At 39.6% G+C, this 72,089-nt stretch overlaps 1 protein-coding gene across 1 annotated transcript; it reads left to right on the top strand.

Moving 5' to 3' along the window:
- Positions 1–43,506: 43,506 nt before the first annotated feature.
- On the top strand, positions 43,507–64,652 carry LOC308697468 (vitelline membrane outer layer protein 1-like). Its single transcript, XM_081376734.1, has 9 exons — positions 43,507–43,645; positions 56,110–56,211; positions 62,126–62,173; positions 62,428–62,558; positions 62,966–63,090; positions 63,225–63,338; positions 63,545–63,726; positions 63,794–63,829; positions 63,998–64,652. Exons 1-7 carry the CDS (start codon positions 43,570–43,572, stop codon positions 63,723–63,725), a joined length of 777 nt encoding a protein of 258 aa, XP_081232860.1. The 5' UTR covers positions 43,507–43,569; the 3' UTR covers position 63,726; positions 63,794–63,829; positions 63,998–64,652.
- The last annotated feature ends 7,437 nt before the right edge of the window (positions 64,653–72,089 follow it).

Genomic DNA, 72,089 nt, shown 5'->3' with positions numbered 1-72,089 from the left:
TTACAAAGTACAATTGATATGGATTGCAAGAGTAGATTGACTTTGTGAATTGAGTTTACTGAGTGTGATGAGTTTAAGAGTTTTTCAAATAAATATTTCTCTAAATATTACTGTTTCTCTACATTCACGTTAATTCATTGTCATTTCCACCACCACCCTGTCATTTCCATCACCACACACATTTTTTAAAAACATTTAAAAAGTTCTCATCACACATTAAAAATGTATCCACAATTTAAGAGATCATGCTCTACTTAATATAAAAATTCAAGTTATTTATTTTCTAATAAGCTCTTGCCCAAACCAATATTAAATTAAAGTGTGACAGGTGTACAGTTCACCATTTGGTCCTTAGGGCAGTTAATTTATCTCATTGACAAATGTAAAATTATTGTACATTGTGGGAAAACTGATAAAACTAGTTACAAAAATGATCTTAGACAATTCTTGAGTGACATAAGTTATTCTGTTTTTAAATAACAGCTGTATATAGAGATGTGGTGGAAATGACATTTGTTCATTGCCGGTCGGAAAAAATGTAAAATATTAACAATTTCTCTTGTAATCTAAGTTTGTCCTCTTACAGACCTTAAAACTAGACAAATTATTTAAACTTATGAGACTGTGTTACGTGACTTTTGAACAAGTTTTTTTTATTCAACTTCACAAGCCTAAAAGTGCCCCTAGTTGAAGAAACGCCCTTACATGACATCCTAACATTTGTCAGAAGTAGGGATGTCAACGATTAATCGACGATCGATTAATTGTCGATAATACATTTAATCGATACAACTTTTCAATCATCGATTAAGCAGGTCTTCATGCGTGTGTGCGCCAAGCGTGCCGCACAAGCCCTGAAAAGTGAAGCCAAAACGTCTCGATCGCCCCCCAGTGGCTGGTCCTAGTATAGGTTATAAGCCCCGCCTCCCCCTGTTATTCAACGGGACGCGAGACCAACTAAACAATTAAATTACACTTCAAATATCTTTTTCCAAAGGTGGTTTCTTTCATTTGCTGTCGTTTTTATCACGCTGATGTAAGTTCAAGTGACTGTTTCAAAAATAAGTTGTTTTTTAGTTAGTTACGTGATGCGGTGGTGTAACGTCATGATGGACAGCTGTGATTGACAGATTCTCCGAGCGAAGTAGTCACTGAAGCACCAACGGACATTTTTTTCGGGATCTTCAGAGGACTGAGGAGATTGTATTTACTTTATTTTAATAAGCCTCTTGTCGTACTGCAATCAATTTTTAAAAAAGTGTGCAGAATGCACTTTCCCTGCGAGAGTGAGGGCGGAGCCTTGATTTCGCGGCTTTACTTCCTGCTCACGACTGCGCAGGTCTGGTCCCGAGATCGCTACTGCGCAGACTCAAGTTCCAATATGTCAGCGCCATATCGGGACACTGGCGGCTTCAGTTCTCATCAATGGAAGAGAGCGAAGGGGCGTCGTCCATCTTTTTTTACAGTCTATGGTGTGCGCTGCTCAACCGCGAAACATGTATAGCGAGCGTGCCGGAGTTATGTTTGGGACCATTTTACACCTTCATCATGACTATAAGTTTGCGTGTGCATTCGCAGCCTTTTGTTTTTGTGCAAATGTAAGTTGTAATACTGTTTATTTTGTGTAGGCCTATCTATATCTGATTTATCTCATATTGGATGCATTTGGTTAAGAATTAACGCTGCAGTAAAGCGTCAGCTTCAGCGCGCGCAGCTCAAACGGCAGTGCACGACTAATAATGACTATTGGGACTGTAATATTACATAACATTATAAAGAGAACAATATTGTAATAAAATATTGTGAATTATTTGGGTTTAGTTGCCATGTCGCGTTGCTCCAGGAAGAGCGCGTCCACAACATGAGTCATTCTGAATGAATGGCACGTAACTTAGTTCAAGTTCAAGTTGTGCATGAATTTGCGTCATTTTGTGCAGATATAATTTGTAATATTATGTTTATTTTGAATATATCTGATTAATCTCATATAGGATGCGTTTATTTTAGATAAACATGCTAGCAAAGTGCTCCAGTTTAACGGTAGCAGATTCATTCAGCGCGTGCAGTTGTTCCAGGAAGAGCGCGTCCACAACAGTCACACATTCTAAGCGCATATGAGGCGGCGTTGGTGACACATTGTATTAGTAGTTATATCTGATTATTAAATAATTAATTTAATTATCAATCACATCGAAACATTTTACAATCCTACTAGCCCTTTATTTATATTTAAAACCATTCTCATTGATTTGGTGAGGAACATAGCGTTTTGAGCAGCATTTGCAGACCCTGTGCTGTTGGCCATAGCCACTGCACTGCAGTAGACGCATATCGCAGTATTAAGGCTAACGATTAATCGATTAATTGATCGTTAATTTAAATGACGATCAATCATGGGAATTTGTGAAAATTGACATCCCTAGTCAGAAGTCAACATGACAACATGGCAAAATTTTCTCCACCCGAAAGTTTTGACTTCAGTCACCCAGGGGCGTGTCTAGAGGGGGGGGGGCACGGGGTGGCACCGGCCCCCCCTGGAATATGATTGCCCCCCCCGGTGCCCCCCCAACATCATTGGGCTAGATTTACTGTCAACATGACAATGCCCAACGCCATTGGATCAGAGCGCTGTCAATCACTGCTTGATTTGCGATTCGCAAAGCAGAATCTCTGGTCCGCGTTTTTCAAACAGGAGTCAGGAGAGAGACAACTCGACATGTCACTGTTTATGGTATACACACTCAATTACAGTATATTATATTGTTAATTTCGTTGACGGAAAATGTTCGCCATTATTTTCGTCAACGACATTTTTTCACAGACAAACACGAGACGATAACTATATCAAAAACAGTTTTAAATTACGACAACTATGACGAAAATGTATTGACATTTTCGTCAACGAATAAAAATTAGACGAAAATGTTAGGGAGGGACGATTGGGGAAGAGATCCAGTCAGAACTGATTTGCGTTTGTGGTAGATGCGCACATTTGAATTGTAACGTGCTGCTCTACCCAGCGGCACACGAGTTGGAATGCGCTTGATGCTGCATGTCTCACAAATCGTTCAAAAATGTAAACGTCTGGGAGAAAGAGAAGGGCAGACATATGGACAGATTTGAATAAGAGTGACGACGCGAAAGAGAGCTTTATTCGGTATGTTTTTCTGTGCGAACACACGTGACCCGAAGAGTGCAGCCCTGCACATAGACAGCTAAGCGCGCTGCGCGCAAAGGACTGAATTGAGCTCTCTTTCGCGTCTGAATGGACAAATCCACACAACATGTCCGTTTTTGAGAGTATTCACGTAAACACAGTCGGTTATGTCTTTACAGAACGTACAGTTGTGAGAATATCGGATGTGCATTAGCAGTGTAAAGACTGCATAATCATTAATTGAAAAAAAAAAGACTGTTCTACTTTAGGAGAAGTTTTTCCAGTTGAATTTTCTGATTATCAGGTCAGAGGCCTCACTAGGCCTTCCTGAGTATGAGCTACCATATACAGTGGTTATCGGGTTAGAGGCCTCACCAGGCCTTCATGATTATGAGCTCCCACATACTGTGGTTATCAGGTCATAGGCCTCAATAGGCCTTCCTGAATATGAGCTCCCACATACAGTGGTGGAATATGAGCTCCCACATACTGTGGTTATCAGGTCATAGGCCTCACTAGGCCTTCCTGAGTATGAGCTCCCACATACGGTGGTTGAGTATGAGCTCCCACATACTGTGGTCGCCAGGTTATAGGTCTCACCAGGCCTTCCTGGTTATGAGCCTCCACATGTCAGGTTACAGGCCTCACCGGCCTTCCTGATTGTGAGCTCCCACATACTTTGGTCATCAGGTTACAGGCCTCATCCGGCCTTCCTGGTTATGAGCTCCCACATACTGTGGTCGCCAGGTTATAGGCCCCATCCGGCCTTCCTGGTTATGAGCTTCCACATACTGGAGTATCAGGTTACAGGCCTTACTAGGCCTTCCTGAATATGAGCTCCCACACACGGTGGTCGCCAGGTTACAGGCCTCGCCAGGCCTTCCTGGTTATGAGCTCCCACATACTATGGTCGCCAGGTTACAGGCCTCACCAGGCCTTCCTGAATGTGAGCTCCCACATACTGTGGCCACCAGGTTACAGGCCTCACCCGGCCTTCCTGAGTATGAGCTCCCACACACCGTGGTCGCAGGTCTTCCTAGTTATGAGCTTCCTCATGTCAGGTTACAGGCCTCATCCGGCCTTCCTGAATGTGAGTTCCAACATACTGTGGTCACCAGGTTTCAGGCCTCATAGGCCTTCCTGAGTATGAGCTCCCACATACTGTGGTCACCAGGTTTCAGGCCTCATAGGCCTCCCTGAGTATGAGCTCCCACATGCTGTGGTCGCCAGGTTTTAGGCCTCTCCGCCTTCCTGAGTGTTAAGCTCCCACATTCAGTGGTCACCAGGTTTTAGGTTTCAGGCCTCCTAGGCCTTCCTGGTTATGAGTGTTCACATGCCAGGTTACAGGCCTCACCAGGCCTTCCTGAATGTGAACTCCCACTCACTGTGGTCGCTAGGGTATAGGCCTCACTGGTTGTGAGCTTCCACATGTCAGGATGCAGGTCTCATCAGGCCTTCCTGAATGTGAGCTCCCACGCATTGTGACTATCAGGTTACAGGCCTCGTCTGGCCTTCCTGATCATGGGTTCCCACATGCTGTGGTTGCCAGGTTACAGGCCTCACCGGCCTTCCTGGATACGAGCTCCCACATTCTGTGGTCGTCAGGTCACAGGCCTCAGCGGCCTTCCTGGGGATGAGCTCCCACTTACTGTGGTCGTCAGGTTATAGGCCTCACTAGGCCTTCCTGAATATAGAGTGATGAAGTACATGCACCTTTACTTCATCTATTTTTCTTTTTGGTACGTACGCACCGTACCTTCTTAAACCCATACTTATGGTAAGTCACACGACTGAACGTCTTGTGTACTTTCTCAATTCATATTTTATGATAAGGGTCATGCGCTGTACGCTTCGGTCCCTTCCTATGTGGCTCAGACCCCGGTCTTTCACCTCGGGTCCCACTTTAGATGCGTCCTGTCGTCGAAGTATGCTACGACAGATGCCTTTCTCTAGCTAACTTCCACATTCTGATGAGTTCCCACACACTGTGGTCACCGGGATACAGGCCTCACCGGCCTTCCTGAGTATGAGCTCCCACATGCTGTGGTCGCCAGGTTAGAGGCCTCACCAGGCCTTCCTGGATTCGGAATGGCTAAGTACACACACCTTTGTTTCGTGCACTTTCTAAAATCCATATTTATGGTAAGGGTTATGCGCTGTATGCTTCGTTCCCTTTTTTATGTGGTTCAGACTCCGGTTCTTCACCTTGGGTCCCACTCTAGATGCGTCTTGCTGTCGCAATGTATTACGACAGGCGCCTCCCTTTTAAGCTATCTCCCACATTCTGTGGTTACAGGCCTCGTTAGGCCTTTCTGAAGGTAGCCCCACACTGTGTGGCTGTCAGGTTACAGGCCTCTCTGGCCTTCCTGAATACGAGCTCCCACTTACTGTGGTTGCCAGGTTTCAGGCCTCACAGGCCTTCCTGAGTATGAAATCCCACATACTGTGGTCGCCAGGTTACAGGCCTCACCGGCCTTCCTGATATGAGCTCCCACCTATTGTGGTCGCCAGGTTAGAGGCCTCACCAGGCCTTCCTGGATTTGGACTGGCTAAGTACACGCACTTTCATTTCGTGTACCTTCAAAAATCCATATTTATGGTAAGGGTTATGTGCTGTCCGCTTCATTCCATTTTTTACGTGGCTCAGACTCCGGTTCTTCACCTTGGGTCCCACTCTAGATGCGTCTTCTGTCGCAATGTTTTACGACAGGCGCTTCCCTTTCAAGCTATCTCCCACATTCTGTGGTTACAGGCCTCATTAGGCCTTTCTGAAGGTAGCCCCACATTGTGTGGCTGTCAGGTTACAGGCCTCTCCGGCCTTCCTGAATACGAGCTCCCACTTACTGTGGTCGCCAGGTCTCAGGCCTCACAGGCCTTCCTGAGTATGAGCTCCCACATACTGTGGTCGCCAGGTTACAGGCCTCACCGACCTTCCTGATATGAGCCCTCATGTACTGGAGCTCCCCACATGAGGGGGTCATCAGGTCTTAGGTCTCAGTAGACCTTCCTGGTTTTGAACCCTCTCTTACTTCCCCAGTGTTCGGATCGAGCACTGGGTAGACCGGTGGATTGAGTGGACGACTTCCGTCGTTTCTTGAGGTTAAGTCACACTCTCCGGGAGATCCCATCTCTGTGATCCGGAACTGAATGGTTTCTGCCAGCTTCGCAGGCCTTCGGTTTCTGGATGCCTTATCCAAGGCAACTTCCAGAGGCTCTGTCTCGGACAGACAGGCAATGGCCAGACTGTGTGTCTTAGTATAGATCACCAGGCCAGCCTGGTGGTATTTCAGGAGGTATGCTCCCCTGAATAGTGACTGGCTGGGGGTCTCTCGGGTTCCCTAGCCACATTTCCTAGAAGGGACCCCTTCTATTGGAAGTTGTGGTCCTAAGCCTTTGAGCTGGCCCAGATATACCCCCTATTAACTATGTTCTGGCGGTTTCTTGGTTCATTAGCTTGGGCTATGACCGGTAGGGAGTGCTGTCACTGACAGCCCGATGTGACCTAAGGGTGAGTGGTTTCAGTGTTTTCTGAATTACTGGTTCTGACAGTTGCCACTGCCTTTGGGCATGCACTCCCCTCAGCATGGCGGAGTGGGTATTTCGTTCCCCAAAGCGTCAATGACGTAGTGTCGAGTTCCCTTCGAAAGGGACCGTCTCAGGTTACGACTGTAACCTATGTTCCCTGAGAACAGGGAATGAGAAACTACGAAAAGGATGTTGTCACGGTTTCAAGGCGCCCTTTTTATACATCCAGGTCGCGCGCTCATCATTCAAGCTGATGATTCACGGGCTGTCGCCGGTCACCGGAGTTGATATTTGATTTCAGACACCTGTCACGCTTGAGGCGTTCCCCAAAGCGTCAATGACGTAGTGTCGAGTTCCCTTCGAAAGGGAACTACAATTAGACTTTTTACCATTCTTATTTATTTTTCTTTATTATCTTGAATCCCTTTTAATCCTTTAATTATTCAAATCAATGCACACTTCGCTCTTCTAGCTAATTAGGTGCCAAGATCTATAGTCAAAAAGTCAGGTCAGTATAGTCAAGCTGCACTCTAAAAATTGTTATTAAGTTAAAGCAGGAGATAAAAACTAATACAAACGTCTAAATATTAGTTGCTAGATGTGTTCTTCAGAGTCATTACTTCATTATTTCCTGTCTGTATAAATATGAATGACATTTTATGTGACTTCCTTATTCTGAACAAACTCGAGCAGCACTGAAGTCTCAGCGGACACGTCTTCTGTCAGGCTCATGAAATGGATTCAGTCTATCAAAATTCTGATTTCAAACTTTCTTCAGATGAAAAACGCTCTCAATACAAAGGTAAGACTGGGAATATCATCAGTATTCATTAGAATTTCTATTTCTAAGATTTAGCACTGCAGTTACTGTGTAAGGTTTTTTTTTTATGTTCATTCAACAGTTACACATTTTTCAGATGTTTTTGTCCAAAGTGGCTTACATTACATTCAAGGTATACATTGTATCCATTAATGTGTTCCCTGGGAATCAAAAGCTGTCAACTCTGTCATTTAGCCCTCATATTGTGTGTGGAGTCAATATGATCTCGATCGACTATTCCTTAATTAAAATAACATGGTTCCCTTCATCTCAGTGGCATAAGATTTTGTGACTTTTTCTACATTATCTATCTATACAAACACACAAAAAACAGCTTGATTAGGTTGTTCTGAAGGTATGTAAAAAAATAAAAAAATAAATAAAAAATCACACTCTTGGTGTCTGGGGTCAAAATGACCCCACATTGAAAAAGAATGGGAAAAGTAAAAGAAAAAAAAGTAAAAAAAAAAAAAAAAAAGTAAAATGCAGCATAAATCTGATTTTTTTACACAGAAATGAAGGCCTGGTACTAGCAATGTAGAACAGACATGCTCACTCACACACACACATGCAGAACACAGATGAAGGGGTGAGATAATGCATGCACACAGACACACACACACACACACATACACACATACACAGGTGTGACTGCTACAGAGAACTTTTAGCAAATTTAGCAAATGAAATCATCCACAAATGCAGGACATATGTGATGAGGTTCCGTGTTTTGAAGGGAGAAGACAGGGTCGGCGTGACTGGGACTCGTACGTTTTATTGTGAAAACTCAAAACAATAAACAACAAAAGGCATTCACCACAGCAACAGCACAAAACAATCTAACTTTAAGATGTGTCTCCATCAAGCTGAACATTCAAAAGAAATTAATACTGTACATTGAGATCAGTCTGAGGTTTTTGTAACTTCCTGCATATTTCTTTGTGTGTTTAGTTCCTATCACACACTGCTTTCTCATTCTCAGTATAAAGCAACTATATGTTTTTTTTTTTTTTTTTTTTTTTTTTTTTTTTTGCATATATTTGTTTTACTATAGATATATGTATGCTCTATTGGTATAATGTATACATCTTTTTAATTACTTCAACAATTTGGACGGATGGAGCCCATCAAATGACAAGTAATAATAATAATAATAAAATAAAAATTATATATATATATATATATATATATATATATATATATATATATATATATATATATATATATATATATATATATTGTGGCCACAATTATAATAATTTGTTTTAGGTGCCCCCCAGGCCTAATAAAGATTGCTTATTCAGCCTTTTTTAAATACAGAAAAATAACAATGTTTGTTTTAATGTTAAAAGGATCTGTGACTGTTTTCAAGCCAAACTATTCTGCCAATTAAATATTTAATAAAATAATCACCGTTGTACTATTGAATCACGCTGGAATTCAGTCATCACATTTGATTTCTAATCACAGGGAATCAAGTTACTTCCTCAAAGCGGACTAACGTTCTTCTGATCGTCCTCGGTGTCTCTCTTGTTTTGGCTCTTGGAGGTCTGAGTGTTCTGGGGTTCATGTGTGAGTATAATTCTTGCTCTATTTGAGCTTTTGATCTGATGAAAACAGCCACATTTAAGGCAGTTATACACACATAAAAGAGTTATGGTACAGCTTATTGATTTATTTCCTGTGGGTTGCAATTGTTAACACTTGACAGATATAAAGCTGCTAAAAAAAGAGGCACCAGCGGGCTTTAATAGACTACACTAAAACAACCTCTCATTTGTTTATTAGTGTCTTCTGCATCAGACTCTGAGAGAGAGCTCTTAGACAAGTACCAGAGAGTTAAAAACTGGGACTGTGACAATCCTATAGATGAACTTAAATATTGTTTGGCCAATAAGAAACAAGTATTTGATCTTGCTGTAAAGTGTAACAACAATCACCAGGCCGCCGGCGCCCTCTGCAGGCATTTGTTATAGACTAATTCATGGCACAGATTCAACAACACCATCCCTGCGTCTCAATGTCCATATCCATCCTAAACAGTAGGTGAGATTAGAATAAGTGTGTCCCAAAGCATAGTATGTTGAAAATAGTATGCCAGAAGTCCCCGGATGGTCTACTATTCTAAAGGCTATTGCCCACAACCCAATTGCGCTTTGGAGGAGGAACTACAAACAAAGTAGTTAAAAAGTGTTAAAAAACTACAAAACATGGCGGAGTTGCGCGGCCGACTGTGAGAGGTTTAGATAAAGGTTTGAGTGACTAATCAAAGTTTAACCTGCTAAAAAATATATATTTTTATATGTATATGTATATTTAATGTTATCCGTGTTATATTTCATCTGCAATAACAATGTTGACTTTTATAAGGATCCGTTATGCATTAATATGAGGAGAGTCTCCGCATGAAAGACCCGCGACTGCAGATCAACGTGCTACTGGTAGGAAATGAAATGTGTAGGATTTTATCTTTGACAAGATGATTGACAGGTCAGTTTGCGTCACAGTTTGCGTGACAGAGAGCAACCGTTAAAGACGCATTTGTATGACGTGATAGTATGTCCCAAAGCTTGTCTACTCTTCTACTACACACTCAAAAGTATCTACTTTTTCTTCACAAAAAGAGTAGCCTCCATACTTTTAGGGTGTACTTTAAGTAGGCCAATTGAGACGCAGCACATCACTCCAGCCATTAGCACCAGATTACCACACTCTGCCCACTCACCTGAGTTCTGTGCAGGTGAAGACTGTGATGAAACAAGTCTCAATCACCCGAGTCCTGATCACCTGAACGCCCTCATCAACACACCATATATAAACCGTCATTCCCTTCACTTCATTGTCTGGTCTCGTCTACGACAAGCTCTACAGTTCCTTGTATTCTCAGGGCCGTTTCTATCATTTTTGGCACCCTAGGCGAGATTTCCCCCACCCGTGCACTTTAAGAGCTCAAAATTAAGAGCTTCAACTGGCTTCAACCTACCCTGGAAATCCAGAGTTCTCACAATTTTTGAATTTGCTCAGCGAGTTTACTCTGGCCTTGAGTAATGATGCTCATTAAATATGCCCTTGTATCCGAGCTGCACCAATCACATCAGGTTATCTGATATAGGCGGGCCATAGGCGAGCTAAACAGATGACGACAGCGCTGCGACGTTGAAGTCATTAGTAAACATTGCAAGATGGCTATGGATGAACACCAGTTGTTTGAAACGGCTTTGGCCACTACAATGAACGAGTTAGACTTGGCTTTTTATCTAAAAGAGGAACAGAAGACAGCGCTTGAATCGTTCCTTTGCAAAAAGGCCGTTTTTGCTATTTTGCTGTCAGTCATATTTTTGTCACTGAAGATCTCACTGGCTCTTGTTTATAGTCTTAAAGGGGCTATATGTAAGAATTTTCATGTATTACAGTTTTTTTCGATTGCTAAGCGACAGTGAGCACAACTGGAGCTACATGTGCAAAACTCTTGTCTGCACTACCAACAGTCACCTGAGCTAAACAGTTCACATCACCTGCAAAACTCATTCCAAGCAACACAACTCTTAACACATGGCTTAAAACAGGCTCAGTGCAGCCAAACACTATGCACAACCCTCACTGAGATAACACACACTGTCACTCAGAACACACTGAGAGTAAAAACACTAGCATCAAACACCAATACAGAAAATACAAACTTTTCATCTTTACAGTTTGAACAATTTCAGTGACTTCATACAAAGTAATATTTTCTTCAAAGAAAAGAGTGACATTCTTTCACATGATTTTTTTACAGTTTTAGAACATAATTCTTTAAGGTAAATGAAAATTAGCAGTTCCTTTCGTCATCAGGGAATTCCGACGCCTCGTCCCCTGTTCCCCTGACGAATTGGGATCACGCTAGGGAGACCAATTGCCTTCGAGTGAATTAAAACGAGCCAATGAACATTGGCATGCAACATTTGCATTCCGCAGCCCGCCTACTAGTGCGGGTATAAAGGCGGAAGCAAGCGCATACACAAATGCTTTTTGCTTCGGAGCCGACCGGTTGTGTCCTCTCTGAGTGAATGAGCTTAAGATTGTATCTTTCTTACGCTCTACGAGTCTGCTGTTTCAGGAGGGGATCTCTCTGTGTTGTGAGACGGCACTTCAGCGACCACGCGATTCCTGTCTGCCGGCTGCGTCTACACTGTTAATTCAAAAGCTGTTTTCACAGCTGGTAAACAGTTGAGTGCGCACAGCGGGCTTGCAGTTTCCCCGCTGTGTTGCCGCGTTGGATCCCTGTGTGCTTCAGCACAATAAAGAGTACTTTCTTCCTGAAAGAGCAACACAAGTAAAGATCGCATCCTTTTCAGGATGACGTTTCACTCGTGTGTTTCTGGATGCGATCGTTTCCTGTCCTCATTGACGGCCACGACCGCTGTTTCACATGCCTAATCAGTGTGTTGAAGCTGCGTTCGTGGGTGGTTCATGTTCTCTCATGAGTGCATGACCACGTCGGCACGTTGTTCGTCTCCCCTTTTTAAAGGATTGAGCCGTTCAGCGTGCCGTCGAGCGCCGGCTGACAGCGCGGGTTGTGGCGCTCTAGATGCGCGGCCGAGACTCGTGTACCTCTACAAGGTTGAGTCCCAATTGCTTGTTCCCCAATTTAGTTCCTTTTCTAAAAAGAGGACTACTTTGGTTAATGAGCATTTGGTGGTCTGAGGGTTACAGTGCGGAACGTCTCGCCAGGTGAAAGACCCTCACGAGCTTCCTACTCCTCTAGCGCATCGCAAACATGCTGAGACTGTGTTCGTGGGTGGTTTATGCTTTCTTATGAGAGCATGACCACGTCGGCACGTTGTTCGCCTTGCCTGCAGGCTTGAGCGCTCAGCGTGCCGTGTGTCATCGAGGCAATGGCCACGTTCACTGTCTTGCATGCCTGGTTGACGGCCACGATCACTGTTTCACATGCCTAATCAGTGTGTTGAGACTGTGTTCGTGGGTGGTTCATGTTCTCTCATGAGTGCATGTACGGAACGTTGTTCGTCTCGTCTTTCTCGTAAAGACTTCAGCCGCTCAGCGTGCCGTGTGCCGTCGAGGCTTTCGGATGTGGTTCTGGTCCTTCTCATGAGGGACCGAGCATTTCATTCGGGGCTCCAGGGAGGACAGATGTTGATTGCTACATCGGAGAGAGGGCGGTTATACTCTGAAAATGATGCTGAGTTCCTACTATAATGGTGTGTTCTCATGCTGAAGGTTCAGACTTGACAGCCACACTTTCCTGGGCTATTCTAAAGTGCCTGGATGTGTGTGAAAAATTTTGGCAGTACGGAAGCTTTTTGGTGCCAATATGGCAAGCCAAACATGCCTAAATCTGCAGAAGTTTTTCCTCTCTCACTACCCCTGCACTTTCACTGCACGTGGGTAGTTCTGACTCGGGGTGGAGCTGCGCTTAGTGACTGACCGTGATTAGTAATAACGCTAGCCCTCGGTTAGACGATGTCCACACTAGTGTTCCAGGAGCGCCTCAAAACCAGCCCGCTCAGAGTTGTTTCCCCCTAGCAAAAGGTAGGGAAATAACTCTGAGAGAAGCGACCAGAGTATGTGACGTTCTGCTCTTCGGGAGTGCGTGTCATCACCACTCCTTCCCCCGGGGGAGGGCCGGGTGGAGAATTTTGTTTCTGTTCCGCCGCTGGTCATCCAGTCAGCGGTACCCAGTTTGAGCAGTCCACTTCCTCTAAGTCGCTCACGGGCCCCAGCGCTCAGATGGCAGTGAGGGCTTCGGCCTCGTCACTCTCGTCTCTCGCTGGGTGAGGCGGAAACCAGGACTCGATGTCCCCGGGCCTCGCTCCTCGTTTCCCCTCATGGTCGAGACTGGCAGTAAAATATGACCAGTCTCCTCCGTCCGAGAGGGTCAGAATGGCAGTGCGTGCCACCCCCAAGCTGCGCTGCTCTTGTTCCCCTCTCCCCAGCTCTCAGATAGCAGTGGCGCCACCCCGGTCACGTCACTCCTGTCTGCCGCTGGGCGGGAAGGTACGGAGACCAGCAGCCGCCCTTGGGCCTCGCTCCTCATCTCCTCCCCTTCTCTCGCCAGGCGACAGCCAGCAGCAGAACAATCTAGGGTCTTCTCTGCCTTCTGTCCCCGGGTGGAAGCAGGTAGGTGTTGTCCAAGCACACACCCAGGCCCCGCTCTCGGCCGCTACAATGCCGCCGGAGCCGTGTCCCTGCCTTCCGCCTCGCTGCCCCTCTGCGGGTACGCTGGCGGTGCGGGTGTGCTCGTTGCGGCAGTTTCTCGGAGCCTGGCTAGCGCTCCCGAGGCCGTCGCACAGGCTCATCCACACCATCCGGCTCGGCTATGCAATTCAGTTTGCACTCCGGCCTCCCAAGTTCAAGGGCATCCACTTCACCCGTGTGCGTCCAGTGGATGCTCCTATCTTGCGGAAAGAGATCGACACCCTGCTGGCGAAGGACGCGATCGAGCCGGTCCCTCCAGCCGAAATGAGGTCAGGGTTTTACAGCCCTTACTTCATTGTACCCAAGAAAGGCGGTGGGTTACGGCCAGTCCTGGATCTGCGAGTATTGAATCGGGCCCTGCACAAGCTCCCGTTCAAAATGCTCACGCAGAAAGGCATTTTCGAATGCATTCGTCCCCGGGATTGGTTTGCAGCGATCGACCTGAAGGACGCGTACTTTCATGTCTCGATTCTTCCCCGACACATACCATTTCTTCGGTTTGCTTTCGAGGGTCGAGCATATCAGTACAAGGTCCTACCCTTCGGGCTGGCCCTGTCGCCCCGTGTCTTCATGAAAGTCGCGGAGGCGGCCATTGTTCCCTTGAGAGAACAAGGCGTTCGCATTCTCAACTATCTCGACGACTGGCTCATTCTGGCACACTCGCGAGATGTGTTGTGCGATCACAGGGACATGGTGCTCCGGCACCTCAGCCAGTTGGGGCTTCAGGTCAACTGGGAGAAGAGCAAACTCCGCCCCGTGCAGAGGATCTCTTATCTCAGTGTGGAACTGGACTCGGTCGCCCAGACTGCGCGCCTCACGGAGGAACGCGTCCAGTCGGTGCTAAACTGCCCCAAGTCTTTTCGAGGCAGGTCAGCGGTTCCACTGAAACAGTTTCAGAGGCTCCTGGGGCATATGGCAGCCGCAGCCGCAGTAGCGCCGCTCGGTCTGTTGCATATGAGACCGCTCCAGCACTGGCTTCGCGATCGAGTCCCGAGGTGGGCGTGGCAGAGCGGCACGTTCCGGGTCAAAGTCACCCCGCACTGTCGCCAAACCTTCTCCCCTTGGTCGGATCCTGTGTTTCTACGGGCCGGAGTGCCCCTAGTCCAGGTTTCCAGGCATGCTGTGGTGTTCACAGATGCTTCTGCCAAGGGTTGGGGTGCCACGTACAAAGGGCATGCAGCCTCGGGTCTGTGGACGGGGTCCCAGCTGCATTGGCACATCAACTGCCTAGAGTTGCAAGCAGTACGCTTAGCCTTGTGTCGCCTCAAGGGGCTTCTCAAACACAAGCACGTACTGGTCCGTACGGACAGCACTGCGACCGTTGCGTACATCAACCGACAAGGTGGTCTACGCTCCCGTCATATGTCGCGACTCGCCTCCCACTAGAGGTCTGCATTCCCGCGGCTGTCCCGTGGAACCCGCGGGACCCGACCAGATATTTTGAGCCGCGGGATTAAATTTCCAACTAAAAAACGGTAGCGGTCGGTAACTCTGGTGTAATTTGAACGGGAGCGGTCGGTCATTCAATATCACGTTCCCGACGCCGACGTTCTTTCAGAACAGCATATCTTCGCTTTACCTAATCTTAATCTTATCGACCACCCGGTATAGGCTACAGTCTGCCCTGTACTCAGGACCGTTATGCACGCGCTGCACGCACAGACCAGTAACGGTTCTTTCTGTCATGCATTGATTGTATTTGCTGGATCTGTGCGCGCGCCCAGCATGTGCATAACGGTCCGACTCCTCAGGGCAGACTGTATGTGATAAACGGCCCTCAAAAGAAAAAAGTGTGGATGCGCTGCCCTTGAAAGACGTTCAACTTGGACTGGACAATGGTCAGTTTACTGCTAAGAAACCCACGTCAGGCAAGTCTAATGTATGGGAGTCTTTTTCATGCATCATAGACGCAGATGGGAAAAAAATACCCTTTGCGCAATGTGATAAATGCCTAAGAGTGTTCCCGTTCAGCAGTCACAAGACTGGAACCTCGGGTTTAAGGCGGCACTCATGCATCATCTCAAAGGGTCAAACTAAACTGGCATTTACAAAGTCTAAGCCGGTGCCAGAGCAGTTTAAAAAAGAGACCACAGAAAAATGTGTTGACTTTGTTTGCCAAGACATTCGACCGTATGATACTGTGTCCGGAAAAGGTTTTAATCAGCTGGCCCAACATTTGGTCGACACAGCAGCAAAAATTGGAAAGTTTAATGTCAGTGAGATACTTCCACATCCAACAACAGTGTCAAGAAATGTTGAAAATAAGGCTCAGAGTCTGCGTAGACATGTTGTTGACGCACTCACTGCAGTAATACACAAATTCGGATGTGCAATTACAACAGACATATGGACAGAAACTTATCGCAAAACATCCTTTTTGTCGGCAACCATCCATTATGTTAATGAGAAATCTGAGTTACAGTCTAGAGTGCTTTTTGCTGTCCCCTTTGACCCAAGCACCTCAAAGACGGGTGAAAATATTCGAATCCACCTGCTGCAGAATCTCAGAATATTTGGCATTGATGCGACAGAAATGGGCAGAAAGATAGTTTTTGTGACAGATCGTGGAGCTAACATGATCAGTGCCTTACGAGGATACACGAGACTAAACTGCACAGCGCACATACTAAACGTGACTCTGTCCAGTGCGTTTGGTCCTGCCGTAATGGAAATGTCTCCAGAGATCGCTGGGCTTCTAACAGATGTTAAAAAATTGGTCACATTTTTCAAACACTCAGGACAGCAGGCCAAGCTAAAAATGTCACTGAAACAATCCGTAGAGACACGGTGGAACTCAAATTTTGACATGCTGAATTCCGTTTTGGAACAGTACGAAGACATCGCATCTGTGCTGACTGAGAGCAAAAATCATGACAAGATCTTACGCATCAACGCCAGCACGCTCAAGTTACTAGTATCATTCCTAAAACCCTTTAAAGAGGCAACTGACGACTTGGAAACCGACAACACAACTCCAAGTGCCTCACTAGTTCTTCCGTGGTCTGTGCGATTAATTGAGCACTGTACATCAGCCACAAAAGACCCTCTGCTCTCTGAAATAGCAAAAGTCTGTGTGAAACGGCTGAAAGAACTACTGTCAACAGACACCACTTTGCCAAATTCAGTTCACATGCTTTATAGAATAGCAACCTTTCTTACGCCAAATCTGCGAAGTTTGAAAATGTTGGATGAAAGAGGGCGTCAGGAGGTGATACAGGGTGTCAAGGAGATAATAGAAGATTTAAAGTTTGATACCCATGGTGAGGAGGATGTTGAGCCAACACCTGCCAAAAGGCCTACTGTTCTCTCAAAATTTTCTGATTGGGAGGACAATGAAGAATCAGTTGAATCGAAATCACTAGATATTCAGATTCAGGAGTACATGACCATGAGACTTGAATTATCAAGTCAACAAAAAGTTTTGCAGTGGTGGGATTCACACCAGTCCCAGTTTCCTGCTCTGAGCAACCTTGCGAGATATGTCCTCTGCATCCCGGCCACGAGTGCACCTTCCGAGAGAGCATTCAGCCTTTGCGGTCGGATTTTGGAAGAAAGACGTTCGGTATTGAAACCGTCATCAGTCAATGACATTCTTTTCTTGCATGGATATTTAAAATAGTCTGGAAAAAGCTGATTTTTCCAAGTAAGTAAACGGCTTTCGTTCATTTCATATATTGCCTACAATTTTGAGATGTTAATTTATTATTAGTTATTGTTGAATTTAATTTATGTTTTGTTTGTAGGAGAGAGTTGAAACCAATGTCGGCACATTCCCAGGGATGTTAAATTGTTTAAAAGTGGTTTAATTTCGCGATGGAAGGCCTACAATTTTGAGTTGTTAATTTATTATTAGTTATTGTTGAATTTATTTCGTTTAGGGGAGACGTTGAAATCGATGTCGGCATATTCTTTTCTTAAATTGTTTGGTTAAAAAGTGATTTAATTTCGCGATGGAAGGCCTACATATTTTGCCTACAATTTTGAGTTGTTAATTTTTTTTTTAGTTATTGTTGAATTTATATATTTTGTTGGAGAGACGTACGTCAGCACATTCTTCTCAGGGATGAGAAGGTTAAGGCCTACATATTGTTCAGTTAAGGCCTACATATTTTGCTTAATGACATGTCATATTTTCTTTCTTTCTCTGACACTTTTCCTGTGTTGACAGCAAAATGTTAAGAATTTTGATAATACGAATACAAATAATAGCCTACACTTCTTTTTTTTTCGCTGCGACATTTTTTCCCCTACTGTCTGCAGCAAAATGTTAAATTTTGTAGGCTATATTGACAAGGCGAATAAAATAATAATAAAAAAATGTTTGTGCAGACTACATTTTTATTTTCTCTGTGAAAATGTACATGTGAACCCAGACAGCAACATAGTGTCGGCCCAGAACCGGGCCACATCTGGTACATGTGGATTCAACGCGTACCAGATGTGGGCCGGATCTGGGCCGACACTATGTTGCTGTCTGGGAAATTCTGGGAGATCTATATTAAGCGGGATGGTCAGGTCGGGAAGAAAATTATTCTAAGCAGACAGCGGGTGAACAAATAGTGTATATATAGCGGGAACGGGTGGATGCGGGATATAACCCCAGCGGGAGCGGGCGGGAGCGGGACTTAAAAAACAGTCCCGCGCAGACCTCTACCTCCCACCTCCTCCTATGGAGTCAGAAGCACCTGAGGTCGCTACGTGCCGTTCATGTCCCAGGGGAGTTCAATTATGTGGCCGACGAGCTTTCACGTCAGCCTCCCCTTCCGGGAGAATGGCGACTCCATTCCCAGGTGGTCCAGCTGATTTGGCGAATCTTCGGAGCCGCACAGGTAGGCCTGTTTGCCTCTCCGGACACGACCCATTGCCAGTGGTATTACTCCCTGACCGAAGGAACTCTCGGCACGGATGCCCTGGCACACAGCTGGCCCCGGGACTTACGCAAATATGCGTTTCCCCCAGTGAGCCTTCTTGCACAGACCCTGTGCAAGGTCAGGGAGGACGAGGAGCAGGTCCTTTTGGTTCCCAGAACTCATGCTCCTCGCGACAGCCCCTCCTTGGCCGATTCCTCTGAGGAGGGACCTACTTTCTCAGAGAAGGGGCACCCTAGTGCACCCGCGTCCAGACCTTTGGAAACTCCATGTCTGGTCCCTGGATGGGACGCGGAGGTTCTAGATGGCCTGCCACAGGCAGTGGTAGATACCATCTCTTCCGCTAGAGCCCCCTCTACGAGGCGCCTCTACACTCTGAAGTGGAACCTGTTCGTCGGCTGGTGTTCTTCCCACGGGGAGAACCCAGGAATTTGCCCGGTCAGAGTCGTGCTCTCCTTCCTACAAGAGGGGTTGGAGTGAAGGCTGTCTCCCTCCACTCTCAAAGTGTATGTTGCCGCAATAGCCACACATCACGATGTAGTTGACGGTAAGTCTGTGGGGAAGCACGACCTGGTCATCAGATTCCTCAAGGGTGCTAGAAGGCTAAATCCACCTCGCGATTTGCACCCTGTACCCTCTTGGGACTTGACTTTAGTGCTTAGAGCGCTCCAAAGTCCTCCTTTTGAGCCTTTGACGACAGTTGAGCTTAATATCCTGTCCATTAAGACAGTGCTCCTGTTAGCATTGGCTTCCTTCAAGAGGGTAGGGGATCTGCAGGCTTTTTCGGTCGACGAATCGTGCCTAGATTTCGGGCCTGGCCTTTCTCATGTTATATTGAGACCCCGGCTCGGATATGTGCCCAAGGTTCCTACCACTCCCTTCGCGGACCAGGTAGTGAACCTGCAAGCGCTGCCCCAGGAGGAGGCAGACCCAGCCCTTGCTTTTCTCTGTCCCGTCCGGGCCCTCCGGGTTTATATATACAGAAAAGCTTCAGGACCTCAGATCAGCTCCTTGTTTGTTATGGAGGCCAGCAGAAGGGGAAGGCTGTCTCCAAGCAGAGGTTAGCCCACAGGCTAGTGGATGCTATCACCAGGGCTTATGAGTCCCAGGGTGAGCCCTGCCCACCCAGGTTGCGGGCTCACTCCACTAGGAGTGTTGCCGCTTCCTGGGCTCTGGCACAAGGCGCCTCGCTAACAGACATTTGTAGGGCTGCGGGCTGGGCGACACCGAACACGTTCGCTAGGTTTTATAGCCTACGTGTGGAACCTGTTTCCTCCCGAGTACTTGCTACGGCCAGTAATTAGAGGGAATAGGTGTGTCGGCTTGCGACGCCATTCTGTGAGCGGATACGTGCGTCTTTTTGCTCCGTTGGTTACCCAACAAACGGCTAACCTCGTGAGTTCCTCCATCACCCCCTCCGGTGCCAGGCGTTGCGGACCGCCCGGCACCAGGTCTGCTACCTTCAGTAAGGAGTTGCTAGTAGACTGGGTGCCTTTTCCAGTGGTCCCTGCGGCATCCCATGATTGCCACGTGCAGTTCAGCCGTGTCTTCCCCTTGACAGACTCATTCTGTCGTCCCTGTTGAGTACGCTCCTCACTCCTCCGGACTGGGACTATCTTCAAGGACTGCCATATGTTTCACTACCCTGCGTGGTTAGTACATGTGTGTATTTGAGGGCCTTCCTCTAGGCTGCCTCAGCTTCCGCAGCGTCCCCCCCCCCCCCCCATTATTATTTTCCTTGGGGACAGGCACGCTTTCCCAGTGTTATCCAATATCCACTGATTGGGTCTTGCGGAACAGCAGTGTAATTCCCTAGCTAGCTCCCGCAAAATTTCTGGAAACTGCTGCAGGGCTGTAGCTTAGCTGGGCGCTGGAAGGGGCCAGCACCATGGCGTTTTGGTAGGGATCCCAATTCGTCAGGGGAACTCCCCCGACGAGGCGTCGGAGTTCCCTGATGATGAAAGGGAACGTCTCGGTTACGTATGGTAACCCTCGTTCCCTGAGTCCAGGGAACGGAGACGCCTCGTCCCGTCGCCATGCTGCTGTACATTCGCGAAGGACTGGACACCGTCTGGCTCCTCAGCGAAAAGCATTTGTGTATGCGCTTGCTTCCGCCTTTATACCCGCACTAGTAGGCGGGCTGCGGAATGCAAATGTTGCATGCCAATGTTAATTGGCTCGTTTTAATTCACTCGAAGGCAATTGGTCTCCCTAGCGTGATCCCAATTCGTCAGGGGAACTCCCCCGACGAGGCGTCTCCGTTCCCTGGACTCAGGGAACGAGGGTTACCATACGTAACCGAGACATTTGCTTCAATAGTCTGTAGTAATCTACAGAATTACACTAATGAGAAAAAAAAGGTAGAAACTAAAAGTACATACTGTAATTCGAACAATATATATCTATATATATATGTGTGTGTGTGAGTGTGTGTTCACTAACAAGTCTAAAACAAGACACCTGCTTAGCCTTTCAGCTGAAATTGCAGTCAGCAGTGTTTGAAAGGCACAAGGCTGAAATCTATTCTGTTTTGAATGTGTGGTTCACAGTTTTGACAGCAGTGTGTTAGCATTTGAACAAAGTGCTGTAAATCCACAGTGTTGTGCAGGTTGTGGTTAAAGTCATGGGATAAGTGTGTAGAGTTTTGAAAACTGTGTTCAAGCAATGAAAAACGAACTAGAGTTTGGTCCACATAAACTGCTGCTGTGCAGACTGTAGTTAGAGTTTTGCACATGTCACTCCAGTTGTGCCCACTGTCGTTTAGCAATCGAAAAAAACTCTAATTACTTTTTTTTGGTAATGCTTTAGATTACAGCCGGGAAAGTTCTGCGTAATTAAAGCGATTTTACAGTGTAACTTTCGGTAATTATAGTGTACCTATAAAGTACTTACATAAGTATAAGGGAACATTATGTAAAGTTTGGGGAATAAAGGGGTAACAACCAGGAGAATAAAAAAAATATTTATACTGTAAGTATTATAGAACTAAGGGGTACTTATTCTACTATGATACAACAATCTTACATTTGGGAGCAATTTAGCAAGAACATACACTGTGTACCTTTTTGTAATAATGGTGTACCAATACTATATAGGCTCTTTAAAAATTACAGGGTATACAGTATTTATACAGTAATCTTTTTTTAACAAAAGTGCACTGAAAACTAAAACTATTGCAACTTTTGCTTAAATATTGGGGAAAGATACTCTTGTTTCATGTAGTGATGCTTGTTACCCTCTTGTTCCATGTAGTTACAAGGTAAGTACAATAAAAATACATACACACAATCTAATATCACTGACTCGGAAACCTTTATCCGAAAAACAACTTAATTCAAAACAGATTTACAACACTTCTTTTTCGTTTAAAACTGCTTTTTTAAATCAACAACTCATTTCAAATGCTTAAGTCTTGACAGAAAGTAGCACAAATTACAATATTTAAAAACTTTTGAAACTGTAGACTATCGCTTCAGACCAGCTGTAATAAGCATATAAAGTTTTCAGAGTCAGTGATATTAGAATGTGTGTATGTATTTTTATTGTACTAACCCTGTAACTTCACGGAACAATAGGGTAACAAGCACAACTTTAATTTACATCCCGCAATGTCACACTTACCCTTTAACTACATGGAACAAGAGGGTAACAAGAACCACATACCCACATGGAACCAAGGTTATTATAGTTTTGCATTTTTAAATTAGTTTTTATTTTAATATCATTTTCAAATTTCCTATAAATTTCAGTTTAGTTTTAGTTAGTTTCATTAATGGTTTTGTTAGTTTTAGTTTAGTTTTTATTTTGTGAACACATTTCTATTTAGTTTTTATATATTTAGTTTCAGTTTTAGTTTTAGTAATTATAGTTTAGCAGAGTTAACAGAAATCTTCCAGTTAAAGACATTTAATTTCAGCAAAGTTTAATGTTTGCAGTTTACATTTAACTCTTGTGAAAACCTCTTAATAATACAAATAAAATAATTGTTTGAGGATGAACAAAGAACCAAACAAATGCAACTAAAAAGTAAAAATTATATAATGATATTAAAAATGAAATCTTGTTAAACATGGTGTATAAGAAAAAGAAAAAGATATGCGTATGATTATTATGATTATTCTTTAAGTTTATTTCTTTAATCCTTTCAAACATTATTCTTGTATTGATCCATTTATGCTTTGTTTAAAATCATCATAGTTATACATATTCAAATGTTCTCTTCAGACCAGACATTTAGTATACTTCTACTCTGACAAATATACGTCTATTTCTGGGCTATAGACATGCTATTTGTTTTTTCCGTTTTCTGCTCAGTGTGGTATCTTGTCTAATATGTGTGGTATAGGCCTAGTTTAGGCTAGTTTCACATGAGATGGTTATCTTCCCTGGAATTAAGTCTACAGCTGTATTTGCATGAGGAGGAAATACTTATTTGGGCATTTCTGCTTCTTGGGGCTGGTTCACACAGAAAGCGGTTTTGCTTTGAAAAACGGAAAAAAGACGCGGGCACAGTGGGGAAAAAGCGCAAAGGTCTCAAGATTCAAGATTCAAGAACTGTATTTGCCATTTGTGCTTGCACACATAGGAACTCTTGTGCGGTTGTTGCTCAGAGAGTCAAGTCAAGTTTAAAAAGACACACAAGGAAGACATAAATCTATAAAACATATACATTGTAAATTGCACAAAACCCGTTAAAAGTGTAAATTTGCATTATGAATTGCACAAGTATATTGCACAGGCCCCCGAGGCAACATAATATAATATGATATATTATAGTGCAAAGTTGCGTTATAAATAAATAAATAAAATGCACAGGTATATTGCACAGGCCCTGGAGACAGTAGTTCATTTTGTTTTGGCCAAGAGTCTCACTGTGGCTGGTAAAAAGCACTTATAAAAGCGTGTTCTATTTGTGATAATGTTGTCCTCTCATCTGTACCTGAGATTGTACACTTTTTGTGTGTGAGCAGGGAGTGAGCTGGATAGTGTGTCTCTGATAATTCTCTCTGCTCTTTTCTGACAGCGCTGTGTGTAGATTGTGTCCATGGAGGGGAGTTCTGTTCTAATAATTCTAATAGTCTCGATACGCGTCTTTTAAAAGTTGAACTTTAACTTGAGTGCTGCGTTTTTAGAGCGTCGTGTCATGCACGTGATGCTGCAGAAGACGCGAGACTCGAGCGCAACGGTCATACTTTGAAAAATAAAGTAGCGCAGTGGAATGGAAAAAAATGACTTTCCGGTAGGCTTATTTAGGAGAGCTTATTAATTACGAAAACGATTATTTATTTCTGCTAATTATTATTTTGTTTCAGTTAGTTTTTCAGTAACTGTTGTTAGTTTCGTTTAGTTTTAGTTTTTCATTAATGTTGAAATTTCTATTTTATTTCAGTTTACGAAAATGTTTTTTGACCAATAGTATTTTTTTTTATTGCAAACATTGCTATAATCATATCCACAATGCATTCTTAACTGCTGCTTCTCACCACTGATTATTGAGAGGAAATTGTGTAGTTGCTGGCTGCAGTTCACTTAACAGCCTACAGTTTTGTTAAAAACAGGGGTTTCTGAACTATAAATATAAATAAATAAAATACATCTGCAATTGTTTTTCTCTAATCAGATGTCAGTGTTTCAATGCCACCGTCTGCCCAGGAGACCAAAAGCACAAGTGAGTAAAATATATTTAATGCAGCCAATAGGCCTACAACATTTCATTAACCGTTTGTAAAGAAAAATTACATGATTTTGTCTCTCTCTTTTTTTTTTTGTTATTCATAACTTTCTGTATCAGTCATTGTGAGAGAGCTCACAGACAACTACACCAGAGTTAGAGAGCAACTGTTCTTTTACAAAGGTGAACTATTTCTCTTCTAGACACACGACACAGTCTTTGACCAAGTGTTGGAATATTTCTGCACATTAAACTAACCTTTGATTAACTTCAAGATTTGTATGATCTGAAGAATGTATCATTTTCATATATTTTTGTTTTTATTATTATTTCAGTATTCACAGCTCAGTAGGCCTACAACATTTCATTAACCGTTTGTAAAGAAAAATTACATGATTTTGACTCTCTCTTTTTTTTTTTTTATGTTGTTCATAACTTTCTGTATCAGTCATGGTGAGAGAGCTCACAGACAACTACACCAGAGTTAGAGAGCAACTGTTCTTTTACAAAGGTGAACTATTTCTCTTCTAGACACATGACACAGGCTTAGACAAAGAGTTTGAATATTTCAGAACATTAAACCAAACTTTGATTGAATTCAAGATTGTTATGATCTGAAGAATGTTTTATTTTCATATGTCTTTTTTTATTATTATTATTTCAGCATTCACAGCTCAGTCTTTGAACAGTGACATGAAGTTGAGAGATTGGGGTAGAAAGTTGTATTTCTTCAGCTCTGAAAAACTCTCCTGGTCAAGCAGTCGTGCTCTCTGTGTTTCAAAAGGAGCCGATCTGGTGACCATAACCAGCCTACCAGAACAGGTAAGATGAATATAATGCACAATTTTGCACCAAATAAACAGGTACAATATACAAAAATGTTGTATTACAAAATCACATCTCACCACTGAATTTTTAGTTTTAAATAATTGTGAATTATGTGTCTTTTCTCTATTAGACGTTTCTGATCTCTGAAATGAAAGACCATTACTGGATTGGTCTCAATGATCTGGACACTGAAGGACACTGGGTTTGGGTGAATAACCAAACTCTCACTGAAACTGGAGTACAGTAAGAACTCTGTCTGCAATTGTTCGTTAATCGGTAACACTTTATAATAACGTTCAGTTGTAAATCATTAATAAGTGGTTAGTTAATGATGAACTAATAATTTACAGAACATTAATAAATGATTAGCAAGTGATATACTAACATTTTATGTATGTTTTGTAAATTCTGTTTAAGTCATTTACAAGTGATTCGTAAATGATTAACTAATCATTTACAAAACATGAATATGCATTTCATAAATGTTTAGTAAATAATGTTTTTTTTTTATTTTTTTATGTATGTTGCAATTAGAAGGTGCAGAATGTGTTGTAAATGCCTTGAATACACGTACAGATCATTTTTAACAGCTAAGTGTAACACATTTACAAGTGATGAATAGATTACACTTTAGATTAGGGGATGCAGAAAGGGTTGTAAATGATTTATTCATGCGTTTACACATCTATAACAGGTGTTGAACACTGTAGTGTGTACTGCAGTGTAAGTGCTGACTGGTGAGGGTGCAGACAGCTGTCTTCTGTAGTGTAGTGTGTAGTGTAGTGTGTACTGCAGCGTAAGTGCTGACTGGTGAGGGTATAGACAGCTGTCTTCTCTGAAACACATGGAGTCTTTAACCACTGTGCACCTGATGTGAGCAAAACAAAAAATGTAACATCATTTATTAAACATTTATGAAACGCATAGTCTTGTTTTGTAAATGATTAGTTAATCTTTAACTAATCAATTGTAAATGACTTATAACTGAATCTACAAAACATACATAAAATAATTAACATATCACTTATTAATCATTTATGAACGCATAGTCATGTTTCATAAATTATTAGTTAATCATTTACTAATCACTTGTAAATGACTTGTAATGAAATTTACAAAACATACATAAAATGTTAGTATATCACTTGCTAATCATTTATGAATGTTTTGTAAATGATTAGTTCATCATTAACTAACCACTTATTAATGATTTACAACTGAACGTTATCATAAAGTGTAGGCCTACCCCACAAGGTAACACTTTATAATAACCGCACGCTATTAATCATTAGTTAAGCATTAGTAAACAGTTAATTCGTCATTTATAAATCATTAAAAGACGTTAATAAGCAGTTTATAAATACAGCTATAAATGCTTTATTCTTGATTTATAAACGTATCTATAATGTGTTTAATAATTGTATTTTCATACTTTATTAATGATCAATTTATCATTTCTAAATTAAGTATTACATTATTTACAAAGCAGTTGTTTAGGAGTTGTCAGTGGTTCATAAGATCACTTAGAAAGTGTAAGTAAATGGTTAATAAACTGTTTAAAATACATATTATTATTCAGACATATAGTAATAGTTATTTAGTGTATTAATAAATGCTTTATTAACTTGTATTTCTACTGTAATTCATGGTTAATTCAGGTAGTTATAAAGCATTTAGTAGTGGTCAGTTAAATATTTTTTGTGAGCTCATCTAAAGTGAGGACTATGCCTTGTAAAGCATTTACAAAGGAGATTTAAAGGCTGTTAAATATTTCGGTAACACTTTAAAATAATGGTACATTAGTTAACATTAGATAACATATTAACTAACATGAACTAACAATGAGCAATACATTTGTAGCAGTATTTATTAATCTTTGTTAATGTTAGTTAATAGAAATACAGCTGTTCATTGTTTGTTCATGTTATTTCACAGTGCATTAACTAATGCTAACACATACAACCTTTGATTTTAATAACGTATTAGTAAATGTTGAAATTAATGTTAACTAAGATTAATAAATGCTGAATAAGTATTGTTCATTCTTAGTTCATGTTAACTAAGGTAGTTAACGAATGTTAACTAATGAACCATTATTTTAAAGTGTTACCAATATTTCTATATTCTTTATCACTGTGTTGTTTGTTTACTTTTTCTGTTTAGAAGATCAGTGAACCTTTAAATCTCCTTTATAAATGCTTTACAAGGCATACATAGTCCAAACTTTAGATGAGCTCACAAATGCTTTATAACTACCTGAATTTACTTTATTTAATTTACAATGACAACACCTAAAAAACTGGTTTGTAAATAATGCAATATTTCATTTAAAAATGATAATTTGGTCATTAATACACTATGAAAATACAATTATTAAACACATTAGATATGCTTATAAATCAAGAATAAAGCATTTATAGCCGTATTTATAAACTGCTTATTAATGTCTATTAATGCTTTATAAATGATGAATTAACTGTTTACTAATGCTTAACTAATGACTAATAGCGTGCGGTTATTATAAAGTGTTACCAATACAAATGATCACGCCAGCGCCTCACACAAACAACATATCAGTTCTAGCATTTCTAGCTGTATATCACAGGCCATTCATCCATCCTCAAACTAAAATGAGGTCATCCAAACATAGAAAAACTTATTTGGCTCAAGTTAAATAGTTTGTTGAACAATATGTAGGCTTTGTGTGTGTGATGTAATTAAGCCAAATACTGTGTATAGACCAATCCGATCTCACAGCAATTCATCTGCATTTTATGAGGTGGCTAAATCATACAACCTCACTCGTACAAATTCATACGTATTAGCCACCTTGTAAAATACGTATGAAATGCCACGAGATCGGACTGGTATAAACCAGTGGTTCTCAACTCCTGTCCTTGGGACCCACTGCTATGCGCATTTTGTATGTCTCTCTAATCTGACACACTCAGTTCATGGAGTCTTCTAACTAGCTGATGATCTGATTCAGGTGTGTTAAATAAGGGAGACATACAAAATGTGCAGAGCAGTGGGTCCCGAGGACTGGAGTTGAGAACCACTAGTATAAACTAGAACAGTTCTGTATAAAACAATAGTGGGATTAACATCAAAATGCATTGTCTGATGTTAAAAAAGTGTTTTTTTTATGTAACTGTTACGATTGGTTGCAGCAACGGAGGAAGCAGGATCTAAGTGCAGCAGTTTTTTTTTATTAAGCGAAATCGTACAAAAAACAGAACAGACAAAGAACAAGACAGAACACAGGGTTTAAATCAGGGTTCACCAATCTGGAGTCCTGGAGGGCCGCTGTCCTGAAGAGTTTAGCTCCAACCCCAATTAAACACACCTGAACCAGCTAATCAAGGTCTCACTGGCATACTAGAAACTTTCAAACAGGTGTGTTGGAGCTGGTTGGAGCTAAACTCTGCAGGACAGCGGCCCTCCAGGACCGAGATTGGTGAACCCTGGTTTAAATAGACAGAACTGATTAGTAAATTAACAAGACACACCTGAACTAAACTAATGATCAATCAAACACTAAACAGGCAGGGGCTGAGGAAGACAGAACTGAACTAATTAACAGATAAACTAAACACAGAACAGAAATCAGAACAAACTGACATTGTGACAGTAACTTTCTCCCTTTAAATTGTTTTGTCAATTTAAGCGTAATTCATGCAATTTTATAGTATTTATTTGAAAGAAAGAGCAGTTTTGTGTCTATCCTTGCATTGTTTAAAGGAGAACTCGGCAACTCTAGCGAACTCTAGTCACTTCTTCACTGATTTTCCCTTTTGTTGTCGCATGTTTTCCCCACGAGCTCCCCCTCCAGCTTTGGGGGGGGCGTATATGTCACAACACGGTCGTTAAAAACTCACTTGCGGCGGCCTCCTCCCCCTCTCTACCGCTGCTCATGTGCGTTTGTTTTGATCGGAGAAAGCCAACTGTATCGTGTGGAGCTATGTCTATCGAGGTGGGTAATCTGGTAATACATCATACATGCGTGTGTGTTTATGTTGAATTGCCGTAAAGCGATTCGTGTTTCGCGCTCGTTCTCGTTCTCGCTCTCGCTTCTCACGAGACTTCCAATTACTATTTTGCCGGGACGGTAGTCCCCAAGTTGCAAGGTTGGTTTTCCGCCTGGGAACGCTGGGGGGAGCGGGGAAAGTCACCAATATCACCAGAACAGGTTGTTCAACCATCCAAATAATTTCTAGACAGTTGTATTAAGTTAAAAAAGTTACCAAGTTCTCCTTTAACTGGTCGAGGTTGATATGGGATTTAGAAAGTAATTAGTAATAAGTAATTCAATACATTTTAGAGAGAGTAATTAGTACAGTAATCTAATTATACTGTTGAAGATGTAATTAGTAACTAGTAATTACTTTTTAGAATAACATACTCAACACTACTCTCAACCACCCACATTAACTGAGGGGATCCTTGGAACATGTTCTACCCTATAAAGGGTCCATGGCCCCAAAAAGTTTGAAAACCCCTGTTTTACATGAACTATTTTTTTTTTTAATATATATATATATATATATATATATATATATATATATTCTCGAAAGGAATAATATGGTTTTAACACTGACCATCTGTTTCTGCTCTTGAAGGTTTTGGTACCCGAGGGACTCAGAGAAAAGTGAACCTGATAACTGGAGAGTAGACGATCCCAATGGAGAGAACTGTGCTGTTGGGAAAAATTCGTCCAACTATTTCAACAATTGGTTTGATGTTTCGTGTAATTATCTGTATAAGTTTATCTGTGAAAAGAATTTTTAATTTACCTCCTTCAGTGATATGTAATGAAAGAGGTCTATTTTAGAGAAAAGAAAAACATCATGTCTTCTTTTGGATTTTCTTGCTTATTCAGTTAAAATGCTGTAAAATGTGTTGTGTTCTGTGTAATTGCACTAGAGGGCACTAGTGAGTTCAAGTGCGGAGAAGAAAAAGAGAAAAGAAGAGAGGAAGGAAAAGTAGAGTAGTCATGGTTGATATGAGTTTGTGAAGTAGTGTAAAATAAAGAAGTTAATTCATTCTACTCACCTCGTCTCTAAGTTGCTGTTCTAAAGTGAACTGTTTACATATTGCTGAACTAAAATACAACAATTGGCGACGATGGCGAGTCTTCCCACACCTGCTCCGTTTCTGCCATGTGCTTCTCATCCACCGATACCCTTCTGCACGTGGAAAAAAATCTTCGAGAACTACATGCTGGCTATTAACGCGTCAGGAGACTCCTGGACGGCGGCTCAACGACGCGCAGTTCTTTTACATTGCTTGGGGACATAAGGACAACGTATTTTCTACACTTTGCCGAATACGGGTACGACTTATGATGACGCAATGTCCGCGTTGGAAGCGCATTTCATTCCGAAAGTCAACATGGTTGTTGCACGTCACCAGTTCAGACAGAGAGCTCAATGCGCAGATGAAAAGATTGCGCAATACACTTCAGCCTTACGAGAATTGGCAGTTGATTGTGCTTATGGTACAGTAGAGGATGAAATGATTCGGGATCAGCTCATCGAGAAAGCGTACGCTACAACGGTGCGCGAGAAACTTCTACTGGATCAGCCCGCTTCGTTGGAGGCTGCTGTTACTGTTACGTGCCAGATTGAACATGCGTTGCACAACGTGAATCTACTTAGAGATACTGCTCCGGTACAGGCGGTGAGTTCAAAGACTTCTCATTACCAAGCGACTTCACAAGATAGACCTAAAATTAAACCGAGTAAACACACGGCGTCACAGCGTGCTTGCTACAGATGCGGCTCTAATAAGCACTTGGCCAACTCATCTGATTGTCCAGCATCTAAAGCTAAATGCAATTCATGTGGCAAAACAGGACATTTTGCGAAAGTATGCCGTTCGACATCATCCGTTCGCGCAGTTCTGCCCGAAGTACAAATATGCAGTATGAACTGTGAAAAATTTGATGACAGGATTAAGTGTTGTGTGCAGATTTCTACTGACACAGGGCAGTCTATGGAGACCGAGTTTGTTGTGGATACAGGCTCTGTAGTTTCGATTTTGCCAGAGACTGTGTACAGGCATTATTTCAGTACATCTCCACTGTCTGCGCCAAGTGTCCAATTGGTCACGTACATGAGAGGACACATTCCAGTTCTAGGATGTCTTACAGCTAATGTGTCATTGCATGGAGTGTCTGCTACCGTTCCACTATACGTTGTGAAAAACGGATCTGCCTTATTAGGCATGGATGTGCTTAAAGCACTGAAATGTACAATCAACCATGACTGTACTGTTACTGTTTCTACTAATTCTGCTTCAGTCCACAGTGTTGCAAATACTGAGCCCGTGGGGTGTGTGAAAGGCTTCATGCATAAGGCCAAAGCTCGTGATGATGCGGTACCAGTTCAACAAAAACTCTGTCGACTTCCCTTTTCTGTACGTAATGCAGTCTCAGAGGAACTACAATCTCTGCTGAATCAAGGTATTATCGAGCGAATTGATGCTTCTCCCTGGGTTTCGCCAATAGTAGTCAATACAAAAAAAGGAGGAAAAATTCGACTTTGTGTTGATCTTCGTGAACCGAACAAAGCACTACTAGTTGACAAACACCCATTACCCCATATGGAGGAACTATTGAGTGAGTTGAGGGGTGCAGCTATATTTTCGACTATTGATTTAACATGCGCGTACCATCAACTACCCTTACATGCTGACAGCCATGACTTAACTGCCTTCATCACGCATGATGGTCTTTTCAGATTTCGTCTTGTTCCTTACGGACTAGCTTCTGCTCATTCAGCTTTCCAGAAAATGATGGAGACGGTTCTAAAAGGTGTTCCAGGTGTAAGAAACTATTTGGACGATATAATAGTTTACGCCGCTTCACAGATTGAACATGACAAAACCCTTCACACTGTCATTCAGAAATTGGCAGATGCTGGGTTGACACTGAACATGCAGAAATGCACATTCAACAAGACCTCTCTCAAATTCCTGGGTCATGTGATCTCAAAAGAAGGAATCTTACCAGATACTGCTCACATCGAAGCTATAGTCGATGCTCCTACTCCACACGACTTATCTTCTCTTCGTTCGTTCCTTGGATTGATCTCGTGGTACAGTAAATTCTTCCCAAACTTTGCCACGGAGGTGGAACCATTACGTGCTCTTTTGAGAAATGCTCCTGAAACTTTGTTTGAATGGACTGCAGAAGCAGACCGATGCTTTAACAAACTGAAAGCTATACTGGTGGAGAGCCCAGTGCTTGCACTTTTTGACCCTTCTCTTCCTACGATCGTATCAACTGATGCTTCGGACTATGGTCTTGGGGGAGTTCTGACACAACTCCATGCAGATGGTGTAGAACACACTGTCGCTTTTGCTTCACGTACGCTTAGCGCGGCCGAGAGAAAATACTCTACAGTGGAAAAAGAGGCTTTAGCTTGCATGTTCGCTGTAGAGAAATGGCGCCCGTACTTATGGGGTCATCACTTTACGTTACGTACTGACCACAAAGCATTAACTACTTTGCTGGCTACAAAAGGAATTGGACGTGCTGGAATGAGAGTAGCCAGGTGGTCAGCTCGGTTACTGTGTTTTTCGTATGACATTGAATATCGCCCTGGTGCTCAAAACCAGGCCGCAGATTGCTTGTCAAGAATACCCTTACCGGTGACGACTGAGCACATTGAGGAACCAGAAATGGTTGCCGCAGTCCTTGCAGGGTTACATTCAGTATCCATGGAGGATTTCACAAAGGCTTCCGAATCTTGTTCTGAGCTGAGTTTACTTAGAACGCAAATACTGAATGGATGGCCACACAACAAGAAGGATGTAGACCCAGATCTATCATCATTTTTCTTCATTCGGGATGAACTGTCTGTATACAACAGATTGATCATGCGAGGTGAACATCGTGTCGTTGTTCCTGTTTCTCTTCGTTCAACCCCGGTTAAGCTGGCTCACGAAACACACCAAGGTTTGGTCAGAACTAAACAAAGGCTACGTGAACTTTACTGGTGGCCAAAAATGGATGCGTTAGTTCACTCAGTAATTTCAACCTGTCTTACTTGTCAACTGAACGATAAATCTGCAAAGACAGCTCCTGCTCCATTACAGCCTGTAGATTTGCCGGATGGACCTTGGCAAAAACTGGGTCTTGATATCGTCGGACCTTTCGAACATGCTGTATCAGGTTGTCGTTTCGCAATTTCTTTGGTGGACTATTACAGCAAGTGGCCAGAAGTTGCTTTTTCTTCACATCTCACTACTGAGGTTGTTACGTCTTTCTTACACTCTGTGTTTGCACGAGAAGGAAACCCTTTGTTTGTGGTTACAGACAATGGACCTCAGTTTCTTTCTTCAGTTTTTTCGGATTTCCTTTCTGAACGTGGTATCAAACACCTGCGTACAAGTGTGTATCACCCGCAAGGAAATGGTGCAGTTGAACGTTGGAACAGAGTACTGAAAGAGTGTATCTTATCGGCGGAACAAATGAGAAAAGCTTGGAGACCGTCAGTAGTTGAGTTTCTTCAGAGTTACCGTGCTACTCCTCATGCTACTACCGGTGAATCCCCATCTGAACATTTGCATAACCGGAAAATGAGAACGAAGGTAGACATTTTTCCTGTGAGAGAGAAAAGTGACAAATGTGCTGATGTACAAGAGGCTGTCAAAGAAAGACAGGAGAAAAGTAAGAAATACACAGACAGTAAGAGGAGAGCCAAACCTGTTTCTTTCAAGGTCGGGGAACAAGTAAGAGTCAGAAAGCCAGGTCATGTTCCTAAAGGAAGTCCTAAGTATATCTTACCTTTGTCGATTCGTGAAAAGATCGGACCAAGTTCATTCATGCTTAGCGATGGAAAGAAATGGAATGGACTGAGACTGACAAAATTCCCAGATCAAACTGAAAAAACTGTTCAGGGATCCAATCTGCCTGCTCAAAATCACCCAGTCACTCTCAGGAGGAGTGAAAGAGTTGTTAAACCACCAGTGTGGATGAAAGACTTCATAAAGTAGTGAAGTCAAAAGACAACTTGATTGTGAAAAAAAAAAAAAAAAAAAAAAAAGTTGAAACCACATGTACTTGTTCTTTGGTGTTAAGGTACTTGATTGGTATTTAGAATGGTATTTCTAAATAATACTGCTTAGGTTAATCAAGAGGTTTAAATAATGACTTACAGTGCTGCAGAATGTTAAGAAGTGTTACTATAGTATTGCTGATGTCTTAAAACATACGGCCTTATGGGTTAAATACTGAATAAGGGTGTACTCACACTAGGCACGGTTGCCATGAACCGGGCCCGAGTACGATTGTCCCCTCTCCCCACTCCCCCTCTGGCCTGCACTCACATAGGGTTTCAGCATTCGTGCCGGAGCACGCTTACGTCATTATGGTGCGACGGTTTCAGGATAAACAGGAAGAGCGGCGCTCTCACTGAACACAATGGAGTCCATCGCTCTGTTTACTTTGTGGATAACTTTGAGTCGTTTGGTCCATGGTGGTCCACAGCCCTCTCACAGCCTTGCACCTCTGCCGTAGACCAAAGCGACCCTTTCCCCGCCATGTTGGTTTTGGAGCATCGCAAAACCGTGAAGTCACGCATCCTGTTCCGTGCTCCAGCACGGTTAGCGCTCACACTGCATGTGAACCGCGCCCGAGTCCAACTGAACCGTGCTCTGGCCCACCTCTTCCAAGCGGGCCAGGGCCAGTTAATTGAGCCGCGCCCGGGCACGGTTCGGAGCACTCACACTAGTCAAACGAACCGCGCTTTGGTGGTCAAACGCACTCGGGCACGGTTCAAACTGGCTAGTGTGAGTACACCCTAAGTCACCTACTGACTTTATGTAAGGGGGGAATGTTGTGTTCTATGTAATTGCACTAGAGGGCACTAGTGAGTTCAAGTGCGGAGAAGAAAAAGAGAAAAGAAGAGAGGAAGGAAAAGTAGAGTAGTCATGGTTGATATGAGTTTGTGAAGAAGTGCAAAATAAAGAAGTTAATTCATTCTACTCACCTCGTCTCTACGTTGCTGTTCTAAAGTGAACTGTTTACATATTGCTGAACTACAACAAAATGTATACATTTGTTTTTTCTTCTGGATTTTTAAAACCTAGAATCTCTAAACTGTCACAACAACTGCTTTTCTGTAGCTCAAACAGTAAAGCAAGGCGCTAGCAACACAAAGGTCATGGGTTTGATTCCCAGCAAATGCACGAACTGATAAAATGTATTACCTTGAATGCAATGTATGTTGCTTTGGATAAAAGCATCTGCCAAATGCGTAAATGCACAAGCAGCTTTTCATATCCCATCTTGAAGTCATTTTTATGATCTTAAAGGATCAAAATGAAAATTTCCTGATCATTTACTCACCCCAATGCCTTCCAAGATGTTCATGTCTTTCTTTCTTCAGTGGAAAAGAAATTAAAAGATTTTCGAGGAAAACATTTCAGGATTTTTCTCCACACAATGGACTTCAACAGTAACCAAATTGTTGCTTCAAAGGGCTCTGCACGATCCCAGCTGATATATATATGCTAGAGGCTGCAGTCTTTAGCCTCCTTGTTAGAGCGCTTGACTCTCATACCGGAGACCCGGGTTCGAGACCCGCACAAATCACTTCTGATTTGTACAGTGACAGAAATAAGAACAGAACTTACCAACTTTTGAACATGGCTTCTCTGGAGATTCAAATGTGTCACTTCTTCTTCATTATAGCATTTACATTTTGGGGTAAACAAGTGGTGTGACAGTGTCATTATCATGTGTTAATTCATAATCAGTCTCTAAATTAAAATATAATTGTTATCATGAGGGCATGAAACATTTCACCTCTGCTTACTAAGCTTCAGGGCAGCTGTCAGACCTTTTGCACAGGCAAGGCTCTGATCCAAATCCTACTGAGCTGTTTCACTTAATTCGGAACACTTAATGGGCAGCAGCATGTGCAACACAATTAATGCTCACATAGGAGACTTGTAAGGGCAAATTCTAAACTGTGTTTTTGCGCCCTTGCAGGACACTTAAGGAAGGGGATGCCATTTGTTGAATTGTTTCAAACAAAAGTGAATACCTGAATCCCTTCACAAAGTGCTTTTCTAGGGTTGGGCGATAGAACAATAACAATATTACACAATATAATTTTCCTCCATAAAATTCTAACAAAAGTTTGCTAAGTGTTTAATATAATGTTTATGCACATAATGCTGTGAATGTTTTACTGCGAATGTAATGAAGCAGTTCAAATTCTGATAAGCTCTTACCCAGGATTATTGTGATCGAAAGAGACGTTTCTTGGTTCAGTGAGGTTTTGACCGAAAGAGCCTTTGAGGACTGAAATCATTCAGATCTGATTTTGAAGCTATTCAACAGAACAAGAAGAAAAGAAAAGAAAAGAAAAAAAAAAACACTGAAAGGGAACTTTTATTAGGCCACGTGACCACATGTATGCAAAGACTACTCATTGAATTCTATTGATGAGAAGAAATGCCCTCAGTTGCTACGTTTCCATAGTCTGACTACGTCAGACTTCGCTCAATTTCATTTTGCTTCTGTACAGAGTCTGAGATAGTGACCGTTTTCCCCGTTTTCCTCCGGCCTCAAAACAGCCGGCCAATCAACGAACAGAGGGCGGGCTGAGAGCCGTGACGTAGATGCTGATTGTACCGTGGATGCGTAGATTTACTTCACATAATCTGCAAAAGTCGTTCACAGCCATGTTCACTCCGGTATTTCGCTCGATGGTTTTGTTTTCGCATCATACATGTGTTTACAGTGGAAGTTAGATGCGGCTGAGCATGCGCATAACACACGCCATAACCAAACGTCATGTGATTGGCTTAGGGTAACCAATGATTTTAAACTTCAGACAAGCGCCCCCCCCCCCCACACACGAGAAAGAAAGTGCTTTTCAATTATGCCTTGCCAGACTCTGTCTACGAAGCAAAGCGAAGTAGCAGAGTTTGGTATTACCAGGGCTGCGTTCAGCCCCGACAAAACGTTGCACAACGTTTTTTAAACAGAAACGGTGATGCGTTGAACACACTGTTCTGATGACGCAAGAGTTGCAACTATGGCAGCTGAGAAGGCCATTCTTTGTGAAGAATTTTCGGAGCCTGATGAAGTCGGTATAAATATGTGTTTAATACTACAAAATATGCCCGATGTTACAGTTACTGCACTTGCCGCCCAGAACAAAAGAGAACATCCCAATCAAGTGAAGGGATTGCTGAAACTGAAATGGAAGCACACATCTTACCTAATTCAGACTAAAACACACCTTTATTTGTAGTTCATACTGTTTTAATACCCTGTATTTTCTTTCTCATTTTTAGGAAAAGCACTTAATTACCATTGTTTATTTCTATACCAAATGCCATACACTTGTAATGAAGCTAAAAATATAAACAACTACATCATTATGTTGATATCCTATATTTTTACAATAAAACTTACGACAAACATGTCTTCTAATATCCTCAGTTGTTGCGTATACCGAGCTGCATTGAACACACTTGTAAATTACTTTCCTTGAACCAAGCGGCAACCTCCCCGTCTCTCTCTTGAAACCAACACGGAAGTGAGTTAAACTGCAATTCATTGACTGGCCGCTTGAGGCTGGTGTCAAAAGTGAGTCAAATCTGTATCTCCCCCATGTTAAAATTACCAACTTTACAGCAGAAAAAAACATGTTTACAGCCTGGTGTCTGTATGTGGCTTTGGTCTATACAGTTAATTTTGCCCTTCAAAACAACTGTGAGGGGGGTGAATTTTTTTATAGCTCTTCCGTTTAGTTGATTAATATTTAAAGTTCTGCAAGTGTGTGGCCATTTGAGTGACAGGTGGATTGCCGCTGATGTCAATGCTAGACGTTTGTCTGCTGTTACTAGCCGTCACTTCACCTCAGTAAATGTTAGCTGCTGAACTTGCCATTTCTGCCGTGTTTTGTGCTTTTTTTCGGGATTATTCATACAATTTAATACACCCATTACTTCGCCCACGGCTTAGGATTCCGTCGTTGTCGTCGAGTATCATTCGAGAGAGACAAGAGAACAACATCGAGAGAACAACCAGCGCTGTATTTCAGTTGTTTTCCTCTGTGAACATGCACTAATGGATGTCTGACAATTTCGTTTTCAGATTTAAAAACGTCAATAAAGGCTCGTTCGTTCTGCTCTCATGGAACAGATAGATTATAATATGCTTATGTACCGTCAGATGAAATCCTGCAGGCGTCGGCGCTTTCTCCGTCCATGCAATAAATGCACATCCTTGAATGAGCGTGGATTTTCTAGCGCATTTACTTGAACTTCATAGGCAATATATCTATGGTTTAACCCATTTGAGAGGCGGCCAAAATCAGAATTTAAAATGGACTGAATAAGCTCTCTACGAACTTGACCAGATGCCACGCTGACGGACCATAGACTATAAAAAAAGAGTGACTGACATGTATGCACATAAATCACTGTCACACACACACTCTCAGAGTAATATTAAGTTACTGCATAATACATTTTCAAATAGCAGAATAGTACAGAATCACGATACACAGTCTCACTTGTAGCCATGTCTTTTAACTATTATAATATTTCGAAGGGCAAAAATAGGAACTTTTAATTGGCTTTACATCATCAACTGTCACTTTAGCGCGAGGCCCTGTGCAGTCGCAGACTTGGTACTGTCAGTAGCATAACGTTATAGCATTACCTCCCCAGCCTGAGCTAACTCGATCACGTCGAGCAAGGTGGGCGTGATTTCAGATAGCCAGGCTCCTCAGCTCCACTCACGCCCCGCCTCTTTGCCCATTTTCTGTTATCCGGGAGTGACGCAAGGCCAAGATGGCGACAGCCAGCTCCGCCCACTTTAGGCTTCAAAAATGCTCTTCAGAAACCTACGGGTGACATCACGGACACTACGTCCATATTTTTTTACAGTCTATGCCTTGAACCCATTGTGCGAGTTCACTTTAATACTGCGTGCTTTATATACATGTTGCTGCTGATTGGACTGCAGTTCTGACACACCCACCAAACAAGAGAAAACGTATCTCAAACCCCGTTACACACCGGTGCACGCCGTTTCCAGGAAACGTGACGTTCAACTGTAGCAAAACGTTGCGCACCGTTTTGAACTTGAACGTGCCCCAGGCTAATGTTTCCATTACCCTCAATAAAAATCATAGCCAATCAGAAGAGCGTGTGGGCGGGCAGCGGGCTCTCTCGGCAAGCTCGCTGCACTCGATAAGTACGGCTATAAAATACATGCAAAATGATATTCAATCTCACACAGATGCTTTTAACATTAAATTAAGCACATAAACAGTACCTGAGATGATCAAACTTTATGTTGTTGTTCTAGCCGTGACGTCGCAGAGATAGAAACCGTTTCTAAAATAGAATCATTGTGTGTCGCCGTTGCGGCCGGTTGGGACAAAAACTCTGATTTACATGGAAAACACACCTTCTGCATGAGCACTCCTGTGAAGCACACTGTAGAGACTACCCTTATGAAAAAGAAGTATACTTCAAGTTCATTTTATGAAGTATACTTGAGTAATGTTCAAGTATATTTGTAAGTATACATTATGTAGTAAGTATACTAATGTCAATATGTACTAGTAGTAAACTTGTAGTGTACTATTTTAATACTGCTATTCTGCAGTACTAAACTAAACTGGCTAACTGGTAATGAACTAAATTGGCCCACTTTTGGTATATGTTTAAGTGTACTATAAGTGTAACAGTAGTAAACTTTAAATGCACAACTAGTTCATAATTACGTTTCTCATTTGTACTGCAAGTGAACTTATGGGTATACTAGTAGTTTTCTTTTAATGAACTCTCAGTAAACTACTAGTTTAGTAGTTTTATACAAGTTTTCTATAAGTGAACTTAACATTATACTTATAGTTTACTATTTATATATAATTTTAGCACTTGCAGGCCTATACTACTATGTTCAAATGTTATTTTTTTATACTTGAAAAATACCTTTAACTTTACTTTAATTTTAAAAACATTTTATTAGATTCATGCATCCTTTTTTATCAACACTTGAATGTCGGTAAGTTTCATAAATAAAGGCATCATTTTAAACAAAAAAGATGAGAAAATTACATTTTTGTCAAAGACTACGCCTTGATCAGATTCAGAAACGTGATCAAAACACAGATGGAGTAGATCGAGTCCAAAACCCCCAAAGCTTCACAGTCGTTTTTACTTCATGGGTTACGCTTCATTTCATTTGGAAACATTAAGCAGTTTTGATTTACAAGCTGTTTAATGTTTGATGATCACATTATTTTACATTTGAGTGAGCAATCTTCTATCACTTGTTTCAGCTTCTTCTTCTCCTGTGTTTTGATCAGGAGATTCTGTAGTCGAAGATGTGTCATAGCGCCCCCTACCGTATACCAGTGAAAACATGGATAGCTGGAAAATTCAGTCAATTGTGGGGAAAGAGTAAAGTAGAATTAAAGTAAATTCCTATACACTACCAGTGGACTAGCCTAAACAAAAATTCAGATACACAGAATTAGAAACATATCTGTTTTATATCAATATTTTTATCAATATTTTCAAACAATGTAAGTTTCATAAGACTGTATGTGAAAAACTATGTAAAAAAAGTATCTTTAATAGGCTACTCAATCAAAAGAGTTAACACAACTACAAGCCAAGTATACTTTGAATAATTAAACTTTTAATTAAATCTCGATCAAAAGACTGAGTACAAGTATAGGCCAAATATACTTAGACTTTTCTGTCAGTATAAGTCAAGTGTACTAAAGTGCAATTTGAAGTATATTTCTGAGAAGTACATAAAAAGTAGACTGAAAGTATACTTTCTTATTTTTAGTTTAAACAAAGTATACTAATAGCACACTTGAATAAACTTCTTCTTCGTAAGGGTAGCTTTCTCCCGGGTGTGATCTCAGAAGTAAACTGATGTGCCAAAAGACAAAAGGGTCTCTTTTCTTGTTTCACAGGTACACAGTGCTTCACTGCCTGTGTGTCCTTTGCTGCGAGCCCACATATCCCCTATAGTCTGAGGCCGGTAACAATGGTGTGTTTGGACAGAAGACGAGACAGAGTTCAAAAGAATTGTGGGAATAAGAAAGGAATAATTGACGAATACCATTAAATTAATAGGCGGAAAAAAGTCCCTAATTATCTTTACATTATTTTTCAATAATTATTTTTACATTACTTTTCAATAATACAACACCCCTGAGTGAATTATTCCGCTTATACTACAGTTACCACGCCTCAAAACACTGTTCAGATGATGTAGGCTATTTCAAGACATTTGTCAGGTTTTTGTCCTTAAAACGCGCTGTTGCTAATTCCAAAACATCATTTTAGAGCTTAAAACGAAGGCTTGAGCCAACAAATTGAGATCCCAATTCGTTGATATATCAACATGACGTCGAACGCGACCGACTGAAAGGGAAGAAGGGTTACATACATAACCGAGGTGTTATCAAGCATGTATGCATTACCCGTCCTATAGTCACTCAACATTGTTCGGCAGCAGCATATCTACTATAATAGTGAAACTGAAATACTAACTCTTGTAAATAGTTGTAAAAAGTACTATAAGTACAAATGTATAGAACAATTTTATTTTTTTCATTTACAAATCACATGACAAACATAAATAAACAGAACAATTTATTTTATTTCATTTACAAATTATAATTTATACACTAGGGGGCGCTATGACACATCTTCTGAAAGAGGAATTAATCTCCTGATAAAAAGACAAGTGAAGATAAAGCAGAAACAAGTGATAGCATATCTAAATAATGCAACCATCAACATTAAACAGTAAATAAATCAAAACTGCCTGTTGTTCCTGAATGAAATGTCGACCCAGGACGAGCTTTAGGACTGTGGAGTTTTGTGAATGTTGATGGACTCGATTTATTTTACTCCATCTGTGTTTTGATCATCGTTCTGAATCCGATCCAGAGGTAATATTTGACAAAAACATGTTTTTCTCAGCTTTTTGCTCAAAATGTTAAAGGAGGAAGGATGCCCTCCCTTCACCGTCACACTCTGCTGGCACTTTGTATGACTGTATGACTGCTGACCTTTCCTTGCAAAGGAATACATAATCTTTAAAGACAATTGATATTCATGTGTGTCTCTTATTCAGTGATGTAAAATTGTTTGCCACCACACTTCCATAACGCAGAATATTTCTGAGTTAAACTGAATGAAAGGGAGGAATTTTTGCATCTGCAAATGATTTTTTCATTTAGAAAACACTGTTATCCAAAGTTACTTAAAAAATAAGTGACCTAACAAACATTTTATTATAAGAATTAACAATATTTGCAGTACATTATGCCAAGTCTCAAGTATAAACTACATTATAAGATAAAGCAGAAGTTAAATGCAGAGAAGAGAATTATAGGAAGTTCATTTGATTGTGGTTGTGGTTTAGTTTTCTCTTAGAAGAAGTGTGACTTCAGCATTGTTTGAAAGCTGTTTTAATGTTGGCCTTAAATAGTATAATTCTCTGCTCTGAACCATGTGTGTCTTACATCTGATCTCACTATTAAAACTGTTAATTTTTACTCCATCTGTATATTCTTTCCTCTAAAGTTAAAGTGACACACTGGATTGGTCTTAATGATTTGGACACTGAGGGACACTGGGTCTGGGTGAACAACCAGCCACTAAATGATTCAGCAGAGTAAGAGCTTCATTCATGTTTAAACTGCAAGCTGGCACATTCTCATATAACCAGTTTAGAATCAATGAATCAAATATATGATTTGTTTACTTTTTATGTTATCTTCAGTGAGAATTTGATGTAATATTTGTGCACTTCGGTATTATGTTTCAGTATTATTAACTATATTCTAAAATCTATTTTAAAAAAAGTATTTTAAAATTAATTTTGAAGGCTAAAATAACATATTCACACATTAAGTAAGTTTTCAAAAATAAAAACATTAAATGTTACTCAGGAACCTTCTTAAATACAACTTTGGGAATAAGTTAGTATGATAGTCTCAGCAAAAAAAAAAGAAATGTCCCCCCACTTTCAAATGCTTTTTTCCCCCCATCAAATTTCTATATTTCATTTCCAAATAATGAGTCACTGAACAATCCGGAGGGGTCATGCAAGCTTCTTCATAACTACAATTTTTACCAACTTTTTACCTTACTTCTTTCTTCTCTTGAATCCCTTTTAATCCTTTAATTATTCAGATCAATGCACTCACTTCTCTCTTCCAGCTAATTAGGTGCCAAGAGCTATATATCTATAATCAAAAGTTGTAAGTTTCTGCACTTTAAAATTTATTAAGTTGAAGCAGGAGATAAAAACTAATACAAACGTTTTGGCTGTCTAAATATTAGTTGCTAGATCTGTTTTTTCAGACTCATTACTTCATTATTTCCTGTCTGTATAAATGTGAATGACATTTTATGTGACTTCCTTATTCTGAACAAACTCGAGCAGAACTGAAGACTCAGTGGACACGTCTTCTGTCAGGCTCATGAAATGGATTCAGTCTATGAAAATACTGATTTCAAACTTTCAACAGTTTCTTCAGATGAAAAACGCTCTCAACACAAAGGTAAGGCTGGGAATATCATCAGTATTATTTCATTATCCATTAGAATTTCTTTTTCTAATATTTAGCACTGCAGGTTTTTTTTTTCTTTCTTTTTTTTCTTTTTTTTCACTGCAGTTACTGGGAGACCGGGACAGTTGCAAAAGGGGATGGTTGCGACAGGGGATGGTTGCAATATGTCATTTTTCTCCAATCAGAAACAAGCTAGAGAGTGATGATGACACTCATACTGCACATGCACAGTTAGACCCTCCCCCCACAAAGAATACAGAAGACATATTCAGCATCTGCTGCTGTGTTTATTGAACAAAACTTGTTTTGGAGGTATGAAAGTAAATTTAAAAAGTAAATACGTTTTTTTTTTTTTTTTTTTTTTTTTTTTTGGTTCATTCAAGAGTTACACATTTGTCAGATGTTTTCGTCCAAAGCGGCTTACATTACAATCAATACATTTTATCTATTCGTGTGTTCCCTGGGAATCAACTCTATCATTTAACCCTCATATTGTGTGTGGAGTCAATATGATCCCGATCGACTATTCCTTAGTTAAAATAACATGGTTCCCTTCATCTCAGAATAAGATTTTGTGACTTTTTCTACATTTTCTATCTATACACACCAAGGTTACTATGGCTTTGCATTTTTAAATGAGTTTTTATTTTAATATCATTTTCAATTTTGCTTTAGATTTCAGTTTAGTTTTATTTTTAGTAAATTTCATTAATGGTTTTGTTAGTTTTAGTTTAGCTTTTATTTTGTAAACACATTTCTATTTAGTTTTTATTTATTTAGCTTCAGTTTTAGTTTTAGTAATTATAGTTTAGCAGAGCTAACAGAACACTTCCAGTGTAGACCAAAGCAAGACGTTTAATTTAAGCTAAATGTAATGTTTGCACAGATTACAGTTAATTTCTGTGCATCTTAATAATCAAACTAAAATAATGGTTTGAGATTGAACAAATCACCAAATAAATGCAACTTAAAAGTATACAAGTAAAAACTATGAAACGTGTGTGTGTGTGTGTGTGTGTTGTCCTGGTATTCCCTATTTTGGGGAAATGTTTCCACATCGATCATAATATTATTAGCAGTAAATGTTTTGTAAAAACAAAGATTTAACAGAACCTTTCAGCCTGTCAACCTTCATGAAAAATGACATATCAAACCTGTGTTTCCCATAGGTTGAGAATTTACTTGTGGTGGGCAGGGCGGTGTGGAGCGACGCGGCGCTTATTGAGTGGGTTCAGAATAAACTAGTCAAACAAAGGTTTATGAACTCTGTTTATTACAGAAAATACTCAATATAATTAACAAATAATTTAGAAATACTAGGAATTCATATTATGCATAAATTCATGCATTCACAGTTTCTGTCTGAGCAATGAATTTTCCTCTGCTTTGAAAAAAAAAAAACTTTCTAAGGCCTACCTGATAGTTTCAGGGGTAGGTCCGTTTATACTAATCCTTAAGCATGAGGCAAGGTGCTCTCCCTGAAGTTTATTTCACATGTCAGTTTTGATATGAAGTAGAAACAAACATGCATAACCATTTTGTAAGATAGCACAGAGAAAATTAACTGACAATTTTCAAATTGTGCTTTTTAGCAATATGGTTTAAAATCACTTACCCTGTTCATTGCTGATAAGTCTCGCTCACAATTTAATATAGTTTAAGGCCATTTTGCGATTTCAGTCTATATACTGTTTAGTCTATATTGTTTAAATGGATATCATATAGATCAGTGGTTCTCAAACGTTTGCCCTCTAAGGCTTTTAACATCCTTCTGCGTACCCCCACTCTTCAGTCTCACCTTTGACAATATTTGCCCCCTTAAATCGATTTTCCAGTGCATTTTTTACCTTTACAAATACCTTTATAAAATAAATAATGCTTTAAATAAAAAAATAAAAAATTCAATAGAGAAATATGCAATAAAAAACAAAGTGATGTTTTAACATGTTAAGCTTCTGGACCATTTTTGGGGATTTCCGCCTGGATTTGCCTACCCAAATTGAAAAGCCTCCCATTTCCACACACACATATATATATATATATATATATATATATATATATATATATATATATATATATATATATATATATATATATATATATATATGACATTTTACAGGAAACCCTTTGCAGTTTCATAAAACAGTGCTAAAATTGATAAACATTTAAGTATATGTCTGAGCTGAGCTGACGTCTTTTTTAAACGTCTTTTAAATGTTCATTACTGATGTCCAAGTGACATCTTTACAGGGTTCTAAATGAAAGTTTTCACGACGTCATTTCAACGTCACTTACAGACGTCTAAAGGACATTCATAAAAGTTTTTAAGATGCATTTCTTGAACTGATTTCAGATGTCACAAACCAACTGTATTATTTGAATTGTTAATGAGGCCAGAGTTCAATCTTGTCTTACTATTAGCTTTATTAAACCATGTTTGGGTCATCAAACAGGCTTTTGTTCCAAGGTTGGATGAGCACATGGTATTCAATAAAACTCATTCTAGTCATAGTAAAAGCAGTGTGCAGAACTCCTGCTTTAAAATTGTAAATAATAAATGAATACCTATCCCTTTGATGCACCTGTCTAAAACAAATCCATTTTAGTAGCCTTATATTTTTGCAATTGGAAATAAGTGACATCTGATTATTAATGACGACAAAAAAAAAAAAAAAAAAAAAAAAAAAAATAGATTGAAATGACAATATTTTTGACAATAAATGACATCTTTAATGAGGTTTTCAGCAAAATATTAACAGGCTGATAAATAAAACAATTCTAATGGTTACACGGCACTGCCAAGTGAACAAAAAAAAAAAAAAGAAATTACTCCAGACCAAAATTGGGGGAGGGTGGTTGGGAAGGGGAAGAGAGATATAAAGTCCCCTAAACTAGAAATAAACACACTATGCCTTACAGTACTCGTGTAAAATTCCTCATTACTTTCCACCCCTGTATGTCCTCCACGGCACGTTTAAGATGTTCTGCTGTATGATGCTTGATTGTAGCCTCTGTTGCTTCTTTATCCCATTTCATGACTGCAGCTGCAAGAGTTGAACAAAAACAAAAAATATATAAATATAATACATACTATATTTTTATACCCCATTGTTTACAAGCGTGGAGGAGGAGGATTGTTCAAATTTTATTGTATGTTGAATGACATATTTATGGCCTTGTGTCAGTTTATTGTTTAAAATGGTTTGTATTAGTCTTCGCAAGTTTGCTTTGTAAACAATGGGGCGGTACTTCTGCCTACGTCCAGCGTGACCTTTCCAACGTGATTACGTAATGCCTGGCATGTCGCAGACCAGCACAAGACGAACAATTGTGGTTAAAAAGTATATACTTTTTTTTTTTTTTTTTAAGACCGATCGTTTCGCTATAAGACCCCATTCCTCAGCTGGGATGGTGCAGAGCCCTTTGAAACACTTCAAAAAAGCCCTTTGAAACTGCATTGATTTATGATCATGATTATGATTGATTGCAATTAAGTTTTTTGAGGAAAACATTTCAGGATTTTTCTCCACACAATGGACTTCAACGGTTACCAAATGTTGAGGTCCATTGTGTGGAGAAAAATCCTGAAATGTTTTCCTCAAAAAGCTTAATTTTATTTTCCTCTGAAGAAAGAAAGACATGAATATCTTGGATGGCATTGGGGTGAGTAAATTATCAGGAAATTTCCATTTTGAGGTGAACTAATCCTTTAAGTGGCAATACTACAGAGACCCATGGTGACTGGTGTAGTATTTGGCAGCAAACACATGACTGAAAATGGGTTCTGTAAACTCGCATCGCTGTATATTAGGAAGGTGTAAGACTGCAATAGACAGTGGCCTTGGGTGACAAGATATTTAAGATAGCAATCATGAATTGAGAGAGACTGCATATAATAAAATGTCTCAGGCACAGCCCAAATGTAATGCTTTTGGATACTATAACTTCCACTTTAGCAAATACTAGATTATTTGTAGATGAGTTTAGAAAGAGGTAAGACAGTGAAGTATCCTGCTCCAACGCTAAGTTCTGCTGTCAGTACTGGAGAAATTGAGAAAATGCACTTACTATTTATTAATGATAAATAGATGTTATCTTGCAAATTCTATCTTTGCCAGCCGTTTCTATATGAGATAATATGAAATCATCTGTCTATGATGCATTTTTTAAATTTGCAATGCAGAAGAGAGTTGTTGTAAAATGCAGTCTCTACTGTTGCTAAATTGCGTTGACGTGTTTGATAATAAGAAGAGCTATTTAAAGCACAATAATCCGAGCAAGGGACGCTGTTTCCAACTTCAAGGCGGCTTATGTGTGTGCGCACCAAAACCGACCGCAACTAGACAAGCAAATTATACTTTAGGCTTCGTGTGCGCGTTTAACCATCAAATACACAACAAAATATGTCAAATGACTGGATTGGAGAGTATTCACTTAAACACAGTTCATATCTTAAATTGGTGTAAATAGTTTGGAGAAAAGGGGAGAATGGTGTTATATGATCTGCATTCACTCTAAACCTTCTGATGATTGCACCATTAATGTGAATCAAACAAAAGGCAAAGAGAAAGTACTTCACAGCCCTTGAATGAATAACTTTGTCTTAATGATGTGTCTTAATTAATGCTTACCCTCACTTTTGTCTATCTGAGTGCTTTTAATTTATTAAAATAGAACAATGAAAAAAAAAAAAAGTCTGTTAAACTGGAGATCTATTTAAAGTATAAAAGCAAAGAAATTAGTTAATTGTGTTTTTAAACTTTATACATGTTGCATATGCTTTTCAATTTGCAATTTTTTTTAAAAAGTTTGTTCAGTAGGTTACCAGTTTAAAGAATCCAATTGGGTATAATTTTATTATAATAATACTAACATCATTTGTCTCTTAGTCAAGCTTTATTGAACATTCAGTTGCCATTTAAATTCAGATTCAAGGCCAGATTCCTTTTCTGGTTTTGGCTAGACCTTTAATTGCTTCAAAAGTTTTAGTCGTCTCCAGAGGCAGTTTCTGCTTCTTCCACTTCCCCTTCATATTGAATTGTGCCATCAGCCGGTTGGTAAAGAGCATGAAGAAACAAATTCATGCATTTAGAAATGACATGTGTGTGGTAATCTACAGGAACTGTAGCATGGGTGAGAGTGTCAAGAGTGGATTAAAGAGATGGGGGCTTGGGACACTGTTGTTTTCTGGAATCGATTAAACAAACCTCTTAGAGGTGACCATTTGATAGCTCTGCTCTGAAAAAAAAGACCTCCCAGAGTATCTTGAGATTGACCTTTGAACACTTTCATAATCTGAAAGACAAAATTTGTCAAATATTATGTTATTGTTCGTAATAGTGGATATAGCTCTTGTAGCAAGCAGTGTGCCCATATAACTCGAGCAACCCTAGTGCGGAGCTCCTGCCTCTGCTGTACTGAGCAGTCAGTGCAAATAGATCTATATACTTTTGGCTAGGGCTGCACGATTTGGGGGAAATGTCATATTGCGATTATTGAGGTCAATATTGCGATTGAGATATGCGATTGCGATATAATAAACAAATGTTTTCATGAGTCAACTTGCATGGAAAATGCACACACAGATTAGTGATAATCCTGAAATGTGTATTTCTCGACTCAAACTAGCAACAACAACTAAATTATTGATAACACCTATAATGGGTGTGTCAGTCCTAATTGTAGGACTCCTAAAGTTTAGCTCTAAGAGCATTTCAGAAATCATTTTAGCTAGACACACCTAAGAAGACGGCTGACAAGAAATATATATATATATAAATGGGCCATTCTACAGACTTGGTTTAAAGTTAAACAAATTTTTATGCATGCAAGTTGTATAATATCCAAGGTAAACATTTCTAGTAATTGTGCAGTTAATTATCATATACTGTATTTTCAGAAAGGTTTGGAATATTTATCCTCTCCCCAAATTCGTCACTAATAAAACACAATAATAAATAATTTAATGAGAAGGCGTATATTGACCTATTAAGATTTTGTTTACATCTACCTTGTAAATATATGTTTTGCTATTTTATTAAAGTTTCCACATGTAATTCAACAACAATTACAATTTTAACTATTCCAAGTGTAATCTTTCTTTGTAAAAAGCATACATTTTATCATACGTATTTCAAAGTTAAGGATTCATTAGTATTGTCTAAACATTCATATTTCGTCTCTAACATATGTTTATGATACATTAATATAGGGCATATACATGTTAATTTGCAGTTTAATAAGTTTAAAACGTTGCATTTTATTTAAACATATAACATATTTCATTAACATATTTCAGTCGATTTTTACTCATCTCAGTATTGCAATATAGTTAGGGAAAAGCTAAACTATAGTAGATATGTTCATGTAAAAATAGCATGTTGTAAGTATATTGCAGAACTTACACATAATTACAAGCTCAGTAATTCAGAAGTGAAGCAAGGTTGCATCTCAATGAACAAACAATGATAAGAAAATAAATAAATAAATAAATATCCTGGATTTGCATACAGCACATTAATTATACATACAATTATTTTGTTGTTATTTATAAGTCTAAGGGATGAAATAAAATAATTACTGTCAGCAAGAAAAAGAGGGAAGCTCAAAGGAGACTTAAGCCATTTTTGCTTGTGGATGAAGAATTTTGCATACAAGATAAGGAAATTAACAACATGTTCAAGGGACATCAGCTTTGGGTTTTCATAATAACGTCTTTGAGAATGAAGGTGTGGGTCACATTTGTAGGGCCAAAAACAAAAGCACTTAATTCAGCCCACAATCTATTGCTTACATTACACCCACAAAATAAATGGGTGACAGTTTCCTCAACAAAACCACAAAAAGAGCAAGTCTCATCAATATCAGAATATTTAGAGATGAATGAGATAACAGGATAGATTTTCTGAAGGATTTTATAATGAATTTCCTTAACTTTGTTGGATACACAAAATTTAAAAGCCAGGCCTTTCTCCAAATTACGTTTGTTACAAGGGATCCCCAATAGAATTTACCCCTTGGAGTAATCTTTCTCTTCATTTGAAAAACTGTGCGAATATATCTGTTGTTGCATTTTCGATCTAAAAAATCTATCTCGCCCAAGTGTAAAGTGTAAGGTGATTTTTAATTAATTGAATTAAACCTGCTGGGATAGCTTTTATCAAGGTATTATATTCCTTTGGTGGAACTGGAAAGTTATGGAGATTCAAAAATTGCTTATAAGTTATAATATGACCAGAATCATCAAAGACAGAATGCAAATAAAATTATTGTTAAACCATCTAGGAAAAAAGAGAGATTTATTTCTAACGGTTATATCCACGTTATTCCAAAGGATAACTTTGTGGGGGGAAAAGCTATGGATAAAACACAATTTCCACGAGAGAAGTCATTGCTGATGAAAGTTAGATAAGGAAATGGGTAGGTAAAAAGTTACACTTTAATAGGAAAGACATGCCACCGAGTTTGTTGAAGATATTATTCAGAATGAAAAACCATAACGACACTGGATTCACAAGGCATCTTTTCAGCCAGTTTACTTTAAAGGTGTTTATAGTATCAGCAAAATCCAAAAAGTCAAGGCCACCTTCACCTCTGGAATTAGAGAGTACTTCTCTTTTCAATTTGTGAGGCCTATTTTTCCAAATGAAATCCAAAAATATTTTGTTAATTTTCCTTATAGCTTTATCATTGATAAACAGAGAGAGAGCAGGGTATACAAAGCGAGAGAGCCCTTCCACCTTAGATAAAAGGACGTTAAAGATGTTAACGACGTTTTTAGTTTTTGTCATTTTATCAGAAAAGTTTAAAAGATGTCTGGTAACTGGATTTTTAGTGATATGGATACTGTACCTAGATATTTTACACAGTTTTTAACTGGGATCCCCTCCAATGATGTCTCATCTATATCATGAATTGAGATAATTTCACATTTCGAAATGTTAAGTTTTAGACCCGAAGCACATGAAAATTGTTCCACCAATTCCAGAGCATTAGGTAATTAGGTAACATTAGCATTTTTTATCCTCCAAGAATAGTGTTGTGTCGTCAGCTAACTGTGCAATTTTAAACTCACGATCAAATATAGAAATTCCTATCAAACTTTCATTTTGGTTAATTCTAAAAAGACAAAGTAGTTCAGTGGCTAAAAAGAATAAAAACAGGGAGATTGGACAGCCCTGTCTGACTCCACGATGGATGTCAAACCTTTTGGACGTATCAAAGTTAACAATCACTGAGCTGTTAATATCTCTATAAAACATGGTTACAGTATCAATAAATGATTTACCGAATCCAAATAACTCTAGAGTGCGAAAAAGAAAGGAATACTCTGTGTTCGGGCCAATTACCAAGATCAGAGCCCTCTCCCCAGACAGCACGCCAAATACGGTTACCAATTTAATCTATCCAACTTATTTGTAAGTGTGAACTCGTGAAAGTCTCTTTAAATCTATGTAACATTATAGCAGTCCCAGCCGAGTGGCTGCTGCCATGGCTAAAGAAAATTGAGTTTCCCCATTGCGTTCTCCAAAATTTAACATCTGTTTCCCCTGAATGAATTTCTTGAAGAAAGATAAGATCAGCTGCACTTCTTTTACAAAACAAAAAAAATTGCTTTTCTTTTCAGATTGTCCCGCAAACCTCTAACATTTAAAGTTACAACCGACAAGGAGTTTAACGAATACTCCATAACAAGAACCCCTAAACAAAATAAGAAAAAAATAACAAAAATAGAACTTCCTTTAGACTTAGCTACCAGAATGTAAAGGGAGAGGTGGATAATAACCAAAGCACATCGTTATCGAGGTGATAAATAAATAAGGAGATTAATAGTAAAGGTAACAATAATTAAAGAAGGACAAAAATAGTTACCTTCATATTTGTTAGGTTCCCTAACAAACCCTAACCTACAGTTTTTGCACAGTTTATATTGTTAGTCAAGTTTCATCTTTTCGATTTTTGCATGAGAAAAGTAACAAGTGCAAGCAGCAGCTTAGTTTACACGACATCAGATTCAGAATAGAAGATTTGTTTCCCATCAATCAAATCAAATGAGTTGCGAAAGGTTACCTTCTTGACCTCCTCCCTTGCCTTCTTCACAAGAGGCCACAGCTTGTCCCGCGCTGCTCTATCTTCAGGAGACATCGGCTCAGAGAGACGCAGTTTATTGTCAGTTAGAAACTTGCAACCTTTAGCAGCACTTCAAATGATGTCACGAATGCGTCGCTGTGAGAAGAGAATTATGATCGATCTGGTCTTTCCATCCGTCCGCTTCGGACCCAGACGATGAACGATATCGACACTGTCCTGTAGCCTGTCTCCGACTCCAGTCCAGGAGCAATCTTCCCTAAGATGTTGAGGACCACACTTCGGACATCCTCATTGTCTTTTTCCGCAACGCCGTGCAACTTTAGAAACCATCGCCAACTGTAACGTCAACACTCCTGTACACTTGCTTTCAGTGATTTGTTTTCCTTTCTCAGAGCGTGGACCTCAGATTCCAGATGATCGAGAGCCTCTTTATGCACGCCAACATTCAACATAAGCTGTTGCACCGTCGCTGTTAGACTTTTGCCTTGTTTGGAAGTTGCCTCGGTGGTAGTTTCACTTACCGAAATCTTCTGGAACGTTTTGTCTAATTTTGAATCAAGCTCACGAATAGCCGCCAAGACATTGTCATTTCCGTTTCCACTAATGTTAGATTCTGCGCGTTTAGTTTTTTTTAGCAGCTGGCTTCTGAGGAGTATCCGAGAGGGATGTGACAACAACCTCATTGTCGAAATTTGGACATGTGTCAAACCACTGTGGGTCTGAACTGATCTGACGTCGCATGTTTGCTGTCAAACCACTGTGATTCGGTATCTTTCTTAACTAGACTAGGGACTCTTTTGGACGTCGGTGGACATGCAAAACAGGTTCAAAATCTGAACGTCTGACTATGGACTCTTTTGGACGTCTGTGGACGTGCAAAACTGGTTTAATATCTGAACGTCTGACTAGGGACCCCTTTGGGTCTGAACTGACGGACAGTATACAGACCTGATCTGAATGTCTATCTGACATCGCATGTTTGCCCTTTTCACAAGATGTAAAATAAGTCTCTGATGTCCCCAGAGTGTGTGTGTGACATTTTAGCTCAAAATACCCCACAGATATATTTTTTATAGCATGTTAAAATTGTCACTTTTTGAGGTTGAGCAAAAACGCACAGTTTTTGTGCATGTCCCTTTAAATGCAAATGAGCTGCTGCTCCCAGCACACAGGCAGAGCGTCAAGATCTTGTGTCCTTTTCCCTCACACAGACATGCACTGAGAATTTCAAAAACTTTTAACCTGTTATGTACAAACCGGAGTCAGACAATGTTGGAGAGACTCAAGAAGAAGTGACAACATGTAGAATGCAACAAGACATTTCTGAATGGTTGAAATTGATGAATTTATGTAGCCTATGTGTAGTTATCTTCTAGTCATTGGTTAGCGTATTCTGTCCTGATAATCTAAAAAATAGCGTTCCCGGGGGCGGGGTCAATGTCAATTTTAGAGGAAGCTTGTTTAGTCCCTACCAGCCATTTTTGTTGTAGTCCTTAAAGGGATAGTTCACTTTGAAATTAAATTTTGGTATGTTTTAGCTTACCTCAAGGGCATCCAAGATGTAGGTGTCTTTTTTTCCGCAGTAGTTTCAATTTTGATATTTTTAGGTCAAACCGTTCTTGTCTCTCAGTCATTTGATGCAGGTCTATGGACACTGTCTCAAAGAGCATGCACAGAGTCCAAATTAAAACAATTCCCCGTCGTCCAAATTAAACAGTTCCCCATCGTAAGTACACATTGATGGCCTAAGACACCAAACGAGCGGTTTGTGTGAGAAAACGAACAGTATTTATGGGCGTTTCTTCAACTAGGGGCACTTTTAGGCTTGTGAAGTTGAATAAAAAAAAAACTTGTTCAAAAGTCACATAACACAGTCTCATAAGTTTAAATAATTTGTCTAGTTTTAAGGTCTGTAAGAGGACAAACTTAGATTACAAGAGAAATTGTTAATATTTTACATTTTTTCCGACCTGCAATGAACAAATGTCATTTACACCACATCTCTATATACAGCTGTTATTTAAAAACAGAATAACTTATGCCACTCAAGAATTGTCTAAGATCATTTTTGTAACTAGTTTTATCAGTTTTTCCACAATGTATAATAATTATACATTTGTCAATGAGATAAAATGATTGCGGAAAAAAAGACACCTACATTTTGGATGCCCTTGAGGTAAGCTAAAACATACCAAAATTTAATTTCAAAGTGAACTATCCCTTTAAAAAGCAATTTCTTTAAAAGAAAATATCCCCCTTTGCTTTGAACTTTGTAACTTTGCAGATGTTGTTTATGCTCAAACAGCAACATTACACACTAAAGTAAGAAGAAAAGTTAGAAAAGTGAAATCATAATCAACCACCCCTTTAAATTTTAAATTAAAACCACCAGTAGGTGGCGGCAAGTCACAGTCTTCAACCAGATGCCTGTGCTGTGACTTGATCACGGTCAGTCATCATGCGCAGTTCCTGCATCAACCCGGCTCAGAACTACCCTTGTGTATTTGAGTCCTTAGAAGATATTTGCTTTTTAAGAAATCGTTTTTTTAACGACTACAACAAACGGCTGGTAGGGACTACACAACATTTCTCCTGGGTTAGTGACATCACTAACCCTAAATTTTACATAAACCCCACCCCCGGGAACATGCCATCCATGTTGAGAAGATGAAGAGTTGAGAACATTTGTGAGTCTGCTCAAGCTGTTGCATCCGTCTTTCACATGCAATACAGTATGGAACACAAATGCAATAGCAAGTCACTCTGTAGGCATCTTACAACAGTTCCCATACAAGCGATTTTATAGATTATCATGACAGAATATGCTAATTGAAGATAGTTAACTCCACATCATCAACATAAATTCATCAACTGACCATTCAGAAACGTCCTGTTGTCACATCTTCTCTCTGTCATTGTCTGACTCCAGTTTAAATATAAAAGGCAGAACAGTTTCTGACATTTTAGAGCTTGTCTGTGTGAGGTAATCAGAGCTGCTAACACACACAAGCTCTTGAAGCTCCGCCCTCTGTCAAAAACCTGAATAGAGCGCAGAAAATGACAAGCACTGACAAGTATATATACATGTATGTGTGTGTGTGTGTGTGTGTGTGTGTGTGTATATATATATATATAATTGTGGCCAAAAATATATTATAATAATTTGTTTTAGGTGCCCCCCAGGCCTAATAAAGATTGCTTATTCAGCCTTTTTTAAATACAGAAAAATAACAATGTTTGTTTTAATGTTAAAAGGATCTGTGAATGTTTTCAAGCCAAACTATTCTGCCAATTAACAAAATAATCACTTTAGCACTATTGAATCATGCTGCAATTCAGTCATCACATTTGATTTCTAATCACAGGGAATCAAGTTACTTCCTCAAAGCGGACTAAAGTTCTTCTGATCGTCCTCGGTGTCTCTCTTGTTTTGGCTCTTGGAGGTCTGAGTGTTCTGGGGTTCATGTGTGAGTATAATTCTTGCTCTATTTGATCTTTGCTCTGATGATAACAGCCACATTTAAGGCAGTTATACACTTGTACAAGAGTTATGGTACAGCTTACTGATTGATTTCTTGTGGGTTGCAATTGTTAACACTTGACAGATATAAAGCTGCTAAAAAAATTACCTTGAGGAACAAACAGACTTTCATGGACTGTACTAAAACAACCTCTCATTTTTAATTGGTTGCTTTGTTTATTAATGTTTAATTGTTTGTTGTGTCATGAAACTGCTCCAAGACACGGACGTGAGATCCAAATGCAGCTTTATTTTAAGGCGTAATCCAGAATCATAATCAAACACAAGCAGAGGGTCAAGCACAGGAAGGCAGTCCAAACAAACAAACAAACAAATATCAGAAGCAAAAGAGTAATCCAGGGAACATGGCAAGAAACCAACCAAGAAAAAAACTAAGCAACATGAAACCAAGGAGAATGCTCGGAATTGCATACAAGTGTGACATACAAAACTTTACAGTGAGTGAATGAGTGAACATGGTATAAATAGGCTGAGACTAACAGGGTGATGAGACACAGGTGAATGCAATCAGTGATGATGAGTCCGGGCAGTGAGTTCTGGGAAATGTCGTTTGTGAGTGAAACATGATAGTCTGGTGTGGAGTGCCCTCTGGTGGGTATCAAGGACACTCCAGCTGGTGAACATTACACTTTGTTTATTAATAAAATGGTGCATTCCCTGAACTATAATCCATGAACCGCATTATTAGATCATTTTCTAAGGCCGCTCAATACTGTATATTAAAACAATCATAATATAGCATATCATAGTGCTATTATTTATAAACCTATGCTAACACATGAGAAAACATCAGTTTCTATATTTATCTGTATTTATTCTAAATATGTGAACTGTTGTTTAAAATAAAGGTTTAAACCCTCGCCCTGAGTTTGCATGTTTTGATGTCCACATGTTCTTGTTCAAGAAATTACAGTGACTAGCATTTCTATCATAAAGAAGTCGTCAAATAGTAAAGATGAACTTGAATTAAATATTGTTTGGCCAATAAGAAACGAAGTATTTGATCTTGCTGTAAAGTGTAACAACAATCACCAGGGGCCCGTTCTTCGTACGTTGCTTATTACATCCGAGATCAAATGACACATCCAAGATGATATCATCGTGCGAATCATGATCTGGCTAACTCGGTTCTTCGAACACACTTGCCGGATATGATTAGTATCGCTGGATTGAGTTATCTGAGATAATTGCGCGTTCATGCGCTGGTTAAAAGGGGATATGTATCGATAGTAGAAACATTGATCAGCAACGCTGCTATTGGCTGCTCAGCGTGGCCAAAGAGCGCGCTCAGTTTTTCTCCTCAGCAGAGCAAGAACTAATAGTCGAAGTTTATTCGGAATTTTAATGTTTAATCAAAACGCCAGGGAACACCTCAAAGTCTGCAAAAGCCAGGAGAGAGGGCTGGCAAAAAGTAGCAGACAATTTAAATCTGTTAGAAGTGGCCATGTTAGATGTTTTTATCACTTATTAGCCTATATTTTTGTATTTTAATAATTGCATAATTACTTTGTTCATTGTAATGTCGAGTCACCATACTAGAACATGGGAACAAATAAAAGTGAAGTACAAAAATATTCTACATAATGGTAATTTTTAGTTACATTATCGTCTCTTTTATAAAAGGCACTGTTAAATAAATGGTGTTCTGTTTATAAAAGCAACCAAGAAAAAGGCTGAGCAAAAAATTAGAAAAGATCTTAGTAGCCTACACTGTAAAATAATTTTTGCTGCATTAAATTAAGGCTGTATAGTCATTTCAACTGTTAAATCTTGAGTAATGATGAATTGCTTTGACTTGTGAAAGTGAAAACTGATAAACTTATGTTAATGTAAAAATATTTTGCCATGAGTTATTGATCACATTTTTCCCCGAGTTGTAGTTCATTGTAATGACATTGTGTTTTCCTCTTTTGTGCACTTTTACACAACACCAACACATCTGTTCCCAAGAAAGTGGTGGCTGAAATATGTGCAGTAGCCTAAGTGGGTATTTTCTAACTTTCCAAAGGAAAGAAAGTATAAAACTTTGTAATGTCCATTTGTTTCCATTGCACTGGACAGAGAATAAACCCTCTCAGATAATTGTCATATGGAGGAACTAGCCTACCTGCAAGTGCATAAAGAACTTTAGGTAACACTTTACTTGAAGGGGTGTGCATAAGACTGACATGACACCTTCATAATCATGACATGGCAGATGTCATAAATATGAAGGAGGTCTTATGCATGTTTATGACAACTGTCATTAAAGGGATAGTTCACTTTGAAATAAAATTTTGGTATGTTTTAGCTTACCTCAAGGGCATCCAAGATGTAGGTGTCTTTTTTTCCGCAGTAGTTTCAATTTTGATATTTTTAGGTCAAACCGTTCTTGTCTGTTAGTCATTTCATGCAGGTATATGGATACTGACTCAAAGAGCTTGCACAAAGTCCAAAATAAAACAGTTCCCCATCGTCCAAATTAAACAATTCCCCATCGTAAGTACACATTGATGGCCTAAGACACGAAACGAGCGGTTTGTGTGAGAAAACGAACAGTATTTATATAGTTTTTAGCTCTTATAACACAGCCGCGTCCAAATGATCTGAGGGCTCGGCGGGTATAGATATATACACTAGATGTCGCCTTGGTTACTGCAGTTCATTGGAACGAAACCGTAGCCAAGCGACATCTAGTGTATATATCTATACCCGCCCTTGGGCAGGTATAGATATATACACTAGATGTCGCCTTCACTACTGCAGTTCATTGGAACGGAACCGTAGCCAAGGCGACATCTAGTATATCTATACCCGCCGAGCCCTCAGATCATTTGGACGCGGCTGTGTTATAAGAGCTAAAAACTATATAAATACTGTTCGTTTTCTCACACAAACCACTCGTTTCGTGTCTTAGGCCATCAATGTGTACTTACGATGGGGAATTGTTTAATTTGGACGATGGGGAACTGTTTTATTTTGGACTTTGTGCAAGCTCTTTGAGTCAGTATCCATATACCTGCATGAAATGACTAACAGACAAGAACGGTTTGACCTAAAAATATCAAAATTGAAACTACTGCGGAAAAAAAGACACCTACATCTTGGATGCCCTTCAGGTAAGCTAAAACATACCAAAATTTAATTTCAAAGTGAACTATCCCTTTAAGTGTCATTCGCTCAATTATGACATTTTTAATGCAAATATGACATAGTTTGAGATGTCTTTGTTATGACAACTTGACATAAACCAATACATCATAACATGTCAGTGTCTTTGTCATGACAACTTGACATTACCAAGACAACATAAATTGTCATAAACATGACATAGCAGATTAACTACCAAACTTAAGAAACCACTTAGCTTTATGGGTTAACATTACATTAAACTTTCAGGTGATTGGTTTTGACATTGGCTGTCATGAGGCCATTATAACTGTGTCATGAATGTTTTTCTTGACCTCAACTACAGTGGTACACATTTAATTTGTCATTAAAATGTTATAATGGCTTCATGACAATCTCACGAATCACGAGAAAAAAAAATATATCTCAGAAAGTGCACTATCGCGCTGCGCTGGACTTCCCGTATCAGCTCCGCTTATGAAGCCGGGATCTAATCCTGTTAACATGAAATAAGCCTGCTCCCGAGCAGGTTTAAGTTTGCGCACATGTTGCTATGACAGCAAGTCCAGGATGAGCGTTGAAGAACCAAACAATCCAAGATCATGCCAAATCGCCAACAATCAAATCCAGCTAAGTGAGTTAGCGACGTATGAAGAACGGGCCCCTGGCCGCTGGCGGATTTTATAATCCATCACGGATTTAACAACACCATCCCTGCGTCTCAATGTCCATACTATCCATCCTAAACAGTAGGTGAGATTAAAATAAGTGTGTCCCAAAGCATAGTATGTTGAAAAGTGTATGCCAGAAGTCCCCGGATGGTCTACTATTTCCAGTTGATTTTCGAAGTGTGGATCCCTGCACAATTTGAAGGCTAATATTGCCCACAACAACCCATTGTGCTTTGGAGGAACTACAACATGAGTAAAAAGTGGTAAAAAACTACAAAACACGGCTGATGTGCACGACGACGGTGGGAGGTTTGGATAAAGGTTTGAGTGACTAATCAAAGTTTAACCTGATAAAAAAAAATAAAAAATATTCAGTGTTATTCGTGTTATATATATGCAATAACAATGTGGACTTTTATGAAGATCCGTTTGGCCATTAACGTTTAAATGCATCATTATGCATTAATATGATGATAGTCTCGCATGAAATACCCCCGACAGCAGATCAACGTGCTACTGCATTTCTCTCCGATACGGTAGGAAATTAAATTTAATTAAATGTGGAGGATTGTATCTTTGACAAGATGATTGACAGGCCAGTTTACTGTGTCAGGAGCAACCGTTAAAGACGCAATTGTATGACGTGGTAGTGTGTCCCAAAGCTTGTCTACTTTCTGCTACAGTACTTTTTCTTCACAAAAAGAGTAAATACTTTAAAGGGCGTAGCACAAGTAGGCGAATTGAGACACAGCACATCACTCCAGCCATTAGCACCAGATTACCACACTCCGCCGACTCGTTCTCAATCACCCGAGTTCTGATCACCTGCACCTGCACGCCCTCATCAACACACCATGTATAAACCGTCATTCCCTTCACCTCATTGACTGGTCTTGTCCATGACAAGCTCTATAGACCCTACTTGTACTCACCTGAACCAGCCTACCTGATCCGTCTTTTGTCTGCCATCATCTGTTACGTGTATCCTATTGTGTTCTCCTGTTTGTCCGCCACCATCACAAGTCTTCACCTGCACAGAGAAACACCAGCCGTTTACACCAGATCATCATTTGCCTGTTGACTCGCCTGTGTCGCCTCCCCACTCTTCTTCATTCTCTCCTGGAATAAAGCTTTATACTTACTAATTGCCTCATCTGTCCTCTTCTGTTTATGACAGTACATTTAAAAGTCGTTTGCTTGTATTCATTTTTTTTTTTTTTTCAGTGTTGTTCAATAAAACCATAAAATAACTGTTTTTGATACTTTATGTAAACCAATTATTATTGCTTCATTGTTGTTATTATATATGTATTTAAAGTCATTTTAAAAAGTATTCACTTTTATTATAAAAAAATATGATCCGATTACTCGTTAATCGTAAGTGACAGCCCTAGATAAGGAAAATGCACCTGCACTTCCATTATTTGGGAAAAGCATGTAAAAGTCCTGGCAGAAAGCGAAGCATCAGGAGGTAGTGTAACGACGGCCAGTTCCAGGAATGCACTTTTGTGGGTAGTATCAGTTTGCAACAATTATTAGTTAACACTAAGTTGTCAACACTATGGAAAAAAATAATAGAAGTGAATAGAATAGAATAAAAGAAGTGACCTCGATGTCCGGGTTAGCGGTAGCATAAACCGTCAGGTAAGTGTTATATAAATAAACTCCTGATGTACTTACAAACTTTCCAATGCCTCGTTTTATGAGTAGAGAACCTATTTGTACTACTGTAGAAGTTTGGTACCATTCTGGGCATTATTAGTGGGGTAATTTATGATGCATCATAGGATCCATTAGCGCCTGCACTAAGCCATCCGGCTGATATCTCTAAATAAGCTCAAACATTAATAATGTTCGACCAAGGGACAAAAGGCTTTAAATTATTGCAAATATATCCACATTGCTATAATCAGATGCTTTCTTAACTGCTGCTTCTCACCACTGATTATTGAGAGGAAATCGTGTATTTGCTGGCTGCAGTTCACTTAACAGCCTACAGTTTTGCTAAAAACAGGGGTTTCTGAATTCTAAATACATCTGCAATTGTTTTTCTCTAAACAGATGTCAATGTTTTAATGCAACTGTCTGCCCAGGAAACCAACAGCACAAGTGAGTAAAATATATTAGGCCTAGTAGTATACCCAGTAGGCCTACAACACTTCATTAAGTTTGTAAAGAGAAATTACTAAATGATTGTCTTCGTCCTTAATAAACTTGAGAATGTGATGGTATTATCTCTCCTTTGTCATTCTCAGCAGATTGTTTATCTAAAATTAATCTACTATCAGTATTCAGGCCAGTGCTGTAGCAATGCATCACTTCTAGCCATTATTGAGCATGTGATGTGAGCGTTATGTCTGCAGAAAGTCCTGTATGCAACAATGGCCAAGCTTACGCATGTCAGCTGACGGTGTCAAATGGACTGACGTGGGGAATTTGGGGGTTTAAGGACATGTGTCCAAGTGGAACGTTCGCTTCAGGGTTTAGTCTGAAGGTAAGTTGGGCATTTACTCTATTTTGCTAATATGGGGTGGAAGAGCGCTTCAAAGGTTCAAAACTGTGGAGTTGCTGTATGTCACTTAATTCCAGGTTACTCCAGGGAACTGCACCTGCTTAAGATTTAAGTGTCTGTGTAATACTGAAGAGCATGAAGATAAATGTTACTACAGAATGTGTTGGGTTATTTACTTTTTCAAATGGAAGATTGTCTTGTTGTTGTTTTGTGATGTGTCATTGCTTTCCTGTCGCTCAAACAGTAGAGCGTTGGTGCTTGCAATTCCAATGTCATGGGTTCAATTCCCAGGGAGCGCAAGAACTGATCAGAATGTAAATGTGTACCTTGAAATGCAATGTAAGTTGCTTTGGATGAAAGCGTCTGCCAAATGCATAAATTGTTTTAAGGTGCAAAGACCAATTGGTGCTGGTGATGCCACAGCGCTCAATGGGATTCGTCTTCACTGTGTCGATCTGTCCAAAGGACCATCAGACTCAAAGGAGAACACCACAATTGAGTCCGACGTAGGAAAGTAATGGACTCAAATTATTAACAATTCTTGCATTAAGTGTTTGAGCTAGATAAATAAATTGAGTTTTTGTTTTTTTTGTTTGTTTTTTTGGACAATGATTGATTTGATCAGGCAACATCTGTGTGTTTCTTCAGCTGGGGTGAGTGGACAGATATCCAATGGTGTCATTCTGGAGTCTTGAAATCTTTCCAGCTGAGAGTTGAATCTCCCCAAGGAAATGGAGATGATACAGCCGCAAACAACATCAGGTGAGTGTGTGGGTAAGAGATGTTATAACTTATAGCACCAGTGTATACCTCTTACACCATTTCTTACCCATCAAGGTTTTATTTTACTATTTAAGGACTCAGTTTTCCCCCATCAATAGTTTAGTTAATTTCATGTGACTGACATTCAATCCAACAGCACAATTAGATATTTTATTATAATATTGTCACATCTGAATTGTTTCCAGGTTCACCTGCACTGGAGGTGATGTGCTGGAGGGTAATGGCACAAACCGGGGCAACTGGGGCAAATGGAGTCCAAAGTGTCTTGGAAAAGGAATCTGCGGCATACAGACCCGGGTAGAACCGCCACAGGGAAGTGGAGACGACACCGCTCTCAATGACGTGCGCATGTTCTGCTGTGATTAAGGTGATGTGATCGCAATCAAAAACTCAGACTGACACACTGCAGATCAACTAAATGTTTATTCTTTCAGGTGTAGGAGGATGATGGCAAGAAGACCAAATGGATGGTAATTATTGATCATCATACTATGATAAACGTACTTGTTTTTCTTTTCTTTTTTAAGGATAATGCAAAGTCAGCTGGTCACTATCACAAACTAAAGTCTAACCAGATGATCGGGACATTTACATCCCGCCTTTTATTGGTGTTGAAATTATTTTATTCTTTCTTGTAGGTTATTGATTCTTCTGACGACTCCTGAACTTCTGCTGAAATGGTTGTCAAATACCAGCAATAAAGACTTCCTAAACAGAACCTTGTAGTTTTGCATTGTTTTGCACAACACTTTACATCAGATCGTTCTCTACATTGAATGCTAAATGAGTCACTTTAGACCATCTGCACTAAATTGTCTTATTCGTTCATTCATTCCCTGAGAATGACCAGCGTAATCTACAGGAACACTACATTAAATTAAAGTGTAATTGTCAATCTGGTTACCCTACATTTTTTGCCTTTCTAAAGATATAATTATATCCATATGTTTTTTTTTTTGTTTTTTTTTTAGCTAAAATGGCACAATGTTGTGTATTCAGAAAATGATTTGATGCAAAACAAATTCAAACCTTATTTTAATACTTTAATATTTGAGAAGATTGCCAGAATTAAGAAGCAGTTATGTTATATCTTAGTTTTTATGTTTGGATGGGTGTTTCAGGTCTGTGCCTCAGTTTTCTGTTTCAGTTAGTCTCCTAGGTAAGTTACAAATGGTTTAAGTTGTCACAGGTTTTTCCCTTTTTTTTTTAAGTTCAGTGTCAGTTCTACTTTGCGTTTTAAGTTAGTTGTCCTGTTTCTGAGTATCTTTTTGTTAATAAAACAAAGACTGCTGTATTTAGAGCCTTTTCTCCTCATTGCAACCAACTCCTATTCATAATGTTCTAATCAGCGATCTTGGTTGAATTTATTGTGGAGTTCAAGGTCATGAAGATGCATCCAGCTTGCAAATGCAAGGCCTTGAGAAGGATTTCGTAAACTTGGAACTTGCGTTAATTAAGAAGATTAGAATCTAACTTCTGTGGTAAACGACAGAAGAGTTGATTGCCTCTTTGGACACTGATACGTCATTAAATCCGTCATTAGTGTTTTGAGGCTTCAGGATCCAGATCAGATGGAGCACCTGTGCCTAGACACGACCACAACACAAGATGTAATCAGCCGTATCCAGATCAGATGGAGGACCTGTGCCTAGACACGACCACAACACAGGATGTAGTCAGCCGGATCCAGGCCGCATCCAGATCAGATGAAGGACCTAGACACAACCACAACACATGGTGTAGTCAGCCGGATGTGATATTAACCCCAAGGGTTTTTTTATTCTCCATTCTGTCACTGATGGAGTTTTGGTTCCTTGCCACTGTCGCCTTTTTCACCTTTGTCGCCATTGGCTCTTGGCTTGCTAAGTTGGGGACATTTAATATTCAACAATATTATTGATCTGCCTGCATTTATATGAGAACTGAACTGAGCTCTTACTCATTTTATTTCTTTCTGTTTTGTGATTTTTCATAAGCATCCTCAGGAGGAAACAGAAGAAACTGCCATGATGGGAAGCGACGAGTCGTTACAGAGGTCAGGAGAGTCATGTGATCTCAGTAAAGCAGCGTTGCTCTCGTCTGTTGCTGTTCATTGTTGTTCTTTTGTCTGTTTTCTCAGAGCTCTTCATCATCTGGACAGAATGAAAACACCCGTGGACGACATGAACGAGAGGAAGGCCAGAGCAGAGGATGATGGGACAGATTGTAAACATACTCCTGCAGCGAATATCAAGAAGCAGTTATGAATCAGAAATCAAAGATTGTTATTGTGCTACACACACAGATGCTTCATGGATCATATTTGCTTAAAGGTTCAATTTCTGCCTCACAGTATCTAAAACCTCATGAAAGTTTAAAAGTAACTGAACTATCAAGCAAAGCTGTTACTTGCTTTTACTGGCGATGAGCAGCTTTCAACCCAATCAGTGTTTAAAGTGTGTTTATGTTCAGGTCAATGACTTGCACAATCATTTAGTTTTGTCTTGATCACTTGCTGGAACAATAATATTGATAAGCACTGATTCTTTTGCTAACCGAGTGTGTTCTGTGTGTTTATTTCTTCCTAACCCTATGACTTCAGAAGTTGAATTGTGTGAAAATACATTTATGACACTTAAACACTGCCTGTATTCTCTTGAACAAAAATACATGGGTTTGAAACGACATGACAGTCAATGAATGGTGACAGAATGATCTTCTAACTGATCGTTTCCTTTATCAGTGGTTTCCTTGCAATCACTGTTGTGTAGTTGAGGAAATGTGAATGCAAGTAAACCTGTAAGAAACTGCCTGACATGTGTTTTAAAGTTGGTCTAATATTCTCTGTGTTGCAATGCATTCTTAATACACACACATAATATGTGACCCTGGACCACAAACCCAGTCACATGGGTCAATTTTTTTAAATTGAGATGTATGCATCATCTGAAAGCTGAATAAATAAGCTTTCCATTGATGTATTGTCTTTCGATGCAGCCTTAGATAGTGTTCTAAGTAGTAGTCTTCTTTAGCCATCTTCTTCCTCGTCAAATTTCTGTCGCTCTACATGGTATAATTGAAACGATTGGCTATGAGCTATGTACAGGCGCATTTGATAGACATTCATAGCGCCCAATAAACAGCTCTGAGCATTCGTAAACCACGCCTCAAATACGAGAAAATAAACATGTGGTTCCCAGACCACGTCTCAATGAGAAAGAGGTCTGACGTTAGCCAGACTACTATTTTACAGCAAAAACTTTATAATCTATCCAAAACTAGTCAACGAAATGTTATCTTTCATATTTCGTCTGTAACATATCGTTTTTATGATATATTAGGGCATATAAATGTTAATTTGCAGTTTAATACGTTGCTCATACAAATACATTTTATTTCAACATTTCAGTCGATTTTTACTCCTCTCAGTATAGCAATATAGTTTGGTAAAAGCTAAACTAGTAGATGTGTTCATGTAAAAATAACATGTTTACTAATGTAAGTGCCTGTAAACATCAGCGCGAATTTGTGCCGTTCATTCATTCACACACAGAAAGGCGATTCAAATTTAAACAGTCTTTTTGCGATTTACAGACACTATTCCATATTGCGATTAGAACAAAGCTCTTAAGAATAAAGAACTTACTATTCACAATCCTCAGTTGGATCCGTTGCTGCTCGAAATGAAACTAAACCAGCACTTCTGTGGTACATTTTCCATTAGATAATTAGATAATTTAATAGTAGACACTTAAATGATTATAAAGATATATTGCTCATACCTGGGTAAATAGTATTCGCTGAGTTTTGTTTAAGTTTAGAGACGTGCTCCATAAAAAAAGTTAGGAGAGGGAGAAAGCACACCCTGTTTATTTTCGATTGAAAGTGGACACATAAAAAAGAAGATATTGTACAGTTTATTTTTTCATATTTCTTAAGTCTGTATGACCATAAATGATGGAGTATTTTAAGTCTATTTTGCTGGCATGTCTATTACGCGCCGGCGCGTTTGCCGACCCCAGAGGGTTAAGCATCTCTTCTTGAGAGACACAGATATAGCTTCAGTAGTAGGAGAGATCAATATATCAAAGAAAATACAGAAATGATCAGACAGTGCTACATCCTTAATAACAATCGATGAAATGTTTAGACCCTTACTGATAAGTACATCTAGAGTGTGTTCACAATTGTGTGTGGGTCCGTGTACATGTTGATTCAGATCAAAACTGTTATGATTTCTTTTGCCATATTGGTTTCTGCATTATCTATGTGAATATTAAAATCCCCAGCAATAGCAAAACAGTCCAAGTCTGAGGAAATTGTTGATAACAGTTCTGTAAAGTATTTTGGAGTCCTTTAAATATAATAAGTAAAATGCGTGGAGAACCTTTTAACACAATACCCAGATAATCGAAAGACGGTAATTCCCAAATGATACTTGCTTACATTGATAGACATCTTTAATTGAGCAGCTACACCCCCACCTCTCCTACCCGCTCTGCAGACACTCATAAAAGTAAAGTTAGGAGGGGCTGTTTCATGAAGACTGTTGCACTGCAGCTGTCTTCTAGCCACGTTTCATTTAGAAGCATAAAATCCAGGTTGTTTGTGGTTAAGTCGTTGACTAGAAGTGATTTATTTTGAAGTGATTGGATGTTCAATGTGCTAACTTGACATTTTTCTTTTTTTCCTCCACAGCAATCTTAGTTTGACACGGAATAGGCAGCAGATTAGACTGGTTTGCTGTACGGCTCAAGAAGACTTTCTAGCATGTAACATAACAGAAATAGAGAAAGATACAGGAACTGGCTTCCCGCTTGTTCTGTAAACATTTGAGAAAGTTACTGTTACATAGCGGGGACCCGACATATCTCTGAGTGCTGGTATCAGTTGTTTTTGGTTCACCTAGAGCAGATGGAGGAGGGTGTGGAACCTGGCGTTGTGGCAGAGGCCGAAGAGCTCTCACAGGACGAGCTGGGCCCGCAGGCTTTCGTCCCTTTTTGGTTGATATCTGGGGCCTCTTATTTCCAGCATACAGCAGTTCCTCCAATTTCTCAGAGAAGCTCAGAAGTGGGGAAGCTGGAGAAAGGAATAATGTGTCTGGTGAAGAGGGGCTGTTGCTCTGGTGTTACCGGAGGCTGTGATGTGTTGTCCTGGTTTTCCTGGCTGTTTTCAGGGGAGTCGTCCTTGGGTGCTGAAACTTCAATAACTTCTAATCCGTCACAGTATGTCTGTGGTGAGCTCTGTGGGCAGGTCTCAGCTGAGATTGTGTCCGTGAGCAGAGGTTATTGTGGCTGCGTGGTGTTATCATTGTCCTTGTGTGCCATGTCAACCGCATATCCATTCAGGTGCCGAAGTGAAGTCCTGTGTTCATTTATACTCTTTCCAGGTGTGCGTGTGACATTCAGGTTGAGTGGATTGGCACGCACTGCTGACGGATGATGGAGGGAGAAGTAAATGTTGTCCTTTAGCACTCTTGCACCAAGTTTGTTTGGGTGGAGGCCATCCTGTTTAAACAGTTGTCTCTGACTTCAGAAAAGACTGAAGTTGTCAAGTTTACTCGTTTTAAGTTGCAGGTTTTTTGCAGCCAAGCATTAAGCCCAAGCAACCGTGAAAACCGATTTGTTCCTCTTGCTGGAATTGGTCCACTTATGAACGTCTGAACATTCAGTCTTCTAATTGTTTCAAAAAGTTCATTGAAGTGAATGACATGAATGATAAGTCGATTTGCAGTCTTATGTTTCATCAGAATGTTCTGAAGTTCCCTCTTTACATGAGAAATTGTTGCTTGTGGAAGGCAGCACGTAGTTGTATCCCTGCTGCTAATGTTTCTGATTATGGTGTCCCCCACTATCAGAGTCCTGTGCTCGGCTGCTCTCTGAGCTGAGAGCCGCTGTCTGCTCGACCTTGAGCGCCAGTTACCATCAGTTTTAGCTACTGGCTGACTCGGTTTGTGTTCAATCACATTCATCTCGTTTGGGGATTCCTCATCTACATTCATTAGTACTTCATATCTGTTCTCAAGATGTATAGGCGGTGGTAGGAAACTGTATGCTGAGGGCGTCCATGACAAAGCTTTGTTGTGTGTTCCATCTGGTTTGGTAGACCCGCAAGTAACTTTGTTTCAAGAACTGCAATCCTCTGTAAAAGTCTTTGGCAGTTTGTGCAGCAAGTAGATTCTTAAACTAAAAGAGGCATTTTCTTTCTTATCCTTTTGAATGTAGGCAGCTGTGTTTTCCCTTCTCCGGAATGTAAGCTGATTGCAGTGGGAGTCTGGTCGGATAGGAAATCCACTTTTGTAGTAATCTTCCAGTCACAAAAGTTTATAGTTGATGCCAAGTGATTTAGCACTGTGCTGATTTGCTGAAGTTAAAATTAGGAGATAAAATATAAGGGCGATATAGCAAAATGCGGAGCAGTAAGCAAGAGTGTCTGAACCGTAGCTAAGCAGGAAGCAGTAATTAACTTTCCTGCAGTAATTACGTAGCATTGCCTTTGCTGCTAATGCTACGACTCTTATAGTTTGCAATGTGTTCCTTCATTGGTATGTTCCTCATTTTGCTTTTCTCCTCTGACAACACATTTTTCCATTTTGATTGATAAATTAAAAACAAACAAACAAACAACAACAAAAAAAAAATCGCTATTGATACTATTGGAATTCTGCCAAAGCGTGCGCTTAAGTGTTCGTTAATTGTGTTGCTTCAGTACATAGTAGGTCTGCACATTTCTGAAAATAATTTATGATCACCAAAATGTTTGATGTGACAAAAACCATTATAGTTCAAAATGTTATTAAATTAATAGGAACAAAAGTCCCTACTTATTTTTACATTATTTTTCAATAATTATTTTTACATTAGGCTACTGAAAGGGAACGTGACCGACTGGAAGAGAACGAAGGTTACACACTGCAAAAAATGAATCATGGGTCTTTTCATTTATTATATAATTTAAATTTTTCATTAAAAAAATAAAGGTGATAAGTTAAAATATTGTGAATATTTTATTAAGAAAATTGTGGTTTAGTGTTGTATAGAAAATATTGAGAACATTTCACTAACCAAGAGATACATTTTCCTATTTTTTTTTTTTTTAATTTTTTTTTTTTTAAGGAAATATATTTGAGGTTTGAACTGAGGAACTGATTAAGCTGATAAAATACAGGGAAAACGGCTTCCTATTTATTTTAAGATAATTAGTTAAATTATGCGGTTTTATTTAGAGACACCATTGTTAGTTCCCAGCATGCTTTCCACATGGCTGGAAATGGAGAGTAAATATTGAAATTAAGCGTTATTTTATGTGTTTTTGAGTAAAGGGAAACATCTGTTAATGTTTAATGTTCAGTTTTATTTGACATTTGAAAGAGTTTCTATTATGTTGAAGTTTTGATCGTTTCCATCGTTATTAGGTTGTGAATAACTGCGTGTATAAATTCTTTGAAGCATGTTGCTTTGTTCATTGAGCAATAATTTGCTAGATACAGTAAAGATTGTTGCTATGCTAGTATGCAGTCTTGTATTTATACAATATAACTCGAAGTCAAATTTAAATAGGTCATCTTTGATTTATAGAATTATGAGAAACTTAAAATAATAAAGCTTCACTGAAAATATGAAACACATTGTGTCACAGACTAAAAAAATTAGGGGATTTTACATGATTTATTCAGGTAGATTCCATGAAAAAAGATCAAGCCGAAACTAATCAAACATATCCTCCTGGGACCCAAGAATAGACTTTTGTCCACTGTAGTGGACATTATATTTTAGTGAATTTCTCTGACATCATACATGTCACATGACACAACCTGGGTGTCCTGTAAAGACTCAGAGATACCAAATGTTTGGAGGTTTCACCATGAAAACAACTTCTCCTTTGTCTTTAAAAATGTCTGACATTAATTTAGTGATCAAATGTAGCCTTCTTATGGAAATATGATAATATATTGTAATTATAATTTAAATTGGACTACTTTTCAAATTGTATTTCATAAAACAACATCTCAGGAAAATGTTAAGGGGTTTCAAATAAAAAAATTACTTTCTGTTACAGAACAGGGCATTGATTTCATACGTGTCCACTGTAGAGGACACCAGGACTTAAATCATGTTTATCAGGCATTTTGTGAGACACAACAAGTGAATATGGAAATAAATTATACATCAATATTCCTATGAAATATTAGATATTATTATTAAAATGTTGCCAATTATTACTCCAATTATTACACTTCTTTTTTCATTAAATGTTGCTCCAAGAACACATTAATGTGCAAATTAGATACAGTTTATATATACATTGCATTGAATGGGAATATTAATTTATGGACATTTTACCCACATATTGCATAAAGTAAAATGGTGTATCGATTCATTCCGTTATTTCTTTCATAACATAGTTGAGAATCATCTTTATACAAATTTTGGTTGAAAAAATCCTGAAACCCCCAAATTTATTGGTGATTGAAAAAAAATCCCATTGTTTTTGCCTATACATATAATTTCATGTCATTTTATTTTTTAAACAACTTAGTCCTGGCGTCCACTACAGAGGACATAGCATAACGTATGAATAAAATATTATTTTTCAAAAATGTTTTTTTACCATTTGTTTATTGTGCTCTAAACAGTGTGATGACATGGAAAAAAAATAAATTCAAAAAACTTTTCTTTTCTGGGTCCCAGGAGGATATCACGTGTAATATTGTTACCATTTTTTAAGCACATAAATTTTTTTTACAGTGTT

Source organism: Scardinius erythrophthalmus, assembly GCF_964197995.2.
Source record: "Scardinius erythrophthalmus genome assembly, chromosome: 10".
NCBI lineage: Eukaryota > Metazoa > Chordata > Actinopteri > Cypriniformes > Leuciscidae > Scardinius > Scardinius erythrophthalmus.
The sequence above is the reverse complement of the archived record's forward strand: the minus strand, read 5'-3'. Positions and strand labels throughout refer to the sequence as shown.

Coding starts and splice junctions, on each gene's coding strand:
- LOC308697468 (XM_081376734.1), top strand. CDS start 43,570: ATGGATTCAGTCTATGAAAATACTGATTTCAAACTTTCAACAGTTTCT. Junction 62,174..62,427: donor CCAGGAAACCAACAGCACAA/GTGAGTAAAATA, acceptor TTATGTCTGCAG/AAAGTCCTGTATGCAACAAT. Junction 63,339..63,544: donor ACAGCCGCAAACAACATCAG/GTGAGTGTGTGG, acceptor AATTGTTTCCAG/GTTCACCTGCACTGGAGGTG.